Genomic DNA, 72,089 nt, shown 5'->3' with positions numbered 1-72,089 from the left:
ATATCAACAACAAAAATCTAAAAAGCTTAAACAAGATTTAAGATCTATCACCCAGCTGGTTACTTTACAGATTCAGATTTTACATAGAAAACATTTTTTATACTTCATATTATATACAGTTAATGCTCATAATTTATATAATATTCTTTTTTAGGTTCTTTTTATATACTGTGCATCGGTTTGTGCTACTTTATACTGCTGTAATATTTCAATTTCTCTGTGTTCTTACAGTTTGTGAAGTTAGTTGAATGTGGAACTTCAACATAAAAAAAAAATTTGAACAATGTTGTACTGCTCCTTTAAAGATCTGACTACTTCAATCACTACTCTTTCCTATGCTTCCAATTCTTACTGTTAAATCATCTGATTTTTTTTAATGTACAGCACATTGTGTATGTGTATGAAATGTACTATATAAATAAAGCTGCCTTGCCTTACTGATAATGCATTTGTTTAGAAGTGATATGAATGATCAAAGTTGGTTCAAATGATACAGACTAAATGTCTTTGTCTCAAATTAAAACCTCATATTTACCTTATGAGGTGTCACTGGAAAAAAATAACTGCTGTGAAATTCCACTGAATGTGTAGCTGATAATAAATCACAAAGCACATTTGTCCCTGCGTCCTGACAGGAGGAAAGACCTGTCACAAATTGAAAGGCTGATCCATGTAAGCAGGATGAGACACTGCAGAAAGATAAAGCACAGCCGCAGCAGTGGAGTAAATGAAGCATTGGCTGTTATTTTAAACTTCAAGAACAGAAATGCTTTAAAAAGGTTCCTCCTCATCCTCTCAGATGCAAAATGATCATGTGCTAAAGCCACAACCCTGTCCAGCCACCTAAAGACTAGTCCTGTAAATGAATGTGGACAGACGGATGAGTATATGTCTGACACTGGCATTTATTTTAGGATTTAGCTTAAAGCGTACAAAAAATATGAGAAGTTGAGTCGGGTCTTCTTTCCATATTGATTTGATGTGCTTTTAGTCGGCTAAATTGGAACATGGACGTAGCATTTACCAATAAACAGGATATGATGTAACCCTCCCACATGCTGCTGAACCAGACAAAAATTGATATAGAATAATGGTGTGTGTGTTAATGTGTCTGCTGCTGCTGCTGCTACCACATATTGATCTCTAGCTCACTGTGTCCTCAGTGAGTGAATTCCTCAACACACAAAATGTAGCTCTCGGAGTAGATGCGTGACCGTTGTGATAAAATAAGCGACAGGATTTAACATGGAGTTCATCTACGCTTTGTCTGCTACAGGTGATCACTGCACCCAGGATGAGAGCGGCTCAGCGGCCATCTTTACAGTCCAAATGGACGACTTCCTCGGCGGGAAACCTATCCAGTATCGCGAGGTCCAGGGACACGAGTCCAAAACCTTTATGGGCTACTTCAAGTCTGGCATCAAATACATGGTAAGATTTCAACTGATTGCGTGTGTGCAGCTGCAAAAACTGCACATCTGTCTGCATATTTTTCCACTTCATTGTTTTTGAAGTGATATTTCTGCCTGTTTATTATAAATTTCTATGGTTATATTTCAATTTATCTCAAAACATAAACACTATTTTCTCTTTCAGTGTCATTAAAGGAATATTGAATCCTTTTTAGCACAATTATATTTTGAATGAAGTATCTAAAATTTCCAAATATCTATAAAAATATGTTTTTTATATTTACTTCTACAGAAACAATGCAATCATTAATAATAATAAAGCATAACCTGAATTTTGTCATTCAGTATCTATAAAACAGAAGATCTGTTCTGTTATGACCTCATCATTTCATCAATCAAGTGTCTAAATTTCTCAATTGTCATTCAATTATTTCCCATGTTTAGTCGTTTTAAAATGAATCCCTTACCTTTCAGAAAGGAGGTGTGGCATCTGGGTTCAAGCACGTCGTCACCAACGAGGTGGTGATGCAGCGGCTGTTGCAGGTCAAAGGTCGTCGTGTCGTCCGGGCAACAGAGGTGGCGGTCAGCTGGGACAGCTTCAACATGGGAGACTGCTTTATCCTGGATATGGGTGATGTGAGTGAGACTGAGGCGATCAAGCAGATTAATGGAATAAGAATAACTGGAAAACTATTTTTGTTTTTTATTAATTTACTTTTGGATTTGCTCTTCTTGTTCCTGCTGTACAGGAGATCTTCCAGTGGTGTGGCTCCCAGAGCAACCGCTTTGAGAAGCTGAAGGCCACGCAGGTCGCCAAGGGTATCCGTGACAACGAGCGCAGCGGAAGGGCCCGAGTTTACGTCTGTGACGAGGGGATGGAGAGAGAGAAGATGATAGAAGTGAGATCAGTGAATTATGAGAGTAATTTAAATCTCACGTTATGCTGCAATGAACATCCATGTTAGAATCTGCTGACCTGCTGATCCTCTTTCTGTCTGCAGGTTTTAGGCCCTAAACCAGATCTGCCTGTCGGAGCTTCTGATGACATCAAGGCTGATGCTACCAACAGGAAGAGGGCCAAGCTCTACAAGGTGAGATTAACAGGAACACTTATGCTGTCTTAACATATTATTAGTGATAGTTTTCTTGTAATGTAGACTCACTATAATTAGTTTTTATTCAGTTTATTTTGACTATTTTGATCTACTTCTTCACTCAGTAATTCTTACTAAAGTGACACCTCTCGTCTCTAATCGACAGCTTTCTCTTCCTTTGTCCCTTCCTTCAGGTCTCCAATGCCAGCGGAGGAATGACCATCGCACTGGTGGCAGCAGAGAACCCATTCGCCCAGAGCGCCCTGGAGTCCGGTGACTGCTTCATTCTGGACCACGGCTCTGACGGCAGGATCTTCGTCTGGAAAGGTCAGTACAGTGGATTCCTCATGTGTTCGTTTAGCAGTGGTTCACATTCACAAATGAGACATTTGTACCACTGCAGAATAGATGCTGTGTGGTCAAACAGCTGATCAGTCATCTGTTTTAAGCTATTAATACAGTGTAATGCTATTTTGTTATTTTGTGAGTTTATAAGACCAATACTAATTCTAGAATTCTCTTTAGACTCTTTAACCCTCTTTTAATATAGTGAGATATGTCTGAAGGTGAATTAAAGGAATGTTTTGGCATTTTGGGAAATAAGCTTATTCGCTTTTTTGCTCAGAGTCACATGAGAAGAACGATGCTATTCTCATATCTGTATATTAAATAAGCTATAGTCAGGATATTTTTAGCTGAACTTAGCATAAAGACTGCTTTGTGGCTTGGCTCTAACCAATAAAAGGTAGATAATAATCTGCCTACCAGCACGTCTGACTCTAACTAACACATATCTCACTTGTACATCTCTGTAGAAAAGTGTTAAAATTACACTGTGGTTTTACTGGGACTTTTGTGTGATCTATTTCTTGCTGCAGTGTAATGTACCTTTCAGTCAAGCTAGCTACTTCCTGTTGCTCCCAGTGTTTATGCAAAGCTGAGCTCATAGCTTCATATTGAATGTACAAACATGAGAGTGGAATCAACATTTCCGTTGCATTCTTCAAGATAATGAATAAATGTACTTCCAAAAATGTTGAACTATTCCTTTAAATGCATAATAACAAATTTGCTAATCCAAATCATGCTAACTCAATTTCAATTAGAATTAATCAGAAATTTAATTTCTATTAATTAAGTTTTCAGTATTATGTTATTTGTAATCTTTCCTTTTGACAAAATGTTACAACAATTGGAATTCATAACTTTTATGTTAGAGAAATCTAAAAGTCACTGCATTATAGGAAGGATCTTTCAGTCAGATTTGCCTATTCCCTTTAACTAAATTATAAATTAAAATACTCAAAAGACTATTTAGTATATTTCTTTTAAGAGTAATATTTTGTAATATATTCTCACTTGATTTCATAATCCTCACCCCGGATCTCTTTCCTCTGGCTTGCAGGCAAAGACGCCAACATGGACGAGAGAAAGGAGGCGATGAAGGCTGCGGATGAGTTCATCAAGAAGATGGGTTACCCCAAACACACGCAGGTCCAGATCCTACCAGAGATGGGCGAGACGCCGCTCTTCAAGCAGTTCTTCAAAAACTGGCGGGACAAAGATCAGACAGAGGGCCTGGGCATCGCCTACATCGCCAACAGCATCGCCAAGATCGAGAAGGTGCCTTTCGACGCCGCCACCCTGCACGAGTCTGCTGCCATGGCCGCCCAGCACGGCATGGTGGATGAGGGCAACGGAGAGAAACAGGTGAGAGGACCGAGGCTGGACAACTGTTCATGTTAGTCTAAGCATGAATCAACTTATAGAGACATAACACTGATTTGGGATTTTTACATTTCTGCAGCTCCTAGTAGTAGTATCATAAAAGACACTGGTTGAAAACTCTCACAGACTGTACCTATTTTCATTAGGACTGTCATTTATCCAAAAAAACCTTTTGTTTGTGTCATCAGAATCATTTAAAAGACAGTATCATAACTTAAAAATGCTACACATAGGCTGTTAAGTAATGTCCCATGTAGTAGAACATCTTACCTGCTGTAGAGTTGTAGAGACACACAACCTCCCTGACACATTTGCAATTAAAGTGACACAGTGCAGCTGAATTTTTGAGGATTTTCAAGCGTGCAAAATTCAATGGAAGCCAATGGCTGCCTGAGAGAACGTGATTTTAAGTAAATGGGATAAAACATTAAACACAACAAAGGTCCCTACATTTTCACATAGATCTTTCTTTGTGCTCTTGTCTTCTTTCTCATCAGATCTGGCGCATTGAGGCTTCTGACAAGATGCCAGTGGATCCGTCCACATACGGACAGTTCTACGGAGGAGACAGCTACATCATCCTGTACAACTACTCTCATGGAGGACGCCAGGGACACATTATCTACATGTGGTGAGAACATAAGAGACAGTTAAAGCTGAATTAGGCAAGCTTTTAGTGTTCCCGTCTTAACCAACAAACTCCCTGATATCTACAAAGGTTAAACTCACCTGTGTGGGATCTTTATCATACACATGTTAAGCTGTCTGGAAGAAGAGTCACATGTTTCTGAGTGTCAGAGTTAATATTTTCTAACATTACCTCACTGCCTTCACTGCTTAGTGCAGCTTTAAGACAATGACAGTACATGCCTCTGATCAGGTGAATGCAGGTGAATGCTGTCCATCAATGATTTCATCTGCTAATTCCACTTAAAGATGAGATGAATTTCTGAAACTATATAATCATAATTCTTTCAAATGCTTTCCAGGCAGGGAATGGACTCCAGTCAGGATGAAATCGGGGCGTCCGCCATCCTCGGCGCCCAGCTGGATGACGAGCTCGGCGGTGGTCCTGTGCAGGTAAAACACGTGACTCCTTTTTTTTTAAATTTGTGTTCATCTGTTCTTTGTTTTCATGGCTGATATTCATGTTGTTATTTTAAAAAAATTGATTTTTCCACTCTTTTCTGGCTTACTTAGCATCTTCCTTCTGTCTGACCTTTACATCCTTTTCATTTCTCCTTTCCCTCCCGGTTTCCCTGTTACTGCGTCTTTTCCATCATTATTTCTCTTCAGGTTGTTGGTGCTCCTATAACCACTCAGGTATTCCCCCCCTCCCCCTACCCGTCCCCCTCATCCCTCCTCCTCATCCTCTCAAAATGACTCGCACGATTTTGTCCAGAGCCTGCCAAAACAAGAAGCAAAACAAATTTTTTCTTTTTTCTTTTTCTCAATCAGTTTGTATCTGGTGCCTTTTGTCACTTGCCAGATGAATATGAATATCTGATTTTCTGAATAGCAGCTAACTTCATTTTTCTTGCTATTTTAAGACCCAGTTAATGTGATAAGGAGTTCAGTCTAATTAATCATGTAACCATCTTGGTCAAATACAAACAGGACATTCTGCTGTGGATGTTTATCTCCTCTGCCGCCGACCCTGTCTGCTCCATAAACATAAACGCTCTGTGTCCTGAACTGATGTTATGACAAAGCCATAATGACATACATGTAAAATGATGCAAATAGATGTTAAATATGTATGAATATGAAGTTTGGGAATAACTGTGAAGCCTAAAATCAACAAGCTCAGTCTGTAGTTCAGTTTTTTAGCGTGAGTCCTCGCTCTGTTTTCATGCAAGTCATTCAATTCCTCTCTGTGTTCTGCACTTCACTTCCTCCGTGTGTCATTTGCATGTACAGCAGTCGTGTTTGTGTTGTGTCTGTGCCGTCACATCACACATTTTCTGCGTGTGAGTCTGTTAAGTTAAAATATTTGAATCCATCCTGTTTGGAAACATCTGCAGATCGTCACGTTTATTCTTCCAGATGTACTCCTGCACTCACTTTCAAAATGTAGAGCAGCTGTCTGGCTAATGTCACTTTTGTATTCACAGTTTTCCAAATTAGTTTGGAGCTTCGATTAGTCCGTTGGATGATCGATGAAATAGTTGCTTTCTTTTCAGAAAAAATGCCAAACATTCTCTGGATACGGCTTTTTAATGTAGAAGGATTTGCTGCCTTTCTTTGCATTATTGGTAGTAAACTGAATATTTTTGGTGTTTTGCATTGTTAACTGAAAAAAATGAGATATTTAATGACATCATCTTGGGCTTAAGGAAACTTTGGCTGACATTTTCACCATTTTACGATATTTTAGACAACAGATACAACGATAAAACTTTCAGGAATGTCAAAGTGTTTTACTACAAAACCTGCTTTTCATTTTTCACTCCTCAAATGTTTAATGTGTTATCTTCACACAAAGACCTGCACAGGAACTTTCCCTTTTATGAAATTGGCAAACTTATCCTCAAAAGCAGTAAATCTCTCAGAATAAATACTTTGAATCTGAGCAAGCTTTCACTATCAACCTTTGAAATATGGCTTGGTTTTTAATCCATTGTGCTTCAGGCACAATGCATTAAAAATGTAAGCATCAAGATGTTTTTGAGGTTTGAAACCCAGAGACAAATCCCAACTACACAATAATGCACAGAAGCAACAAACGTCTAACTTTTGAGAAACTGCACAATAGAGGCATATCATTTCTTTCACTTCCTAGTTTTAAGTTACATGCTGAAGTGAGGATTTGTGGGGGCCTGTGATTGGCTGCTGAGTTGAAAATATGCAAACATTTTCACAACCAAAACAAGAAGTCTGACACTGACTGATGTAAGATCTGATGTAAGATGACAAGACTTAAATACAACTTCCCTGCAGTTTAGGAAGAAAGCAAAGTACCTTCAGTCACTGTGTAACAGACAGATACTTCTATATCAGAGGAAGAGTAATGAGTGGTGGGAAATGTTTGTAGCTCTGTTTGTAGTTTGGAAGTTTACTACTGTGAACTAAAATGTGTAAACTTATAAATGACTATTTACCAGTTCTCCATTCTCAACCCAGGATTAGTAGAATTGACTCTACTACTGAAGCACCAGACACACCAGCTCAAGGCTATAAATGTTTATGAGAAAAGCTGCAGACTAAAGAGACTCAGAATAATATTTCAGACATAACCTGCGTCACCAGTTAGTGTCCTAATTTCACAGACCGTGACACCCACCACCTTGCTGGACAGACTGTGAACATGTGGCTCAGCTCAATGCTGCCATCTTGTGTCGGTAGTCGATATAGTTCATATAAAGTTGATTCATATTTCATAAGACAGAACTAGGAAGGATCTGCCTGCTGTGATTTGGGTTTTTTGGATCTGTTGCATCACCTTGGGATATCTCACAACATCAAAACGCATGAGGTATTTTGCTGTGTGAATTACTGTAACAACCTTCTGCTCAGATGTAGAGTTTTAATTTGGGTGTTTGTGTACCAGGTGAGGGTGATGCAGGGTAAGGAGCCGGCCCATCTCATGAGTCTGTTTGGAGGAAAGCCCATGGTGGTGTACAAGGGAGGAACGTCCAGAGAGGGAGGTCAGTCCGCTCCTGCTGAGACTCGACTCTTCCAGGTGCGCTCCAACTCTGCTGGACACACCAGAGCTGTAGAGGTAAGAGAACATTTTAAAGGATTGTCTTATTGTCTAGAAATTCAAATAACAAAGCAAAAAACAACAATGAGTCGATCTATTTGCAAGTAGTTTCTGTGGATCAAAAGTCGGCACTGTTATCCAAAAACCATAAAGCACCACAGTTGTATTAATCCGCAGCTGAAAATAGTCCCCAACAAATGCACTATTTACTCCTGTTTGAGTCGCATTTAGTAAAAATTACAGTGCCCAGCTATTTAAGGAAATTAGCATGTTGTAAGAAATAATGATGAAGAAAGTATAAAGTGCATGAGTGTCCCATTTTTAAGTTTTAAGTAGGAATGAACAGACATACCAGAAAAGTCAGGAAGGTATTGAGAGACAGACTTTGATCTTTCCATATAATGATTTTGGTGTCATCTATTTTTTCACTTTTGTCTTCTTATGGGCTCCATACTTTGGCTATCATAAAAATATAGAATAAAGCCAGTCTCATCAATAGACTAAATGGCTGGGTATCGATTTTTTTGTTTTAGTGTGGCCAAAGCACATTTTACAGAGTCACATGGTTTCACTGTCGCCAATTTGCAGTCAAATAAATCTTTCTCCATGAATGAAGGAAGAAAGCCATTTTCATTTTTTATAGTGTGGCCCAAAACAAAGTCTGGTCGATGCCTGAAATACACTAGCATCGCCAAATAACCACAAAAGGGAAATAAAATCACCAGACAGAGAATTCATTTTTGTCTGTTATACAAGTTAAATGTTAAAAATGTTAAAAATGCCAAACCCTGACAGCTCAGACTGTGAAAAACACACTGTCGGGTTAGAGGCCGGAGTAGAAGAGCTTCACATTAACCAATAGTATCTCTGTGTCCATCCAGCTGGACGCAGCGGCATCCAACCTGAACTCCAATGACGCGTTTATCCTGGTGACCCCCGGAGACTCCTTCATGTGGGTGGGAGTGGGTGCCAGTGACACAGAGAAGCAGGGAGCTCAGCAGCTGTGTGAAATCCTGGGAGTGTCGACCTCTGAGCTCTCTGAGGGAGGAGAGACAGGTGAGGAAACATGATGAACACAGTAACTTTTGTGCATGTGAATTGAAACAAACACCAATAGTAATGAGTTGTTTCTGTGTGAGCTACAAACTGAGGTCAAGCTGTTGAAATAGGCTTTAAATTGAAATGAAATTTGTCGTCTTTCAACTATACTCCAGTCTGTGCATGTGCTCATTTATATTAAAATAAAGAAAACTTGCATCATCCCTTTAGATGTTATCAGCCATCTTGTGATTTGCTCTCTAACCGCAAGACTAAACTGAATTTTCTGGTTCCAGTTTCAAATATAAAACCTCAGACTGATACATAACAGATTCCTGCAGCCTGTTAGCGTAGCTTTGCTGAGGGTGACAAAATCCACTCAAACATGTTATATACTATTTGTTTAAATGTTAATCAAATATTTTGGACAGAGGCAGACTAGCTGTTTCCCTGTTTACAGTCTTTTTGCTAAACTAACTGTCTCCTGGCTGCAGATTAATTGTGTGTAGTACCAATCTACTCATAACTCTCTGTGTTTCCCCAAAAACTATTATTTTAAGCCCATCTGGTGTCTTATTTTCCCTAAAATATGTAAAACTATTGTAACTTGAAGTGTGTCCATGGTCTTCACAGATCAGTTCTGGGAGGCTCTGGGAGGTAAGACAGAATACCGCACTTCTACCAGACTCAAGGACAAGATGGACAGTCATCCACCCAGACTCTTCGCCTGCTCCAATAAGACTGGAAACTTCATCGTAAGTCTTTGGTTTAAGCTCTGCAGCTGTCTGTACACTACACACAATACCTCCTCCACAGCACCACTGAATCCTTTTCCTCTCCTCAGATCGAAGAGGTACCTGGGGAGCTGACCCAAGATGACCTCGCCACTGATGATGTCATGATCCTCGACACCTGGGAGCAGGTAGAGAAATCAAAGCTAGAACTGTGTTTTCATATCATTTGTATGCAGAGCAGATTCACTTGCCATGAAAACAACAGAAATGCATGAACCTTTCCCATTTTCAGGTGTTTGTCTGGATCGGTAACGAGGCCCAGGAGGAGGAGAAGACTGAAGCGATGGCGTCTGGTAAGGACATCTAGGAGAAAAGCTCATATAATTAAAGATAGCTGAAGAACAAGTCATTTAGACCTGTGATTAACAAGGAACATTTTGAACCGCTTTCTCCAAGATCAAAAAGTTTGTTGAATTGGTTAAAAGCATCATCCTCACTGTAAAAAAAATGCTTGATGCAATAAGTAAGCAGAATATTATTATTGTTATATTATTTAGATTTTTATTCAATTGGCTGCAATTTGCAACCTTACCACTAGATGCCACTAAATCCTACAGAATGGTCCTTTAACAACATAATTCATCATTTGGAAAATCTGTACAAAAAACACAGTGTACAGATTGTGGGGTTATATGGTTATATGCAGGATTATTTCTTGGCCAAGAAATTGTTCATAGTCGCCTGTTGTGACTAAGCCCTACTGGCTGCTCATGGATGTAATTAATTAGACATGTACTCAAAAATGATAAGCTATTTAGTCTTTTCCAGTAATTCACATATACTGTGTTTATTTTCTTACCAATGTCCATGTTACGTGTTGACTTTACCATGTGCCCCCCTAGTGTATGGGAGGAATATTACATTCAGCCCAAATTAAATTTCATGGCTCCTACAGTCCCCTGTAACACCATGATTGTGCTATCTTCTGGGAGAGTAAGGTTCACTGTGTTCCTCTGTTTCCAGTCTTTATGCTATGCTAAGCTAATCAATAATAAGTGTACAAACTAGAGATGGGTCTGGTCTAACTGTTAGCAAGAAAGTGAATAGAAACAAAAAACATGTCCAAAAGAAACCTTCGAAAATGAGCTCTCATGGTAGACTAGCATGAGACATGATTTTTTACAGCATCACTGGCAGAAATGTATTGTATCATTTCACTGACAGATGCTTGTCTAGTTTCAATTCCCTTCCTGGTTTTTAAACTCAAAGCACACAGACACATCATTCTGTTGTACATTTGTGATTCAAGTTTACTCCATGACTAGCACCAATTTAAACTTTTCCTCCTCTTCCTCAGCCGTCCGTTACATCGAGACAGATCCTGCTAATAGGGACCGCAGAACCCCCATTGTGAAGATCAAGCAGGGCTTCGAGCCACCCACCTTCACCGGCTGGTTCCTGGGCTGGGACCACGACTACTGGACCAGCGACCCCCTGGAGCGTGCTATGGCTGAACTGGACCTGTGAGCTCTTACCTGACCCTCCCCTCCTCTCTCTGTCAGCCCCCGCTGCTCCGCTACAAGCACTGAGCTCCAATCATAAGACTTTTTTCAGCTGCCAGTACACCCTGAACCAAGAGGAGTTTCTTTTTTTCTTTTTTTTTTTAAACTTTCTGTAATGTTTTTAAGGGATACAGGTTGATGAAGCAGTGTTTTTAGTCACTTTGTCACTCATTCTAGTAATGCCTTTTTACCTGTTAGTAGAACTTTAACAGATACACTGACTTCCTGTAGGGTTTTGCACTAAATACAGTCTGCTACCATGTTTATAGAAGACAGTTTTCTCATTTATTCTATATTTTGAAAAACCTGTCCTCTAGTGAAAAACATATGGCAAAAAATCCTCCATGTGTTATAACCTCTGAACTCACTGCCAAGAAAACACCACCTAGAAAAAGCAATACAAGTGATGCCTTAATATCCTTTCCTTTAGTTTACATTAAACCTGCTTTTTGCTTTCTTTTTTAAAAAGGTACTATACCAGTTATTAAAGATGCCATTATAGATAGGTTGCTTGCACCTTCAGGTCAGATGACTGTTATATTTATTTGACAATAAAATGACGTAGATTAATGCCAAAGTGATGCTGCAACTTTTCATGGGAAACTTGACGCTTTGCTGCTTTAAAAAACAGTTACACCTCCTGTGACACTTTCTGATGTTTCCCTAAGCCTTGCTATCACTTTAATAAAACCAAACTAAACCTGTCAAGTGTTATGTGTCTGCTTTTACAAACATATGTCTCACAAACAAATCCAGACAAAAAAAGCTTTCTGATTGCATCTTTATTTAAAGTATGCATATGATACAATGTCAAGATAGAACCATATCAAACATTAGTAAACGGTACAAAAAACATTAAAAAAAAAAAGAAGTAAAATAAGTAAAACTTGGAACTCATCAAGTAATACTTTTCAGTGTAACATTTTCTTCCATCTTGCACATAAATTTCACCTTTGGGATCAATAAAGTCTTATCTTACATGTAAGTTTCTGATGTTTCGTAATTTTAATGACTTCAGGTTTTCTTTCATAAAGGATGAGACTGGTGTTATTCGACATTGTTCTTACTGTCAGCAAATCTCATGAAAAGACCAAAAACAACGATTTGTTTGTCTTTTTCTCAACACTTTTTGCAGAAGCAGCCCACTGAGTCTCAATGAAATTCTAAATCTTTAACAACTGCTCACAGTTCAGTCTTTACATATGTTTCAGTACTTTAAATGTTACTCAAGCAGGAGTCACCTCCATACAACAGGCTTTGGATACACAGACAATACATGTTAAATCAATTTATTGTTGGTTTTGGTCTTTTCATAGAATTTGTTGACCATAAAAATGATCTTAAAAAATACTTACTATATGAGTGAATGCCGAGTGATCACATACGAGATCTCAAGAGTTCTATAATCACACATGCTGCCTGAGAAAGTGAACGAAACACAACCACCAGAAATAACAGGTGAAGCACTAGAGATTATAGCTGCTCAGTGATGGTGATGTGAGCATAGGTATATATTAGCTGTAACAGACTTTCTGTTAAATAGTTCTAACTCAACTTGGCAGGATAGAAAATAAAAGTTCTAACAGTGAGAGCTACAGCAAAATAAAACTCAGCCTCTGTTGTAGCAACAATTAAAATAGAAAGAAAAAAAGATAAAAAAATAAAATAAAATCTGTGGAGCCAGATTAAGCCTGGGTCCAATTCTGATATCTCCCTCACTATATATATTTTTTATTAATATGATGAATATATATATGAATCTAAAGAAACACTACTAAATCAGACACCCAATAGATGCTGATGCTCACATTACATTTACTAACACTCCTGGCCTGCAACTGGCAAAAGGAGAAAACAGACAAATAACTACAGTTCAGTTTAGATAGATGCATAAACTATTTGGCTTGTTTACACCCAAAATCAGGCATGTGAATGCTAAAGGTCAATAAGGCTGCTATCTGAGGTTTCATTTGGAAATGCATAGCAATGTATTAGAGTATATAATGAAGCTATGGCAGTATGTTAAGGCTTTTGGCAGAAAGGTTTTAAAAAAAGTTTCTTTCTTACAGTCTCCACTGTGGACAAAATAATAAGAACACTGAGTCCTACAATACACACTCTTGTCAACTCTATATAGATACTTTAAAAAGTGTTCCTAATAATTTCCCCACCCCTCTAAATATTACATATACTGCATGTGAATAGAAAGCATACTGTACATGTACTGCGACAGTATGCCTCAACCACTTGTAATCTGAGACAGTAGTTATGGCAACTGGAGAGAAAGTGTGTGTGTGTGTGTGTGTGTGTGTGTGTATTCATGTTATTTACACATCACTCCGGCCACTCATTACTCTAAACAGGCTATTTTAAAGCAGCTGCATACACTCATGCTGGTTAGTACGGGCTGCAGTATCACAAGCTCACTCCTCCATTATTACATCACTGCAACTTCAGCGTGGTTCCATCTCATGCCTCTCAAATCATTTCTACTGTATTTACAACTCTACGATGTAAATGAATGTTTCTTTCTTTCTTTCACATTCACAATTCTTCAGATTAAAATGAAAGAATGAGAGCAAAGCAAGTACAGTGTACTGTACTACCTGGTACGCAAAGTGTGTTTCAACCTTGAAGATGCCCTGTAGGTTTAGTGCTGAGGTTAGAATGAAGAGAAACTGTTTATTACCAACAATTTAGTGAAAACATGACATGGCAGAGCTTAGATATAAATGAATAATGTAGTCATGTTTTGAGGACTGGGACTAACTAAAGCCTTCACAGTCTTCTTATGAATACTATTAAATTAAGTGTAAAATGATCACAGCACTATGATATTGGCAGTGGTTTCAAGAGTGCAACAATATCAGGGGATATTACATCCAGAAGTACAAGGATATACGTGTGTGCGTGTGTGTGTGTGTGTGCGCAGGTGTAAGGCCACATATCCAGCAGGCACTTTCCTTTAAAATGTTTGCTAAACTGCTGATGAGAACTTCTAGGCTTCTATTTTATGTCAAGGATATTTGCCCGATTTTTACACTTGTAGCATAAATAGAAGACAAAACTAAAATTGCAAGATAACAGCTAAACCACCTGCTGGACTTTGGCCATTCCCAACTTTAAAACTGCCCTCCACACCAAGAATGATATAACAATAATGATGTGAGCATCTACATCTATGAATGATGACGTTCTTTAGACAGTGCTGCAAAGTACACGCTATTGTATAATCTATCTTTTCTATCATCAAAATAAACTATATATTTATAGTTCTTGTTATAGTTATCACTCTTAGTGTTGGACGGGCCTTAAGTCACGAAACCAAAACTACCTACAGCAAGCACCTGATTTGGTCAGTGGACACACAAAGCCGACTGCTACAGATTTCGTAGTCAGATGCTTTTCCTTTTTTAACTTCTCTTCATCAGCTGAAGCTCTCTGATTAATTGAAGATTATTTTTGCAATAAAAAGGTAATTTAGAAAAGCCATTTTTCCTTTTTAGATGATAAATGTATGAGGAAAGCATACATGCATGTCAGTTGGGTGATTGGTCTTAGCTGTGTGTTTCAGTGCAATGTCAAACCGAGGTATGAGACTATGGAAACTGCTTAATGGACACGGGTCTATGCATGTGTGTGTGTTTGTGTTAGGTGATATATGTGAATGATGGGTCTCCTCTTCAGTGTTTGATGAACCCCTGCATCATCTCCAGCGGCAGCGGGAAGATGATGGTGGAGTTTTTCTCAGCGGCGATGGTGTTGAGGGTCTGAAGGTAGCGCAGCTGCAGGGCTGACGGAGACTCAGCAATGACCAGGGAGGCCTCCTTCAGGGCCCGCGATGCATTCATCTCACCCTCTGCAGCTATGACCTACAGAAGAAAAAGAGTGAGGGATGTCAGTCAATCAACCTGTGTGTGAGTAACTTTGCACTCAAACTAACTCATCTCTCTTGCAGTCACTTATGTTACTCTGCAGACAGCTGAGAAGTTTTACTTTCACTGTGTGTTATGTGGACACGTAAACTAAACCACAGTTTCAGTTCACACGTAAAGAAACCAGCGTCTTCTTGCTCTGAGATTCTCCTTAAACAGAAATAAGAGAGGCAGCAGAAACTCCTTACCTTGGCTCTGGCCTCGCGGGTGGCTTCAGCCTCAGCCGCCATGGCTCTCTGGAGCTGAAGGGGCAGCTTGACGTCTTTGATCTCCACTCGCTCCACCTTGATGCCCCAGTCATCTGTAGCATCATCCAGAGTGGACTGAAAGGAGAGACAGACACATGTAGTCAACAATATGTTTTTGACAGAAACTGACCAGTTTCAACTAATGCGGTGACAATTTGCTGTGGTTGAAATTATTTTTTCTTGCGAAGAATGGAATGCAAAAAAGTGACTTTCATGATTAATCGATTAGTTGTTTGGTTTATAAAATGTCAGAAAAAATGGTGAAAAAAGTCAATCATTATTTCCCAAAGCCCAAGCTGACATCCTCAATGTCTTCTATTGTCTTGACCAACAGTCCACAACCCAAAGATATCCAGTATACAATCGCAGAAGACGAAAGAAACAAGAAAACACTGACATTTGAATAGCAGCAATGAAAAATTTGATAATTTTTTTCTCGTTTTGACTTTATAGCTCCTCATCTCTGAAATCAGGATGAACCCCCCCTTTTACTCCTCTTTAAAAGCCAACTTTCTTGCATTTTTCAAATCTGTCCAGCAGATGGAGCTCTACATGGCTTCATGTTTCTCTCACAAGCAAAGATTAATGTTAAGAGCACAGATGCTGTAAAGCTGCAAAAGAAATAAAGGTGATGGCATGTACAGCATCATAGTGCTGCATTATTATAAGGCATATGATGCTGGTAGTTGTGGAAAACAAGCACTAAATAATGATTACATTACTTATATTACCTTTACATGATGAGTATTATGAAGGATGTTTTGTGATGAGCTTCTACATATTAAAGCTCTATCAGCATAGAACAGATTAGTCTTGTTTTATTTAATCAAATCAGACAAACCCTACTACTGTGAAAACAGAAATGAAAGGTATGAGGCCATGCTTTGTGTTGTACGCGTCTGTAATTGCCACCGGTTTTATGTTGATGCTGTGAAATCAAGGCTGTCAATGCAGCAGCAGAACAATCAATTGTTAACAGGTGCTGGAATTTAAGTGACTTAATCTCTGTTGTATTTGTGTAGTAGCAGCAGAGCTATATCACCTGTGTTATTACTTATATATTTAAACATACAGCATGTTGATGAGCTCTGCTTATCAGTTCTCTCTGTGCCAGTTGATGATGGAAATGCATTTTTCACACTGGTTAACCACACAGGAGGAAGAAGAGGTTGAACCACTTTTCCACTGTACAGCACATTTCACCATTAATTCACACCTACTTAGATGACTAACAATTCTCCGAAACTAAATGAGGGCAAAACAGAAAAAACTTTGGTCCGATCCCACACAGATGCTTCATGCTTTTATTTCTAATAGATTGGACTACCAAAGCAGTCACTTGAAAAACTACAACTCGTTCAAAATTGTACTGCTATACTTTTAACCAAAACAAAGAAGAGTGAGCATATTACTCTGGTTTTAGCTCCACTTCATTGGCTCCAAGTATCTTTTAGAATAGATTTTCAAAGCTCTAAATGGTGTTCGGAGCGGCCTACATGGCAGATTGTTGTTTTACAATCCTTCACAAGCTCTCAGATCATCTACCGCTGGGTTTTTAAATACACACAATTACACATACAAGAAAAACAGGAAGTGCAGCTTTCTTTAATTATGCTCCACAATGATGGAATACTCTACCTAAAGCTATAACAGATGTGGGATATATGACAATTGAAAACATATATATATATCTTTTAATTAGTGTCATTTAAATTCATTTTTACTAAATGTCATTTTTTTTAAAAATTCTATTATTTTATGCTTAATGTTTATTATTTAATTTGTTTACTTGCTGTTGTTTTATTGTACTGTATTTTTAATTTCTCTGTAAAGCACTTTAAGCTATATCCTTTGTATGAACGGTGCTCTATAAATAAAGTTAATCATTATTATTATTATTACTAATCACTGATGAAACCATCCGAATATATGTGTCTAAAATAAATGTTAAAGCAGCGTAGACAGGAAGTAAAAATTAAACAGATGAATAAATAATTGGAATGAAAGGCAGACTAACAGCTGTTCTACGTGGAGCTTTTCTTTATTTACAGCTGATGCACTTTTAACTGCAGTTAGTTAGTTTAGTGCTGACACGCAGCTCAGGTGACAGTTGCATTATGCAGCTGGCGAACCTGGCTGTAAGAGAGGGGGCACATCAGTCCTCCATTCTGTTTTCTGTATGAGTCACTCTGTGATGTCCAAGTATCAGATTATTGCCTACAGTCATTTTTACTGACACTTTATTATGTATTATTAAAAGGGTCCAGCACCCAAAAACAGCACATTTACAAGATCTACTTCTAACTGTCACAGGAACGTAGGACTTAGAACTATAGAAGGATCTGCATCAGTATTCAGCTTTTATTTTCATTTTAGAGATTCAATTTTAGAAAGACAGTCTAATAAAATCAAAGAAAGGGAGATTATTAATATTACCCATATAGAATAAGACTGGTGACATCTATTTAAAAAAAGAGAAAAAGATTGTCCATCAATTTGTGCATATGTAAAAAGTATTGAATGTTTGTTACAATTTTCGGCTGGACTGCAACAACGTTTACTTTGTGAGAGATCAAGAAATCATGAGATCACGCAAGAATCCATCAGGCTTCAAACCGCCAGCGACTCCGACCAATCAGCTTTCTATGAAGATTCTCACGTGATCTCGCAAATCCAGTTGCCCCACAAGGCAAGACGATGACACATAGTTCCCCTTTTTTCAGTATCAGGTTAGAAAAGCAGGATCAGCCTCTCTGAGTTCATGGATTGTGGATTTTAAATTTTTTTTAAAAAGTGTCGATGTCATGTCATTTTAAGCATTTCTATTTTTTGGGTGGGAAATCCAAATCAGTCATGAGATATTAAAACATGCCTGGAGGGGACAGATTTTAAAGAAATGTCTGGGGAAAAAACAGCAACAACTGAGAGTGAATGTGAGCAAGAGGGTTGTATGATGACTTTTTGTAACATGAAGCCTCAAATGACTCTAACCCACATGTTTACAAAAAGCTATTCACAGACCGCTCAATCCGGGGAGTGTGTGATTACTTTCATATGTTAGATTAGAATACAATACCAGCTAACTCTCATGTAGTAATGTACTCTACCTGCATGCTGTGTGCAATTTCTTCGCGGTCAGACAGGATCTCTGCCAGGTTTTTGGTACCCAGGACATTCCTCAGGGTGGTCTGGGCCAACAAGCGGGTGGCGGCATCTGCGTTAGTGATGTTAGCCACAGCCAGAGTAGCATTCTGGACCCGGTAGTACACCACGCCGTCCACGCTCACTGTCACAGAGTCTTTGGTCAAAACCTGAGAGTGTGCCAGGGAAAGAAAAGGTCAAAAGTTGATGAAAGTGTGAAAGTGATTGTTGATTTGAATTTCTGTGGATGAGCTGTGCGCGTCGTACCTCTTGCGGCGGGATGTCGAAGGTGATGGTGCGCATGTCCACGTTAATAAAGCTGTCGGTGCACGGCAAGATGAAGAACAGCCCTGCGGTGGAATCACAAGAGTGCAATCGGACTTAACAAACACTAAAGTCAGTGTAAACACAATAATGAGGAAGCTTCTCCGCAAATGTTTGAAAACACAGCAGGATGAATGAAGCTCTGGCGGCGGGCCGAGTCGAGCTTTCTTTATAAGACCGCAGCTGTGCCGACGGCAAGGGGGGGTATGGGGGGCTGCGGATATTTGCGGCTTTCGTGAGCTTGTTTCAAGTCACAACGATTGAATTGGAGCATTAGACAATACTTGGCGTGAGTGGATCAGACATGTGCTAGGTGTGCGAGCATTTAGTTGACGTGCACGCCACACCAGTTAGAGAATGGAGTAGAACTGGGCTGCGTTTCCTGTCAGAAAAATTGTTTGTTGAAGTGATGAGACCAACACCCGCGGTTCAGAAAAACCACAGCGGACACCTTGTGATACACCCAAAATTCTCAATAATCATGTCAGTAGTCCTCAGTTGCTCTCACGCAAGACTCTGTAAACCATCCTGTGACGTAAAGGAAAATTCCACTGATGGAAAAAGCTTTGTTGATATTAAAACATCTCTATTTGTGGTAGAAGAGTGAATACAGATGCTAAATATGACCAACACACAAGTCTGTTTCAAACTGGACAGATATATATATGTGGAGAATGGAGCCGTCTGAAGCTGTGGGTTAAGAGGCATCACTGGAAACCGAATGCTGAACTAAACTTTGGCTTTGGCATCTCGGGCTCTTCAGGAATGCAATGTTTGTTGGCAGCAAGCTATTATTACCACGCACTGTCATAAATGGACTCCCCAGGCACTCCGAGGAGTCACATTTTACCATTTTTAGAGGACACCGCCTTGTTTTTAGATCCAGTTAAATCAAAGATGAAGAGACAGTGAGAGAAGGAAATGTATGCAAATTATTACTTGTGGGAGTCTGTTTGTTTTTTTTTTAACAAATACAACTGCCTTTGAAAACATATGTCACATCACTGATTATAGGATGATTAGGAATCCAGACATCGAACAGACACATGTGCAGTAGCGTTGGTTCTATCTATGTAGCATGCAGATTGGTTGAACTGGTTAAATGCTACTTCTACTCTTCAGGCAAGAACACAATGCAAACTCACTCCCCAAATCCCTCCGTAATTATACTGCCCTAATCAAATTCAGATCTCTCCTTGAGACTCACCTTTCAAATCTGCTTTTAATGTTTGATGTGTTCTTTTTGTCCCTTTTTTTCCTGCATTACTTTTATTGATTGATTGTTATTTTTTATGAATTTATTCTGTATGGTTTTATTGTTTAAATTGTCTTTATAAATACAATGTTTTTTTTCTGGGGTTTTTTAACATAAACATGTGAAACAACTGGTCCTTTCTAAAATATCTTAATTTAAAAAAAGTTCGTTCACAATGAAGCAGATGTTAAAGAGTTAAAAACCAGAAGCCCAAATTGTGGTTTGGTTTGTTGTTCATAGCAACTGGTATACAAAGTCAAGACAACAATGTGTTTCCACACTGACCCAGAAATTGGGGGACAATCAGCAGCGTTGTTGTGCCAGGAGCTGGTAGGAGTTATTCAGTGTATCACAGAACACGTTTAAAGCTTGTGGTCTAGCAGAGGACATCACTCCTGAATTTATTTATTATTTATATTGGTCACACTTGCAGCTGAATCTAATCACATCAAATGACTCTGGCTGTATTTCACTGTTATGAATGCAAAGTATTTGTGTAATTTAAGACACACTTAAAAACAGATGTTCAAAGTACATTTAAATAAAAGACCTGAGTAAAATGAAGCCAAAATATCTCAATTGACACTCGTAGCTGGCTGCAGTGTAGGTCATACAGTATGCCCCGCCCCGTCCATGTTAACAGATGGGACATGAGCCAAACTATAAAAATCACTTCTTCTTTTTTTTTTTAAATCACCCTTTTTTCTGTTACGTTTGTTTTTAATTAGTTAGTTATTTGATATAAAGAGGGCGTGTGACGTTATGATTGACAATTGTGACAGCCGCTCTCAAACCTCTGTCAGTCGGTGGAATGGCTAAGGGGGCGTGTCCTGTGGGCTTGACCCCACCCAAGCAAGATGGCAGTTTATATATCCTCCATGATGCGGATGGAGTAGAAAAATATGCTGGTGTATGAAATATTACAGACGGTTTCTGACCTGGTCCTTTGGCTCCTCCTCGTAAAAGGCGCCCCAGGCGGAAGATAATGGCTCGCTCGTACTCCTTCACAATCTGTGTGCACAGACAAACCACATTAATCAATTGTCTTTCTCTTATTTGACATATGTCTATATATATATATATATATATGCTGTAATTGGATATAAGGATCTGATTATGGATGCTAATTTTGAAAAGGCACTGAGCAATTAACCTGCTCAATGCAATGCATACAAAGCTTCTAAAGGCTTTTAAATAAATATATGTGATATATTGGATTAGTCTGCAGCACTAAGTGTCAAATTTCACTGAATAAAGACAGTAGGTCATTCTCAGTAATCCACTCTACAATACCAGGGAGCTTTGCTTGTAAAGTGGTGAATAAACAGTGGAATAGACCAGCAGCTCACCTTGATGCACATCCATATGGAGATGGGCAGGGTAACCAGCATGAGAAGGATGGAGAACGCCACCAACAGCCAGCCACACAAGCCAATGCTCGTGTCCGCATTCTCCAAGGCTGGGGAGAGAAAGACAAATACATTGAAATAGATTCAACTGGTTCGAATCAGTGGGAAAACTTTCATGTATACTGAATTCCGGTCATATTTCTTCTAATCATGGCATGCATCAGAGCAGCTTGAGCTCTGAATGCCCGCCACCTTTTTGTAAATATGTGGTTAGTTGGGTTTTAGATCTGCACCCACATGCACATCCTCTGCCCTACTCTTTTAGTCATTTTGTTAGCTGGGCCTGCCACAAACCAGTCCTATAACAGCGTTTGTGCAATCATGCATGGGTGAGTGATAAAGTTAGTTTTCCCTGTTGGCCGCTGCACTTTCAAAATAAAATCGGCAAGAGACAATGGAAGCGGAGGACATGTAAAATTAAACAGCCATGTACCAGCATCTCTACAGTTTTCTCCACCTTCCAGTGTGACTAACTGTCCAGTTGACAACTGGCAGGAAACACATTCTGGAGTGCGTTTGGATTTTTATAACTTAACTAACACCAGGATGCAAGGTTTTTATTCCTCTGACACTTTGAAATCACAAATGTTGAACAGCAGTATTAAAACATGAGTCTTACAGGTAACACATGTTAGCACGCAGGCTGTTATATTAGCTTAGTGTGGGACGGCTGCTCTGGTGCGCTTGGGTTAAGGTTAGCTGTAACTCTAGTAAATAGGTGGAGATAAGACTCCTGGATAACCAACCAAAATGCTGTCAAAACATTCATTTCCACAACAACTTGCATGATTCTCTACCTAGAAAGATGCAGAAATAGGAAGCATGGACACACAAGGGAGAGCACACAGTTAAAGAACCCCAAATAAAAACATACTCAATGCAGAGGGAAAAAAGAGAGAGATCTACATAGTGAAACAGTGACATGAACGAGCAGGGGGATTTAACAGATAAGTCATTTGAATAGTTAAAATTAGAATTACAATATCTTCCATTTCAAATCAAACATCCTAAGATATGAATGGAAAGTTGTTTTGTTTTTGTTTTTTTTTAATTTAAACCATTTTTTTTTGTTTTTTTAAATTTAAACCATTTAAATTAACCATTTTAAATTTAAACCATGCTTAACCATGACATGATGTGATATGCTACTTCAGTACAGGGAGCACTACAGAAAGCTGCAGATTAACACTAGCACTGACTATACCTGCAAGAACATAACCACCATTTCACACCCTGACCATAAAGTAGGTTTGACCTAGTTTTCTTAAGGCATAAAATATGTTTGCAAAGCTTTTGTATTAGATTTGACCATTTCAAACCTTTTTCTTTCAGTTTGGAAACATGGCATGATATACATCCCATAAAACACTGGTGGTCACATGATCAGCCATGACTGCAGTGTTTATTTCAGTCAAAACTTGATGACGTATTATTCATTTTATATTATAAGTGAAGCACTTCGTAACACTGTTTCAGAAAGTGCTATATAAATAAAGGTTGTTATTATATTATTATTGTTGACATGCAACTATTCAGCGGTTGAGATCCATACCTTCATCATCAAGAAAATCATGCGTGCTTGGACCTACAGACAAGGTTAGAGGTCAAAACACCATTGCATGACTTCCTGTAATGTTATAATTATTAAATAACAATAGTGCAAGGTCAACATTTAGTAACTGATGCTGCCATGTCTGTCGGCTTGGTTAATGCCAGTTCCACATAAAATTAAGAGCAAAATCCATACATCACTGAAATAATCAATACTGATTTTACTAAAAGATTGGGAACTGGGCCAGGTATCATGAAGTGAGATTAGTAGGATAGCAAACTATCTTTGGGCTTAACTCAGGTTTTCCTGTATCATGAAGCTGATAATGAGGCTGGCTCACTTTTGACCAGGATAAATCACCACGGTAACTTATACTGAACAGGTAACTTGCAACGGAGCAGGTAAACTGCAGGGAATCAGATCACAACCTGTCGACACCTCAACCACTGACCTATCAGATTACTGGAAAAAAATGAGTCATCATTCGTACGGGATCCTGAAATGGACAAAAGTCCTGAGATTAGAGTAAAGTGAAAAGTAAAAAAGTGCAATATATTTCTATAACTTTCTATAGGTTATTGTTCCTGGCTTTCTCTTTGCACTCAGAACAGAGATTCTAACAAATGAGAGATTGTTTTCGGCACTACATGTAATGACGATTTTAGCTGCATTTTAACTGTGCAAAGTTTATTTTATCCCCCAAGTGATAGCTGACAGTGTGGATGATTTTACACTCTGATTCCATCACTGCAGACAGAGGGGTTTTTACTCTGCATACTTCCCAGTCCCCAAGAAGATGACAGATGTCAGTCCCATTTTGGATCTCCGCATTCTGAACCAATGTGAAAGACGTAACACATGCTAACCATCAAGAGATTGATGGAATTTGTTCAACCAGGTAACTGGTTCACCACCACTGACCTGAAAGATGCTTATTTTCACATTGAGGTGGTGACGATACACAGGAAGTGTCTGCGTTTTGTCTTGCAGGGGATAAGCTACAAGTACAATAGGCTACCGTTTGGCTACTCTCTGGCTCCTCATACATTCAGTCAGTATGTGGATGTGGTGCCACTGGGAGTTAGGCCTGACTTGGCCAGTGTGCAAGGTGTTCTGTCTGAACCCAAATGGACTACCTTTTAGCAGGCAGACTGTGACTGTTGATTATATATGCACAGCCACGTGTTGGTCTTTCTACGCCCTGCTTGTTTTATCTCTTGACAGGCTCGTTTTCCTAGTCTGTGTTTGTCGGTGCAACTCAGGACTTGTGAAAAGGGTGGCGTGAATGTCAGCTGTGGTACACGCAATTATACGTTCTCCTGTGATCCAAAATGTCAATGAGATGTACTGGGTTTATGTTGAATGGCCTGTGACCCCTGTGAGGTTAGGCCACAGTTTCACCCGGCTCATGTTCATGTTAACTAACCCGGACCCTTTACTGTTCCACTTAAGCATCTTGTAGTAGTAGGAAGGCCGTGGTGACAAACCTACAGCCGGTCGGGCTCAGTCAGGTAGTCTGATACCATGTTGGGGCAAGGTGAACATTCATTGGTTTCAATTGAGTCCAGTAGAGGGCTCCATCTGTGTTTACAAAATAAGGGTGTGGTCTAAATCCTGCCCACAACCTTACTAAGGCCAAGAGGTCTGCTAAATCTGTGGATTCTTATTAAAAGGCAGCTAAAGACACATCTATTTAGATTTGCATTTGAGTAATTTGCATGCACCTTAAGTCTGCACCTTAAGTATTCATTGTGTATTTTTATTGAGTATTATTTTAAATGTTTTTTTATTTTGTACTTAACGTGGGTCATTTAATCCTTTATGCTTTATATATTGTATGTACATATGTACAATGCTCTTCTAAAGCACTCAGTGACCGTGGAAAGCGCTACACAAATTCATGTTACTTAACGTTATTTATAAATCGACGTAAACCGACGTAACGTGACTGAGTACGAGTCAAAATCAGCTTGAGGATGAAACAAAAACATTAGCTCGTTTATCGACCCTAGCGTCACGTTTACTGGGACTTTTACACACAATTAACATACAAATATAAGCTAACACTAGTTTATGTGTTATCGTAATTGTAGAGGTCAATTACTTTAACATTACTCTCTTTGTTAATGTCACAATGAGTAAGTTGTGACGCCATGTGTGCCATTAATTAATATGTTAGCTTAGCATTGTTATAAAATATTGAGCTAGCATATTCATGAAGACAGCAGTCGTTACCTTGTTGACGCTCTCGTCTTTTTGACTCTTTCATTGCGGAGTCTTCGTCCATAGTAAACGCTGTAATGTGAAGGTAGTAGAGATAGTCGCTGTGTTGAAGGTGCTGAAACCACAGAGGCCGTGTGTCCGTTACTCTGCTGGGTCGTGGGTTTGTTTTACCTTGTGACTGGACTTGTAGGCGCGGTGACGCAGTGAGTAGACGCAGCCTTTCAAAATAAACGACTCATTTTACAGCGCTAGAAATATATAGTTTTATTTTTAAATGCAGTCTCAGTATTTTATATTGTGCATTTCCTAAACATCACAATTCACGAACTAATGAGTACCTAAGGATTCAGATGTACTATGCTCTTATAATAACAATGCATTTGGAGTGTTGTTGTTGTGTCTTAATAAAGAAGCACTTACAGCAAATGAAGGAGCCACAATAACTGAAAACAAAAATGCCCCCCCTCTTCTCTCCACAAACGAAAAGGCAATCACCAAAAACACTGAGCTCAGTGGTTGGAGCTTTAGTATGTGTTTAAAAAAAGTTGAGATAACGTGCAGCAGACTACACTAGACACTAGACTAGGCACTAACATGGTGGTCTAGGGTGGGGTTAGTTAGGGCCTCAGAGGTCCAATTTTCAAGGCTTCCCCAGATGCCATTTGTGAAGTGGCAATAAAGCAGTCTTCTCAGTGTGGCAGCTGCTATCTAAATTAGCCAGCACTTTAAAGCAGCTTATTTCAGCTGGCTATTTATAGGCAACAGTGCTGGATTAGTTCACAGCTGAAAGCAGCCTCCATTCTTCCCCTCCATATTAACTTTCTGTTGTAATTCTGTCCATAAGTGCAAACCAGACATGTTCAGCATTCAGCTGCATGACAGCTGAACATGAGATTGTCTACTGTGCCAATGCTCAGACAATTTCTTACCACATTGTGCCTGCAACCTGTCACATGCATTTTCCTGATCAACAAATCTGGTTAAAAAAATTAAAATCTGAAGTCAGACTAATACACAAAAGTGTATTAGTGTATACTACTATTACAACTAATTTAACCAATAGTCACTATACTGGATTTTCATTCAAATACACTGTCTGGGGGGGTGGTCCAAATTAACCTGCCTACAAGTCACATTACAGGGCAGATTTTGCACATGAAACACTAGTCACGCCTTTATCTGCTTATAATTATCATACTTTCTAGATTATGTACAGCATCTCTTTATTTAGTTAATCCTCATATCATAATCATGTGGTTCGCTTTGCATTGTTTTCTTTCATTCACTTTCTTTTTTGCAATGCAACTTAAACCTTATCATAAGTGACATGTAGAATCATTTTGTTGAGAGTATAAAGAAATGTTAAGGCATCCAAACTCTATTTTTTCTTTTGTCTGTTGCTTTAATTGAAAACAGACTGTGCAAATTTGACAAATTAGGTATTTTCAAGCACACAAACAGGCCAAATAATGTAATTTAAATCACTAGATATTCCCACATCACATGCAAAAATGATGGAGATAATGAGAATTATGTAATACAGTAGAAATTGAACAGGTTTTCAGTGTATGGATCAATTGGATTATTGCTACAGTGCCTTTTTTGAACCTCTCTATATTTGTGACAGACCCGGTGGTTGAGTTCAGGTGGTGGACTGCACAGAAAATCCAAGCAATTCCAGTAAGTGATTATCCTGGCAAAGGGACGGTGGCTATGCATGTTGGAGAGGTCTAGAGCTCCATCCCATCTAATCCTCTTTTAATTAGGGTGAGGGAAAATGCGGGACCTCTCCTGGATTATTCACAGCACATTGACAAAGCACCAAGCTGGGACCAGTGTACAGAACTGGTGACCAGTGTGGCCAGTTAAGCACAGTAAGGACCCTCTCAAACGTGAAAAAATGCTCTTCCATCTCCCTGCTGCTACCTGGATTTTGGCCTCCCTGCCTTTAAAACCAAAGTGTCTCTGGTCTCTGGTGAACTGGGAGGATCAGTTACAGCATATGATTCGCTCATTTCCAATCCTTCCCCCATTTTTCACTCTCACTTGATAGGGTACTGTATCCGTGGTCACACTTGCTCCCTATTATCCACCCTTTTTGCTAATCCTACAGGGTACTTTGCCCTCCTCGTTATCTCTCTCCATCTCTAACTTCACGCTCTGTCTGTCTATTTCTCCATCCCTCCTTCTTTCTTTGGACAATAATAGAGGCTCAGCCTCATGCTAAAAGGGATTGAGGTGAACAAAAGAATCAATTAAGAGCCAAATAGTCTATGTTGGCCACTCTGATCTTTGAAAAATGTACAAATACGGGTTAGCACAAGCCAGTTTATTGTATCACAGTACAAAGACATACAATCAGTACTAGATTACATGTTATTACTGTACAGTGTTTCACATCTATGTGCAGAGGAATCTAATTGAAAGTGGCACTTGTAAAAATATATTAATTCCAAGTTAAATCCAAAATGTATGTTTTCCTGTAATATTTCTTTTAAAAAAAGACAATTTTGGGCTCACAGATTTGCTCAAAGAACATCAACTGAGCATATATAATCGAATCACTGGTGCTAATCTGAGAATAAATAACATTTAAGTCTGCAAATGTGAAGTCTGCCTATTTTCTGTTAAAATCTTGATTGGAGCAGTTGATGTCTGGTGACCACTAGAGGTCATTGAGGTGGTTTCAGTGAGCTCTGTGCCTGTGGTGTAACTATCTGCAGACAACAGCACTGAGCAGTGAGTAAACACAACTGATCCGGTGTAATTAAACAAGTCTAATGACTCATTGGCCATTTACTCACTGACAGAAGCAGTTGCATCCTATTTATTTTACAGTCTGAGGAATCCGGCTCCTGTTATTTGGAAATCTGACAGCAACAGACTGACAGCAGGGATGTGATGTTTGTTTGATATGTTATGTGAGAGCTGTTCATACTACCTCATGTGTTTATCACTCTATTTATTTGTAGTTGTGCATCAAACAATACTACACATGGTATAAGATGTATCACTTCTTGATGCAGTGAAAATGTTTGTGGATTGATAACATGACTAAACAGTCAACATGTGAATTCATCATTTCGTCATGAATAATAAATTTAGTGTCTAAGCCAGTAAGTAACAAATACAGCACACTGTGTGACCTTGTACGAACCAGCTGTTTATTTCCCTGCCAGGCCATCAGTTGTCATTTTGAGTATTTCAATGCAGCAGTGATATGTCGCATTTGTCAATATTTCACCATCTCACCGTGGTATTATGAATGGCACAGAAATGAGTGAACAATGAGTGGTGTTGCTTCAATAGCATGAGATCTGGAGGTTCTGATTCATCATTCAACTAAGTTTCAGCAAAACTGAGCATGGTTCATCAACCTGAAATTGAAAATTTGATAATTGATGAATATTGAAAGAATGTCGACTAACAGATGGACGCTTGCCTCAGAGCCATGCAGGCCTCACCGGAGACATTCAGCATCTGTGACACATCCACACTGAAACATCAAGGTTTGATTGTTGTAACACACATTTTACTGGCTGATCACTCGGTGAGCAAATTATGTTTGTTGTGACTGACTGAGGTTTGACTGAAATCATCCATCAGGGCATACTGCATGTTGTACTCACACAAACCCATATCAGCAATGGGATTTATACTCAATTGGCACAACATTAGCATACCTTTTAAAATTGTATGTATATATTTGATATGTTTTAGAATACTTTAATAACTATGATGATGTTCATATTTTATTAAATAAACTTTTACACAATAATGAGATAATCAGTTCAATGTATAATAGCTTCTCATATATAAACACCTCAAATTACTTCTAATATACAGTAGTTGATACTTAGAGAATTTTTTGTCATAAATAGAACTTATTATCTCATATAATAAGATGTTTTATACTCATATGAGATAATAATGAAATTGGCTATTCTGTTATACTTGCCTTACTTTTTTATATAATTATGATACACATAGGCTTTTGAAGTGATCCTAATTTTAATCATGCATAATTATATCTTTTATAATATCAGTTTGCACATCACATCAAATGGTACAGTGAATAGCAGTTATATAAAACAAACATTTTCACCCTGTTCTCCCTCACATTATCAAATCCCTATGAACTGAATACAGACATAAATAATATGAATAATAATCAATTAATAATAATAAAATAAAGGGTGTTTCTCAGATGAATGTACATGTAATGATCACATTGCTACCCTACTCCCTTTAGAGTTCCTTACTGTTGAAGCAGATATTATAATATCATGTCATGTACATTAAATGTCTCCAGATATCAACAAGAACATTTTGTTTATGTCTAACAGTATGTGTTATCTTTTCCATCGACATGTCTGCAATTCATTCAATTTCACTTTCACACATTATCATAAATACTGGTACAGTGCCCCTCTTGCCTCTTTACACTAGATACAAGTATCAGGAATGTTTCCATTAAACTTATACAAATTAACAGGAGTTATGTATGTACACACCGGCCATTTATACTGTATAGAGTTCAGGTTACTTCAAGCTTGCTTGGACACCTAATTATCTATTTATTCAATGTTTATTTTTATAAGTGCATAGTGTGGACCACTGCCACATATCACAGCAGTTATAGCCTAAGAAAGTTTGCTGTCTCTAGATAGGCCTTCATATAAATAATAGACAACACAACAGGTGAACAGAACAATACAAAAATGTCTAATGTTACAATGAAAATACCATAAACATTTTAGAAGTTCCTCGTCATCTGTAACCAGACAACTGATCTCTCTTTAGAAACAGCTTTGACTTTATTTTAAAAGGATCGTAGTCATGATCTGTTTTGAGCTCTGTTGAGGAGATTGACACATATTTACAGTGCTGAGTCTCTCCATAGTTATGAGATTTCAAATCATGCAGTTATACATTTTAAATACGGTGACAGCTGGGTGGAAACGTTTTCTACCAGATATATAACTGCATCATCTGCATACATCTGAAAACTTCAATCCATGATTAAGGCATATTATTTATATATTAACTGAAGACAAAGGGGTAAAAGATGTCTGCCTGTGTGTGTAAGTGTTTTTTTTAGGAATAAAACTGAGAAATGGTCTTGTTTAATGCTAATTTTCCTCAAAACCTCACGTCTGTTGCGTTGCGCCATTATCAGACTGATGTTGTTTGGTCTCATATCAGCATTAAAAAACATTCTATGAGCTGATGTTACATGAAGTCCTGAAATCTCCCTGGACTAGAGAAATGCCTCTTTATACTTTAGAAATAACTCACAGCAGTGAAAATAGGAGATGTGAGTGAAATTATTAAACATTTGGTGCTCCCTACTGATAATGGTAAAAAGTCAATATGGTAGAGAGAGTATCTGTGCATCATAAGCCCAAATTGTTCCTCTGATTCTGGCATACCTGATATGCAAAATCTAAGCCTGGAGTTTATATGCTTGTTGTGATCAAAAAGAAGGAAAACAAAGCTGTTAAATTCTCTGAGCAGAGCGATGTTGCATTCAGGAGCGGTACATTTCTATCACTATGAATATGAAGCTCTTAGTAGTGGATAATTCTCAGTATCACTCAGTCAGCTTCTCAGTACATTAACATCAGACAGGATCATTAAAGCAGAGGAGGGCTGTAGTGAAGCGGCTGGTATCAGAGTGGACAAACCTCAATGAACTTCAGCTCTTCCTGCCTCACAGCCTGTAACACTGGGTGGCAGTGTGTCCCTCTAAACAAAAGGATTTCACCTTGAGTCTCCAGCAGAGGATCTCAGTCTGAGAGAGAGGAGTCTCTTGGGTTATTTTAGAGGACACTGTGTCTAGCTCTGACCAGTCTGAAGCTGAATATAGCTAAGATATCCTAAAAATAATAACTTACCCACGGCCTTAATCGTGTTTCTCACTTCTATTTCTCCAAGATAACAATCAAATGTGTTAAAATGAACTTGCTGTTTTTGTCTATCCTCATGATGTACTGTGGATTCTAAATGAAGTGAGCGACTGTTTAAATTCAGTGACTGTCAAGTTTTGATTGCTGGAATCTATCAGCAAACATTATGTCATGAAAAAAGCCAGTTGTTAAGGAATAAATGACAAATTCTTGCTAACAGATGTTTGTACTACTAAAACACTTTTTGTAAAGCTCACACTAAATCTTTTTATATTGACTATGGGGGGAAAAAATCTCATTGTCATTGTTATATTTTCATTTGTTTTCTTTTTCTAAATCATTCTTCTTGAAAGAGTTCATATAAAACACTTTTTTAAACCTTATAACCGTAATAATGTTTGACATTTAAAACTAATTCAACCAAACTACATCAATAATAACTCCAAGCACCTTTACATTTTAATATTTAACCCTAAAACTGAAGTAAAGATCATGTTAGTGGTTACTTTTAATATCTTTTTTTAAAATTTGGAATTACATTTTATTATAAAAAACAAAACCATAAAGTAATTTCAAAGGTAGGCTAATCTCTCAAATAGATGTCGTTCTGCTTACAGTTTCCATCCAATGAGATCTTCCATATAAGCAGTGTATTATATTGAGATTGACAGTCCCAGTCTGAGGGATTTATCAACTTCGCATCAAGGAGCAAGTAGGGTCAATTATAAAATCACACTATATATTTTTTTTCTTTTCGGTTTTGTTCTGGGCCCGGCTCCACAGAATGAAATGCAACATGTAAGAAAAAAAAAATCTATTTGCATTATTATATATAATACCAGATTATCCTGGAAACGTCTGTAGGAACTGTGAATAAGCCTCCAACGTATGATTTTACTCCAAAAGTTCACAGTGAAGATGGAGGTCATAGAGGTCACGGCGAAGATAAGCTGAGAACTTGTAAATCCTGTCAATCTGTTTTCAAATTACTGCAGTAACAGCATGCGAGGTGTTGTTTCCGTGTATTATGGTAATGTAATAGCTGAGGCAGGCCTTGGTCTGCAGCTCCTGTTTGTTCGCAGGTACCTCGCTCGCTGCGTTTGGCATTCTGCTCCACTTCTCCCACTGAAATGAGTTCTCTCTCTCCCTCTAAACTTACAGAGGATGCGGCGCCCACACAGCTGTTCTCCCCTGAGCTGGCGTACATAAAACATAAAAGGCGAGCCTATATGAAAAATGCACAGAGCGCTGGAATATAATGTGCTTGATACCCTGCTGCTGTCGGGCAGGAGAGAGATAAAGAGAGAGGCCTGCCCTGGATAGATTCCTTTTCTCCAGAATTCGTTTGACTGCTGGCTTGGATGGCTGCCTGTGCAAACATTTACTCACTGCGCTCAATCCGTGGATCACATTACAAAGATTGATTGTTCACTTGCCTCTCACCCTCCACTGTTTCATTGGCCAATATGAAATCAAATGGGATTCTTGAAAGAGGAGAATCTTAGGGGTAGAGTTGTTATGCACGGAATAAGTGACTGTGCTTCTCAAGGCAGACGTGAACAAGCCCAATGTGTGTGTGTGTGTGTGTGTGTGTGTGTGTGTGTGTTTCGAGCAAATTCCTCCCATTGTTCTTGTGTATTCGAGATGAATTGAAATGCCGAGTGCCTGGCAGTGAAAACAAATCAAAATGATTGTTACAGTTGAAAGAGTGGCACATTTCGCCGTGTTCCTCCCCCCTCGTATCGCCATGTAAAGTAGCCGAGCTTCCGTGTGAACTTGCAAGGCAATTAATTCAAGACACACAGGTGCCTCGCTACCTACCGCCGTGTAATTGCAAAGTTCACAAAAGCGAAATTAAACAAGGGAAACGGGCGGGATTGCGTTCGCTCTCTTTGGAGAATTTGTAGTCCAATTAAAGCTCAGTAGGTTTGAGCTGCGGTGGCGCAGACACTGCATCCCGTGGTCGTGCCAAACCTCGGCTCATAATCATCATTTCAGCTCAAGCAATTGCCAAATATTTACTCAGTTGTTTTTAGGGCCCTCTGGGTACTGTATCAAGAAGCCTAACTAAGAAAACAATTGTTCAGGAGGCAGAGCGAGGAGTGAAAACTCCTAACGAAACAATGTGAAAAAAAAAAGCCTCCAGTCCCTCGGTGAGCCACCAGATCGAAACAGACATTACTCTCAGTTCAAGGTGACCCACAGCTTTTACCCCAGTCTTTTCCGACCAACTAAACCAGCCAAAGTGAATCAAATCTATAACATGGAATTCTGTGCAGCAGGCGGAGGCGCTCTCCTCGTGTTTTAATCAATAAAAAAAGTGAATGTGAGTGGAAAAAAATGAGCGACGCTGCCCGCCGCTGTGTCAGAACAGCTCAAGTGGAAGTAAAGTGCCAAGATCAGGTGCTTTGACCCTGGGGACAAAGGGTCAGCACATGGGACGCTGGGCTTTCTCCTCAGCTAACCTGCTTTCAAAATAACCAAACTGCTCCCGGAGACCCCGAGCAACAGCAGATTAGCCCCCCTCTGCTGCATCTCGTCCTCTCCTGCCAACACACTCACGCTCTCTTTTCCATTTCCCCTCGGTGTCTTCCTCCCCATCATCATTTTTTCCTTCCCCTCCCCTCCTCTCCTCTCCCACTCTCTCTTTCTCCCTCTCTCTATCTCGCCCCCTCACATCGTTAGCATTTAGATAGTTGAGAGCAGAGGAGCTTGGGTAATAGGCTTTTCCCTTCCCTCCATCCCTTCTCTTTCCCCTCTTGCTCAAATCAGCTGAAGTAAGAGGGATTAAATCAAAAGAACAACAATGATGATGAGAGCGACTGCGAGGGAGAGAAAGGGAGAATCGAGGGGGGGGGGGCGATGGGGGTGGTGGTGCATAACGCTTGATCGGCTGTGAGCTCATTAACCCGGGCCTTGACAGAATTGATGTTAGAGGTGATTGGAGATTATCACATTTAGGAGATACTTCATCCCCTTATCTCTCTCAGCTCCCCCCCTCCTTCCTCCTCCTCCTCCTCCCTCTCACTCTTCTTTTTTCTCTCCTCCTCCTCCTCCTCCACGGTTCCTTTTCTCTCGATTTCATCCAGGTCAGCTGTCCCCGGTTCGATTCCCCAGGTGCAAGGAGGGGGCCTGGCAGATACCATCAACACCAGCTCCTGTGTCTGCTTGATCTCCTAATTCTGCTTCATTTAAACTTCATCAACTGTTCCACTGGACCGGAAGCGGAGAAGAATGAAAACAGCTTGTGTGGAAACAGCTTTTTCTCCCTCGCTCCTCTTTTGTTGTGTGATCTGATATGATATCCCCAAAGCTGCCGCAGCAACCCCGACCAACGCCCACACACACACACACACGCACGCACACACACACACACATACACCACCACCCCTCATGAAATGCACACTCTTGCACATGCAAAGACACCTGCGCTGTAAAAAATGTCCACCCCTGATCAAATCTAAAGTCCAGAAAGTTGTGTTTTCTTAAAGTGAGTCCATGAATTCTGTCAGTGAAGGTCAGCATGTTCCAAGAAACAAGGCAGAACAAGGAAGAGTGATACACCAAAGTAGAGAAAAGGTACTATTGATTTTAATTAGCCAGTCATTTACCATGGTTTTGATAAGCGTCATTAAATCATTTATTATTATTTGGCTCAAACTCAAATGTGAAAATGTATTGCTTTCTCCTATTTTACCATTTTGGACTGTTGGTCAGAAAAAACAAGTAATGTAATGTATTATTTTATAGATGAAAATGATGACTCATCAAAAAATGAGACCAATTACTAATGACAATAATTGTTAATGGTAGCTAAAAAAATCAAATAAAGTTGAATTATACTGAAAACACATTAAAAATGAGTTAATTGACTGCATTGGTAACTTATATTTTGAAGCTTTTTAAAAAAGGTAATTCTGATTTATTACAACTTGGGCCTTGCTTTTATTGGCTCGTCCACCATCGGTTTTAAGACTGTACTCGCCGAAATAGCTGAAATCCGGAAACACTGTGACATTGCTACAGCAAAGTCCAACAGAGGTTATTAAAAAAAAAAAAAGCCAACATTTCAGCCAGTTTTTGAAACCACTTTGAGAGCACCTGCAATGTCATTTACAATGAAGAGTTTGGGTAATAATTTTAAAGTTGGCCTATTTTATCTTCCATACAAGTTTGTCTAACCTGGCTGTTTGATCATTTCCTAATGTTTCCTAATCCATCTGACTTGTTTTTAGTCATGTCTCTGCACTCCAAGATGAACTATTATCTCAGTAAGTTAAGTAAATTATGACCATAACTACAAAAACATGACCCAAGTTGTAATAAACTAGGTTGGAACAGTACATAAAAATGACCTGGTAAGATGGAGTGCTTTTTACAGTGTGTCACTACCACGACCCCACAAACTCAGACACACACACACACACACACACACACACAGATTGGGAAAAGTCACTAATCCTGCATGCCATGGACGCCGTGCACACCCCTCCCTCCTCCCTTCACACTGGGAAATTTAGCGTGCCCCCTCGGCTGAGGCAGAAAATGAGATTACTGTATTTAAATGACTATGGTAATGGCGAGCATGCTGCCGGGCCCCTGTAGGATAAAGGATTTCTCCCGTGCTCATTGTTAGCAGTTTTGCAAAGTACCATCGTCCTGCTCCGGCTCACAATGGGGATGTCATTTAAAAGACATTTCTCTTTTCATTTTCGCCCCCGCCTCCCCTCAGTTCCACCGTCAGCCCAGTGTACCAGTCCCCAGGAGGGCCCGTGTCTGAGTATGTGTGTGTGCGTCAACCTTTCCCAACCCACCGGTCCAGACATAAGGTGAATATTCTTCATTCAAAGGCGCACTAGAGTGATTGGACACGGTCAGTCTGTTTTGGAAGACATAATCCAATCTATGTTTGTAATGAAGTGTACTCTCTGAGGACTTCCACCATGTGTCCGTTGTGACACGCAGAGGCCAGGTGGCAGTAGGTCAACCTGCACGACCATCAGCGTTTTTCCAAGGCCAAGCGTTATTCTGTTGTATTGAAAGCTTTGGTGTAAAGATGCACATTATACTCACTGTACAACATTCATTATTCCTTGTGCTTTCAAGTAACATAAGCACTACTCAATTAGTCAGTTGATTGATTAATGGTTCAAACCATGTCTGTTGTCTTGAGTGTTTCTTTCACCAATTGATCTCTTTTTTGTCCTTTTTTTTGAATAACATACCCAGAATATATATATATAGCTATTTTTTTTATTTATAAAATTTTGCCCCCTTTGTGTATGTAAATGGGGTGGACAAAATATTAGGGACACCTGCAGCATAGCACACTACCACCTTCTACGATTTCAACAATAAACATGAAACAGAATTACCTCTCTGACAGTATCAACAAAATCTGAAAAAATAATAAGATTGTAGTGGTGAGTGAATGTGTATATATTTGGGTTTTGGTCTCTTGATTGCAGAAAATTAAACTATCCAGCTACCTTTTCTTGGACTATCTGAACTTAATTGACAGTTTTCACTGTTTTCTGAACAGGCCAATTTAAACATTTTCATACAAACTGGAGAAGGATAAGGACACTCTTTAAGACAAGGATTTCAACAGTTTCAGGCAACAGTTGAGGCCTTAATATCAATGGATGGCAATTCATTGCACTTTCTGGATTTTCGTGCATGCAAACAGAAATTATTGCCATTTGGAAATCAGATTTAGTTGATTTTTTATCTATAACCATCAAATTTTCACTTCCACAATCCACATAATTGTAATGTATTGTTAATTGGTTTACTGACCATCTATTTGTTAACAGAATGCTATAAAATACAACTTTCAATGATCAACTATAAACATGAAAGAATACGATTCTGTCACCACATGATATAAAATGTCATGCCTGGCTACAACAAGTGGATAAAAGGATTAGGAGAGGATGAACACATGAGCAGATTCGATAGGCATCTTTTTATGGTGAGCTTGTGTCAGGGTCAGTGGTTTCACACATCGACCAGTGCGGTTCTACGTCTAACAGCTGAAAACCACAAATTAGTCCAAATCACTGCACTCATCAGCGCCGTAGCTGCTGTTGAGGACACTGAGGTCATGTATGTGGTATATTTTTGGGTGTGGATTTGACGGGTTTTGGTAAGCTGGTGGGACTTTACAGCTTGCAATAAAAAGCTTACAAATGGGAGAGTATGTTGCAGGCTGTTATCAGCATGTTTAATCTTTATATACTTGAAACTGACTACTTGAGGACAAAATAAAATGAACTGATAAAGGGCAAGTGATGCGTATGAACATTAGTGAATACACAATGCCTTACTTTAGAGAATAAACAATGTTTTTACCCTTTATTTAATTTAACAGAATATATCAAACCAAAGAAAATATAGTCTTAAGTTAGAAATAAATATCCTGATTTAAATCAGTAAGTAAGTAAGTGAATAAACGAGCCAACTTTTGATACCTTAATGTGTTGTAGTGTTATTTCTGGCAGTGAGTAGGCTGATCTGTAACAACAAGAAGAATATTTTACAAAGTAAGTAAATAAAATATTAAAGTTCCACATAATAAAAAAATGTAGGGGGTTGGGGGGGTAACTGGTGTGGATTGGGGTGTTTGTAAATCCTGGCTACGGCCCTGTTCCATTTCACTCACCACTGAGCACAGGCTACTGATCCAAGCTAATTGTGTAAATTATCTCTGTGTTAATTTTGAAATTCAGTCCTTGTGGAGCAACAGCTTTAATAAGGGGGGGGGGGGGGGGTAATTCATGAAGAAAAAAAGACGAGAATACCAGAAACACAGAGGAGGACACTGGAGAGAGGGCTGGAGTAAAGGATAAAAAAAAAGAAAAAGAGGAATGTGCTCAGAGGGACGGCAGGGCGCCGACTGCGAGCTGTGATGTTGCTGTTGCTTTTCCTCTGCGTCACAGAGCACTTCATCATAGGTGGGTTTTTCTCCAGGTCCCCTCCCCTCACAGCCGGGCCCCCTGCCACCACCATCCCCATCCCCAATACCTCTTGTGCCTCCCGGGCCCCCCGCCGCAAGCCTGATCTATTGGTTTTCAGCAGCGCGTGGAGCGATAAATCATGGGAATGGGGGACGACGATGATTAGGTTGCGGGGTGCAGAGAGAGAGAGAGAAAAGAGAGAGAAGAGAGAGGGGAGAGAGAGGGGAGAGCGAGGGAGAAAAGAAAGGAGATGGACTGGAAGAGGAGGAGGAGGAGGAGGAGATGGGGTGAAGGTGGGCACAGCAGCCTCGTGTACAACAGACAGGTTACTGATGGTGTTTGTTTCTCTCAGGCCTGTACCTGTGTGCAGGGGGGCAGATTCTCCTGGGTGTTACATAAAGGAGCTATGGGTCTGCCGGGGCCCCGACGCAGCCTCGAGGACACATAAACTGAGCTGGAATTACCCAGGCGCTGAGATATATATGGGCAAGGTAACATTGCTTATTCTGGCCCAAGCCTATTATATCAGCTCTGCTCCTGAAACGAAGAAGAGGAGGAGGAGGAGGAAAAGGGGGGAGAAGCATAGAGGAGAGGGAGCAAGATGAGCCCATGGGAGGGGAGAAAAAAAAGGAGATTAATACTGTTGCATATTTTACCACAATTAAAACTTCATTGGTCTAAATGTGTGGACTTTAGCCTCATTTAAGTGTTGGTGGCTCTGCAGTTATTTAAGAAGAGAAAACCAGGAATAGACTTCAGATGCTGGTTTTGTTGCAGCATATTTCAGCCTGAACACCTCAAAATTGAGCTCCTTGTTAAATATCAAGACTCCAAATCTGATCGTATACTGTAAATACTAGGATTTGTCTGCAGCTTGACTTCATTTCCTCAATGACAGAGATTTGCCAGTCAAGCACCCTTTAGGCTGTCACCTTTTCCTCAGGTAACAAACACCCCTCCACCCCCCCACCCCCCCTAGAATGCACCTAGCCGCCATGTCTGAGACCGAGGAGTCGACAAAAAAAAACACACACAAACACAAGCGAGGATGATAATGAATAAGCTCCGTGTGTGTGTGTGTGACTGAGAGCAGGATGTGCCACAACAAGCCCCCCTCACATTGTACAACTCCGGGTTTTTTCTTTTTTTTTTTACCGCTCACCCATTTAATGGCTGTTCTCTGTTACTGTATGTTTCATCAGCAGCGCAGGGTGGCAGGTGGGAGGGATCCTGCCTTTGGAGGAGCGGAGAAGGGCTTTGTTTGCTTTAGTTTACACGCTCGCTCGTTGTTTGTTGCATGTTGGCGCGCCAGCTCTCTGCCGTCAGCCTCGCTATCATTGAGTCTGACAGCTCCGCGGCCATGTTTTGAAGGGAGAGGAAGAATTAAAAAGATACAGATGGGTGGGAAGAAAAAAGGAAGAAAGGAAACCAGGTGCCGTGCTTTAACCTCACCTGCCAGGATCTTACAAACTGATTTTTCCTTTTAGGGGAGGCTCTGGTTTTGAGGTTTGAGGTTTTTGAGGTTCGGGGTGAAGCTACAGAAGGCACCTTTAGAGCTAATGTGGGTGATTCTCTTCTTTTTTTCTTGGGTGCAGGAGGAGAGGAGAGGAGAAGAGAGGAGAGGGTGTGGGGGGGGGTGGGATTACAGAGATGATCCTGCCATTCATCCTAGCTCTAAACAGAGCCCCGTCTTCCCTCCCCAAACCCTGCTAATTCCCTTTTGATGAGGCGTGCTAAATAAATCCTATTTCCACGCCTTTATTCCCCACCGACTCCTGGAGCTTGGATCAGGGACGCAGATTTTAGGGGCTTCTGCTGCCGTTTGGGACCCACAATGGAGCCCGTCTGCATGGCGGCCCGCTCCGTCCAGTCGGCCTCATTATGCTTTCACCCCAACACATGCCCAATGGCCCACAAACACACACACACACACACACACATATACACACAGGCAGACTGACACATTTACACATGTAGCTCCTAACAAATACAGCCATGATGGCTTTGTGCAATTGCTAGGACAAATGCCGGACATCATGTCATGTACTTCAAATTTGTGGTTGGAGAGTAAGAGGATACTTCAGGTGTGAGTGTGTGTGTGTGTGTGTGTGTGTGTGTGTGTGTGTGTGTGTGTGCGCGTGTACTGTACATCTCCCTCCTGTCCTGTCGGCCCTTTCCGCTCTCACATGCTGAGCCCCTGCGCTCGGCTATGACGCTAACAAGCTCCTCCGTCTCTCCTGCTCTGTCTACACCGGGGCCCTGTTATTAATGGGGACCAGCTGGGAGTGGTGAAGGTACATGCACAGCCAGACAAAGCCCCATATATAATCATAAAGTCATAACAAACGACCTAATGTAAATGAGGATGTATAAGGGGGGGTTGAGAGAGGCTCGGTTTCGGAGAGAATAGGGCCACGGATGCTGGGGGTGCAAGTAAGTGGAGAATGGAGGTATCATCTGACATCAAAATGGCCAATGCCCTCTTGGCTGGCTGGCAAAGACCTGCCTACCTGACCTTTGACCTCCCCCTGGACACGGCAGATCGGGGGTCAAGCCTTGAGAGGCAGCGCTGAGTGTTTCTCCGATGGCTCATTTCTCTACTGATGGGGCGGTTAGCCTGAGAAGAATGCTGCCTCTGTACATGTCCAGGCAAACAAAAGACAGCTTTTCACACTCTCTGCGCTGATAGCTTGGCCTCTTTTTGACATATGGCACCACTACAGCTTGCACTATCACGAAACTGGCTGGCTTGGAGAGTCAAAAAAAAAAGAAGAGATTTGGAGAATTCGTTTTTTTTTCCTTTTTTGCGATGAAATGATGATTATGATGTTACATTAGAGGCGGTGAGAATCCTGGCCTGCTCATCTGCAGTGTGTCTGTATTGGCGAGGCTTACCCAGACACATGCTTCCAATTAGCTGGGCTTCTTCATGTAAATGCTTCATAAATTATCCCCCCTGCCCCGGGATTAGGTGCTCATAAAGAGAGTTAGCATCTCAATAAACAGCAATGGTTGTGTAGCAGAGAGCAAATTAGAGGGACAGTGGGAGTGTAAAGACAAGAAGTGGAAGGATGGAGGGAGATGCAGTGTGAGCTGGTATTAAATGATGCTGGAGTCAAGGTGGTGAACTCTGAACAGTCCAGACCGGCTTCATAAGCACTGCCAGAGATTGTGCTCCATTAGGGCAATTTGGAAAGGTGTCATGTTATAAAAAAAGTATCTGCTTATGGCCAAACTCTTCATATTGTTTCAAATTTCTGTCAGTTTTGGGGGCAGCAGTGTGCTCATTAATGATACTGACTCTAACATTCCAATAATATTACACCTTTTGATAATATCAATAATTTAATAATATTCTATATTCCTTAATATGTTGAGAATAATTACAAAATTGAATATGTACAGTTAAATGCTAACTGAACATACATAATATGCTGATGAAGGTCATGTGACAAAGATCCAATAAGAGCTACTAAATGAACCTTGTGGTGAGGTCATTTGGTCAATATTACAATAATGTAATAATAATTATTAATATTCCATATCTAGTAAAACTAGTTAATTACAATCTAAAATGAATTAAATGATAGAGTATATTATTATTATTGCAAATACAATAGCAATATACAAGAGATGCATATGAACCTTTATTACAGCGTATTTTATATAACTGAATGAGTAATATACTGTATACCAAATATAATAGAATATATCTTTTTAAAAACTGTGTATGAATTATTTCAATTTATATACATTTGCTGAAGAAGACATTAAAATGTGATTAAAAACTCTGTAAATTTAGTAAGTTGCCCTTTAATTATTTTGAATATACCCTGTTCACGTAGGTAAAGAATACATTTCCATATTATTAAATTATAGAAAGTGCATAACATGCATGTATGTATATTTCATGTGTTATCTAAGTTGTTTATATTCATGAATAAATTGCATACTCATAAATAAGTTAATTATTTATTTGATTATTTAACTATATTAAATAGACTATAAAAAAAGAGTTCAAATGTTCAAAGTAATACAAATAAGCATTTGAGTCACATGCTCCATGACTTATATTCTAAGCCTTTTGAGCCTTTAGTCAGATTGCATTTACTCTGGATGAGGATTTGAAGAGACAACTTGCTACAGAAGCTGCAACTAACAGTATCTCTACATTTAACGGAATAATAGTTAAGTCATAAAAATCAGGCGTTACAATTTCCAGACACCTTCAAATTGCTTATTTGTTTGACAATGCTCCAAAACCCAAGAGTATTTAATTTACACTCATATAAAATTGAGAAAAACCTCCTTACATTTCAGTGTCTGGGCTGGTAAAGGTTTGTCATTTTTGTTTGATGAATGACTTTTTATCAAACAATGAATGTGTTCCAGCATAGGTCAGTTGAGGTCTAACTGCCCACTTTACAGGTAAATACTGATGCAGAACTATTTGTAATTTCTTCTCTCTCTCCCTTCAAGCACAAGTCAATCCATGACTGCTATTGCAAAACCAAAACTTCTCACTAACGACACTGCGCTGTCTGTGAAATACACGATGAGATAATTTGATAAAACAGCCAGCCTCTGTTCAATCTAACAGATAATAGCCGGGGCATTACGAGAATTAGGCCGTTCGGATTGTGCAAAGGTGTGGGGTGAAGCAAGGGCTTTTTGAATCCTGCCGGGGAACGTAAAGCGTCTGTAAACACAAAGCACAAAGAACCCTTAACGCACTAAACCTCAAGCCACACTGGCCTTACAATGGACTGTCATATTGAATTGGCCCAGATCTGTGAGAGAGAGAGGCTGTTTAAGAAGACGCAGGGTGGGAGTTAAGCTGAGAGAGAGCCCAGCATGACAGACACTTGTCCATGTAACTGCTCTGCAGAAACTCACACTGGGCTCTCAACAACACTCCGCTTTACTGTCGATCACCAAGACATTCTGCAACACCGGCTGTCACCTATACATGTAATATAAATGCAATCTCACTTTTTCTCTGTGATATATATCTAACATCTCAGAGGGGCAGACAGAGACTGACACACATGCACGCACACACACTCACACACTCACTTTTGAATACAGCACCATACAGACAGTCAATAACAGAATGGGGTGTGAGATTAAGCCTAAGCCCACCTTCTTTTCATGTGGCAGAGCAGACGCTGCCCCGAGATCTGGCACCAGATGGCGCTGTGCTGGTCGGTGCCAGGAGATAATCGGGACAGATCGGGCCGCATTACTACCCATTATCTTCTAATTATTCTTGTGTGGAGCGCTGATCCTGCCGTTTGTGTAAGTGGATGGCACAGAGAGCCTGTCGCCCCTGGCAGCACGAAAATCCTCCCCACTTCTCTCACTCCCTCTGGGGACGCAGGGAGAGATCAACCGGGAGGAGGGAAGGAAGGAAGGAGGGAGGGGACAGAAGGAGGAGCTGGTGGGTAAAGAAGCCAACCTGATAGAGAGGGGAGATACGCCTTCGTGAGGTGTAACACAGCATCTGATTTTCATGAAGTCACACCAGTGATGGGAGAGTGAGGAAATCTGTGGTGACCTTTGACCTCTGCGTTGGTGTCACACAAAGCAACATGTTGTTCCTCGACATAACCAGAGTGAGAGCAGCATCTTTCTCCTCTGACGACTCTATAAAAGTGTGATAAGGATACAGTTCAAGTCTCCCAGGCTCCATTTGCACAGTGCCTGTGGAAACAGGCCCCATCATCCCCCTCCCCACCCCCACCTACCCCAAAGGATAGCGCTGACTGCGCAGAGGCATATGGCTTACCATGTGCTGAGTCCCACATGCACGCTCTTAAGCGCGATTCTACCCAGAACATCTTCGCTTAATTATCAGCATTTTGTTCAGCATCCTCCTATTTTGCATATTAATATCTGTCAGCTCAGTATGTAATATGAGGAGATGAAGGCTTAGGCGACGCTTAAACACAGCCATAAACGCAGGCTTCGCCGAGCAAGAATGTACATGTTCAGTCACATGGAATCCCGCGGGGTGCACAGTCCAAGATGATATGTGTGTTTTCAATACCTTTTAACTGAGTCTCAAGTGTGCTGGTATGCATATGTGATGGTAAAGTGTCAGAATCTGGAGATGACGTATGAGCTCCGTGTGTGTTTTTTTGTTTGTGAGCGTGTCACAACCGACACATGTTTACCCTCCGGTATACACGCCTGACGTTTGCTTGCACGCATGTGTGCCCATGGCGTGTGGTAACCAGCCCTTCCACTGACATGTAATAAAACACGGCGTGGCATTGTTGATCAATCTCGCCAGCCCACGGGCCGCACAGCGAGGGCATGTACATGCAAATGAGAATAGCTAAATGCCACTGAGGGGGCGAGAGAGGGAGGCAATCACTTCAGCTGACAAACTGCTCGAGAAGGGGGGATGCAATTGGAGAGAGGGAGGGAGGAGGGGGGAGAGAGGAGGGGAGGGGGGGGGGGGGGTGGACTCGATATCCGGGGGGAAATTTTTAATGCAAGGTGATCCAAGAGAAATAAAGACAGCGGGCCTAATTACAGGATGCGCCGCAAGAGACGAGTTTATCTTCACCGCAGTTGAAAAGTACAGGTTAAAGAGACTCATCATAAAATCTACTGTGCTGATCATTTTAACCAAGTGAAGAAAAAAAAAAAGTTCAGTGTGTGTTTCTGTGTGTGGCAGCGACTGAAAGCCAGGAGAGCTGTGATTAAAATGTAAGAGAGGCTGCGGCTAAGACCCGAACCATTCTCCGCCAAGCTGGGGTCAGGTCAACTGATCTGGGGGCCACTTGGGCAAATCCCAAACACAAACATGGCAGAAGAAAGGCACAGAGAGCGCACAGAGGCTGGTAGTAAAAAGATTGATAGAACTCATCCATGGGAAGATGAACAGCCAGGGAGATCATGAAGGGAGAGAGCTGATTAACTGGCTTTTAGATCTCTGGGAAATATCCGTAGGATTGCGCCTCTAGCTCCACAAATCCTGACCCTCAACGTTGAATCTATCAACCCTGGGAGCCCCTGCCCAACAATGAGAAGTCTATAAGCTGGTCCAAGCTGCTCTATTGACGGTTCATTAAGCAACAATGAGGACAGATAACCACTGCATTGCTGTATTGGTGGCTTTCACTTTACGCTAAGAAAGAGCTTTTAGCTTACGTCACCCCTGCTTTGAAACAGAGGGCATTCCCCTTACGCTAAGCCAGGGCAGCACATTCAAGAAGCGAGAGGCAAAGATTGAAGCAGGTGTTTTCTCTTCTCACACATGTGGATGCCGTGTTGCATGTTATAACTGTCAGAGATGCCATCGTTGCGTTTTTATCTCCTATGACGATGAAATGGCTGAACGACATCAAGAGGAAAGACACAGGAGGGGGGAAGTTGGATATTAATGCTCAAGCCTGAGGCTTCACCCAGCTTCACAGGGCCTTCCCCCTGATCAAAGATGGAGTGGCAGGTCAAAGATCAGAGAGAAGCAGGGGAGAATGCTGGTTAGAGAGTGATTGTCCTGTGAATGAAGGCTGCAGGTTGCATGCTTGTAGTAGCAGGCATGCCAGTATCTATCTGTAAGTGCATCACTGTGACACTACTAAGAAAATGGGTTTACTTTACAGATTCAAGCAGAAACACAAGTCTAGGCATATTAGTGACAACTGATGATTTGACTCGTGGTGTGAAGTTTGTTTCAAGATGCAAATTCTGCACATGGGGGAAAGAGCAGTCAGGAAGGTTTTTCAGTTTACTAAATATGTGATTTTACCATAGTAGTGAGGTTTCTTCTTATTTTCTGCCTCTCCTTTTTACTCCATAACCTTTACTTAAGACACTTAAGACCACAGACTGACAACAGCAGAGTAAAACTAAGCAAAACTGTTCAGTGCCAGGTGCAATTCTTTTGTTGATCTGCTGAATCAGGCTGATACTGGCTTGAAAATGATTGGGGAGTTTGTTTTGTTCATGTCTTTATGACGTTCCTTGGGGTACAAACACAGTCATTTCCTTACATGTAGGAGCAGATGGCCACCAACGGCTTCAATTGTAACTTTAAGCAGAGGACATGAAGTGACCTGAAGCATTGCATCATTTTGTCTTTGATGGCACTAACTTAAAGGTTGACTTGGTGTGTTAGGGTTAGGGGTTAGGGTTAGGGTTAGGGCCTTGCGTGCCTCTGAGCAAGGCGTTACATGCTCCTCCCCATCATCCACTTGTTTTTTTAGGTAATATATAAAATGTATAGCATCTGTCAAGTACTGAAAGCATTGAATGCTCTGTCAAATCTGTATTCTTGTTAAGTTATTCTTTAATTAACAAAATTTGGCCAGTTGCAGAGAGGCAAAAGGTCTTGTGTTGGCAGAAGAACTTTGTCTCTTTTTGTTCAATGAATAAAAAGGTTTAGTAGAAAAACCTATTATTTGTACTGAAACTCAAATATAGTTTTAGAACATTATATGGAACCTTTTTAAATGATACTGTGATCGATTCTATTAACCCTAACCCTAGTCTTTCAGAGCACCCTTAAATGCAAACAGTACATATTTGTACCCTTGTCATAGGTTACATTCTCCAGTCTTTGATTGGAAGGCCTCAACCTGAACTCAACATCACACAAAGCCACACCAGACACCTGCACGTTCACCGTTCAGCAGAGGAAGTTGACCCTTTCCTTAGAAGTTTTATGTTCATTCTAGGATCTGGGTTCAACTTGGTGCAGCAGGGTCCAACTCCCGACAAGAAGCCTCTGCTTTTTTTTCCCCCACCTGAGAGTGTCAATCAGTGGCGAGTCACGACCCGTGTGACAGTAATCAAAGTGAATAGAAGAGTGAGCCAGGTGGTAATTGTGTATTATTCAACTTACGGGGAGCATGCCACGCTGCTTTAGCCTGTTGATCGCTTATGTATAATTTAAGGCAATATGTGCATGTATTATAAATGAACAGGGTTTCCGAAGTGGCAAATAGAGTGCAATTAATGTCTCGGAGCTCAGATGCTTGCAGATTGACTGTCTTTAGCCTATTTTTTCATTGCTCATCTTTTTATCTCCCCCATTTCTCTTTTCGCTTCCCTCTTTCTCTCCCCTGTTCCCCAACCTCTGCTGTCTCCCCTCTTTCTCTGGGAGTCAACTTTATAAAGGAGTATGAGTGAGAGTGAGTGAGTGAGCACTCTGGAGGCAGTCAATACCTTATCAACTCCTGCCGAACGCTGACACCTTGACGTCCTTGACAGCAAATTATTACTTTTTCATGACGCAACCAGGTGCAATTACAGCAACATCTTTGCGCTCTATCCTGCTGCTCCTGCAACTGTCAAAAGGCGTTGCTGGTGGGATCCTGGAGGAGCTGAGACATCAGTCTCTCAGTCCCCTCCCAGATCTCTGCAAAGACAGACTGACAGACAGGGAGCGAGGTGAGGCGGAGAAGGGGGGTTGGGGGGACGAAGTGCAAAGAAGAGAAAATAGAGGGGAGCCATTCAAACATGCCCAAAGATTCAGTAAATAGTAGCATTCTACTCAAATTCCTTTTCTGGTAACACTCAGAGGTTTGTTTAGAGAGGCTGTTGACTGACAGCGAGAAAGTGGCAGAGTTTTGTTGTTATTGTTCGGAGGAGCTAGCTGCTGCTGCTTCTGCTGCTAGCAGGCCGGTAAACAATCCTGTTTGTAATGTCATCACACGCTCCTCGCTTTCCGCGCTTCACACTGTAAACCCTGTAGGCTTGATTATAAAGTTTAACCACACTTTTAACGCACAACAACACTGAGGAGAAAGAAAGAAAGAAAAAAAAATACACACACCAGGTAAACCTCAATTAAGACTTCAGAGTGTCACTTTCTCCCCGTAGCGCAGCAGCAGAAGAGAAAGAGAACACAAAGAGCCCACAAAGCCTGTGATGCCACCCCTGTGAATATGGAGGATGCTTGGGTGGTGGGGGAGAAAACTTTGCCATCCTGGAGGTGGATGTTGCCTCATGTCTCTTTGTGTGTTTGGTGTGTCCCCTGGTTGGGAGCAGAGAGAGAGAGCGGGGGGGACATGAGGGTGGCGGTGGCAATAGTGTGTGTGTGTGTGTGTGTGTGTGTGTCATGGAGAAGAAGGACAGGTAAGAGGAACAGAACAAACTGTGAACGAGCTACAGAGGCACCTGAGAGTCTCCTCTTTCATCTCACACTCATCATCCACTGATCCTCACCCCTCTTTCCCTTCCCTCCCTCCTTCCTTCCCTCCATCCTCCCCCACTCAGCCAATTTCCTCAGTTTTCCTTTAATACTCCGCGTGCCTCGCAGATATTTAAACACACACACATACACACACACACACACACACACACACATCTGACTTATGTAGGTAATGACACCTCAGTGAGCTATAGGTTTTTCTCGGCCCTCTGTGTGTTTTTTCTCTTCTCCTGTCGCCTTCACCGCTCCTCACCCCACACCCCTTCCCCCTCGCTCCCTCCCTCCCTCCATCTCTCTCTCTCTCTTCAAGCGCTGCCTTCTTTCTGCTTACTCCCTTAGGTGCCACCCCCCCTCCTCCCTTCCTCCTCCTCCCCTCTCCTTTTTCCTGTGGTGTCAGACACAGATTTATTCTGTCTATGATGCGTGTAGAGCAGAGGAGTGTGAGTGAGTGGGGAGGAGGTGAGGGAGGGGGGGGGGTGCAGGGTCAGCCAGGGAGGTGGGGGGCGGTGGTGGGGTAGGTGTGTGTGTGTACAATAAGAGATAAGATCATGGCTCCCCAGGGGCTTGTTTGGCCCTGTACCCGATCCATCAAACGCCCGATCCGAGTGCCAAGGTCAACTCTAATGAGCATTTTCTGGGGTCTTATTCTCCACACTGAACACCCCCACCCCACCCCACCCCCCCCTCCACCCTCCCTCCACCTCAACACCAATACACACACACACATTCTAAAACACACCTTGGACATACAGTACCTGCTTAGCTGTAGGATGGATGGTTGTGACAGGAAATATAACATGTTTGCATGCATCCCAACAGGTATTTCAGTCAGAGAGCAGACATCACTGCAGGAGAGCAGGTGCTCAAGAAAGCCAGCCAAGGTGAGTGATCCGTGTCAGGTGTGCACTGTGCTGAATGTGTGTGTATGTATGTGTGTGTGTGTGTGTGTGTGTGTGTGTGTGTGTGTGTGGGAATGAGCTTTGAACCTTAATATTGTTTGATTGCTGACCGAAATATGTCTAACATCAGAAGTCAAGGCTAGGTTATTGGTTGTTTTCTCATTTTTTGATCCGATATTTCCAGAACTTTGTTAATTTTGTTTCATTTAAGCAACATTTTTTTAATGAGTGTGTGTTTCAAGACTATATTGACCCTTTAATATCAAATTTTATCATTTTATTTCACATTATAAGTTTGTTGTAAGGTTGGAAAAATCATCTTAAAAAAAAAAATCTCCACAATAAAGCTTTATGACGTTTACACTGAATGAAATAAATATTCAAATCAAACACATTTTTGATCCATTTGAGGCCTTTGGAAACTTTAGCATCTTCAATACAGCTTAAAAACAGGTAAGTAGTAAAAGCATGTTCCTCAAATTGAGATATTGTATTGTAAACTTCAAATGATACCCAACCAGAGGCAGGCTGTCTTATCTGCTGTGTGTTTCTCAGGTGTGACAACCCGGAAAAACCTTCACACCAGCCAGCCCAGCTGTTTCCCCAACTTCCCCTATCACCCGGTTGGTATGTGCGCTCGGACAAAAAAAAAAAAAAAGGGCCACGGCGCCAGGTAGGTGGGCTTTTAGTAGAAAGAGTCCCTCATCATCACCTCATCACACGCTGATCTGCCAAAAGTTGTTAAGGTTTGAAGGCTCGCGGAGTGTGGGTGTGCACCGCCGCATGTGGAGCATACTAATGAAGCAATAAAAGTCACGACGGGAGGGGCGAAGGTGGGGGGTGGAGGCATGTTGGAGGGGAAGGTAGCAGGTGAGCAGAGGATTGGGAGCCACTGACAGGAGGTGTGATAATTGAGATGTTGTGACCCCACATATTACCTGCATATTGGCCAAATTAGGAAGCAGAGAGTTTAAGGCTGGAACGTAGTGCTGGAGCCCCCCTGCCAAGACCCATGTAGTGCGTTTGAGTGTGTGTGTGTGTGTGTGTGTGTGTGTGTGTGTGTGTGTGTGTGTGTGTGTGTGTGTGTGTGTGCGTTTTTGAGTGTGTGTGTGTCACTAAACTAGAACAAGGCTAGACATTGTTTTCAGTAACAACTCAGCTGTAGAGATGGAAATATAATTTACAATAAATATTTGACCTACAATCTCTTCTTTGTTATAGTTTAGTTGATCAATTTGAATTTAAACACATTGAAAGCAGTCTGGACAATGTCTATACCCTGATATTAAACATTAAAACACTATTCCATTATTGATATGTTACAATAATCCAACTGTTACACATGTCATGCAATAAAATTCTCCATGTGTAAAAATAAATATTTAACAACACATTTTATTAAGTTTGTTTTGCTTAGAATTGTTAATGTGGATAACTGAAGGTAATCAAATGATATCTCAATATCTCAACACTACTGCACTCAAATACTGACTGAACTGAAAAAAATGGTCAATTAATCAATTAGTGGATCAATCACAGATATCAAATATTCTTGAGAATTTGCTGTTTTTCTCAGTTTTCTATCGTTGTAAATCAAATATGTGGGGTTTTGGGTTGAATGGTTGAACAAAATAAGCAGTTTGAAGATGTAACTTTAGACTCTGGGATCAGATTTTTGATATATATTAAACAAATGTTGCATATTGTGCTGTGTGTGTGTGTGTGTGTGTGTGTGTGTGTGTGTGTGTGTGTGTGTGTGTGTGTGTGTGTGTGTGTGTGTGTGTGTGTGTGTGTGTGTGTGTTAGCATGCATGTGGGTGACAGCACTGATGTGATTCATGGTTGTAGGCTCGGCCTCTTCAACACACCCCACCTCCCCACATAGGGGCCCGGCCTGCCTCAGCCTCTCCTGGCAGAGTAGAGGGTAGGGGGCAAACCTGGACACTTTACACCCCCCCCCAATACACACAACTGGAGGAACATGGGGGGAAACCTCCACACTGCCCACCAGCGTGTGTGTGTCTCCCTGTGGCAGCTGCAGGGGACCCGCCGCCCAATGTGAGCCCACCAATGCACCATCACTCAGGGGGGGTGGAGGGGGGTACATGACAGGTTAACATTGAACTATGACATCTTGCTTGGTGAAAAGCACTCTGACTGTTATTTAGCACTGAAATAAGTGCTCAGTAATAATCAGTTGACCTCAGAGAAAGAAAATGGTCAAGTTAGTGAAAGTCATTTGATTCATTGATTAGTCAAGTTAGTAAATAAGTTGATCATTGACTAATAGAAATCATTTATCAAGAAAAAATGTCAAATATTCACTGGTGCTAGCTTCTCAAATGTGAGACTTTACTACTACTCTTTTGACAAAACAAACAATCTGAAGACCACCATTTTTATCTAAAATAACATTTAACAGACAAACTGATTAAGAATATATTTGTTAGCTGCAGTCCTGTTCTCAAGTTACAAAAGTTTACATCTCATGCTTGGCTGGATTCTTAATTTTATGTACTTTTTGATTAGTTATATCCTCATTCAAATCATAATTTTGCAATTTAGTCTGCATTGTTTTGTTTTTTTTAGTTCTTGTATGTGTTAAGAATACAGTCAAAGTTGGAACAATTAAGAAGACTGTTAATGAAAATTTGGTTTAGAAGAAAAATGTGTTAAAAATGTATTATATCCAAACTAAATGATATATAATAAAGTATATATTTGTAGGACAACAAAATTTGCCAGGACCTCTCAAAAGTGTTGTGTTGTCTGATCTTCCTCTAAGCTTAGACCAGGTTACTTTGTTGGAGTCGGATAAAGATCATAGTTTGTGTTCATATCATTTTTCTTAGTTAAGGTCAGGAAACCTTCATCTAAACTAAAAAATAAATAATCACTTACAGCCTGAGCTCCTTCATCTCATTCCTGATGGATCTAATAGACTTTACAGCTTAGGCCCAAGGGGTCAAAGGTCAGGGAAAGCAGGGTTGTCCCTAGTTTGAAGGAGCTGGCATTCCTCGTGAGAGACGCTTAATGATGGATGCTTTCGGGTCCGAGTCCTCCGCCTCCCCACACCCCTCACCATTGGCTCCTCACTCACCTCTCTGCCTCTTGGCACCATCTCTCCATCCCCTCTTATCCTCTGACCAGATGTGTTCGCTGAACTCTGTCAAGAATAATAAAACGCCAGTTGCAAAGGTGCGTGCGAGCTAGGCCGACAGTGCAGGATGAGGTGGGCGCATATTCAGATCCGTGTGTAGACCTGCAATTATGAAAAATACACACGTTAGTCTGTGGAGCCAATTCAAGCATCCTAATTAATTATTACAGCAATTAATTAGTTATGGTTTTGGGATGGTGTGGGGAAGGTTTACAGCTTTTTTTCTCCATTTTGATCTCATGAAATGAAAGTACAATTACCATAATCACCCTAGTTAAACCACAGAGTAACTGCTTTGTACTTGAAATAACTTCACTTGCTCTCCAAACCAATACATTCTGACTAAACACTAATACACAAGACCTGACCTCATCAGCAAAGTAGTTTTATTATATTAAGTTGATCAAAAGAGAAATAATCTGCAGCTGCTTTGCTCAATTATCACTTCAGTCACTTTTTCAAGCACAATTTCCAAACATGCTCCAGTCAAAGCTTCTCAAATGTGAGGATTTGCTGCTTTTCTCTGTTTTATAAAATGACAATGTGAGTATCTTTGGGTTCTGGACTGTTGGTCAGAAAAAACAGACGTCACTTTAGACAGCTGGGATGGATATTTTTCACTATTTTAAGACAATCAATTAACCTGGATACTAATTAGTAGAATAATCAATAATGATAGTAATCAGTAGTTGCAGCCCTCTTCAGAATCACATGACATTTTTGTTAACACCTCAATTCATTATAGCACCATGAATGCAAATATTTACCAAGGTGTGACAGTCCCCATGGGTATCCAAATCATATGAGGACAGTCAATGAGCTACACACATAAACAAGGACCTGGGTCAGGTTTCTATAGTCTGTTCTACTTTAGATACACTTCTAAGTTAGTAACATAAAATACTTTCTTTCTTTTCACTGACAAAGAGCTATGTATAAAACATCCAGGGAGTTATTTAGCAACTGTACATAATGATCATAAGTATCTGGACACCTGAACGTTACATTGATGATTGTTGAGTATGTCATTCAAAAACCATGAACATGACTCCACTGCTATAACAGCCTCCACTCCTCTGGGAAGCTTTTCCACTCTGAATTGGGAAAATCACTTTTTATGGAGCTGGCTTATTGTTTACTGTCGGGAAGAATCTTTAGCAAATTATTGCCACAGAGCTAAAAAGATAAACTTCGACTTAGGTAGACTTAGAGTTTTTAACAGAACACCTATGTTACAAACTGGGAGTGTAATGATTAGAGAATTTAGAAGGAAAGATGAAAGAGTTGCCTAATGGGAAATAGTGTTTTTAGAGTAACATATGGTGCTAAAACTCAGGATATCTCGGCCTCTGTTGCCTAAATTTGAACCAAGTGCACTCGTGTGTAAATACAGTAACAAGTTTCCCTCCTAGTTGAAATCAATTAATCATAAATAATTCGAAGGCGTTCAAATTTGATGAATCACTTTGATGCTAGATTCAGATTCAACTGGCTGCTCTTGAACCCAAATCTACTTTTTTTTGTCTTTTTATTTCACTTTTGCAGTTTAGCATCCATTATTTAAATATAATCTTCCAGATACAGTCGCCTCCACTCTGACATTTCTTCTCCAGGAGAGAAAAGTTTACGATGCACTGTTTTCTCCGGTCGCATGAATCTGTAGGACACAGAGGGGGCGCAAGAAATGTCAAAGATTGCTCATCCTGTTTTTTTTGAAAGGTGGGCATCTGTGCCAAGAAGTCTGTTGACGGAGGAAGATGATGATGGAAAAGATGAAGAAAAAGAGAGAGTGTTGTCGCTGTGATGTTGAGCCCCTCCTGGGACAGAATCAAAACCTGCCTCCTCCTGACACCCTCTCACAGCAGGAGGGTCCGTGACCACTAGCCCCCCCCCCTCCCCTCCTCCCTTTTTCTTCTTCTTCCCCGAAGTGCCAGCGGATGAAAGCGAGGATGAGGAGCGACGGCCGAAGATGGGAGGCAGGGCGAGCACATCTGATGGTTAGAGTGATGATTTCCTTCACACGTGCAGACACAAATATCCCCCCCCCCCCCAACCCCACACTCATCCTCACACCTCCTCCCAGTGGCCCTGGGCCTGCAGGCACACACATTTCTACCTCACACACACACACACACACACACACACCATGGTTAGGCCTCCAATTAAATCAAAAGTGGTTTGTTTTTATTGGTCTTTTGCGCTGACAAGTGGGCTATCATTCTGACGGCTCTACCTGTCAGTGAGCAGCTGAAAATCCTCCGTTGACAATGCCCAATGCTTCCAATTAGGGGAGAATCAGACTCCTGGCGCGCTAGCCATCTTTCCACCTCCCCTCCACCCCCTCCAAAGCCCACCTTCCCTCCCTCTTTTCTTCTGCTCTCACTCCACGATCCTCTACCGTTCTCTCTCTCTCTCTCTCTCTCTCTCTCTCTCTATCTCTCTCTACTCCGTAATATCTCCCTCCTCCTTCTTCCTCTCCTCCTCCTTCTCCTCCTGCTTCTTTCCTCTTCCTCTCCAGGAGAAGGGGGTCTGTCTCCGCTGCAAATTACCGACACAAAACGAAGGTTGTGGCGGTGCTGGCGCTGGGAGCTGGCGGTCCAGGGCCCTGTCAGCATTAATGAGACGATGAAGGTTTATTTCGCCCCGCATGCATGTGCTAAATTCTTTCTTGTGTGACAGCTGACTGGGAAATGTGAGTGTTAACCTTATAAAAGATTCAGCGGGTTCTCATTATTTTCTGTCAACTTCAGTACCTGATGGCGTTAAGGTGCATCATTTGCATCCCTGACTGGTCCGGGGTGCAGCACCAGCTCCAGAGCAAGCGCCTTTTTCCCTTTTCTTTTTTTTTCTCCCCTTTTTTTTCCTCCCATGCCTTTTTTTTTTTTTTTTTTTTAACGCTGTTTGTTTGTTGAGAGGAGTCATCTTTTTACATACATCCCCCCCTTTCGAAAGACAAGCTTTACTCCGTGTTCCAAAACGATAGAGATGCCAAAGTTTATTCAAAGGCGACACACATTTTTACAAAACATATCTAGATGTGTATTTAACACGCATGCTCAATTGAGCAGAGTAAATAAAGTGCAGCACAATGTTGTTTCTTTTTTTTTTTTGAACACCCCCCCCCTCACACACACACACACACACATACACCACCACCACCAACAACAAAAGCACAGGAAGCTGAAGAAGGCCCAGCAGGCATTATTAGTAGTAAAGCCTATGGACAGGTTTCCAATAATGCAGAGAGAGAAAAAACAAAACAAAATAACACACATGTCCACAGATAGATTATTAACACTGACAGTTCAGTATGGCCTATAATGATGAAACTGCATATATGGCCACTTCTTCTTATTTCAGGTTTTATATTAATGATATTTTTTTTACAAATATTCAAAGACCAGAGGCCCTGTTCTTCAAATGTGGCTCAACTAATTCAGGCTAACATGTAATCAGATTTAAATAATCTCATCAAGCTAATTTGGTTCTTTGAATGCAGTAACTTAAATTAAGAGGGAGGTAATGAGTGAAGGGTGGAAACTGTAATCAGAATTCATATTATTGGTTGAGTGCTGATCATGTGATTGTGGTTAAATGACATAGGTGTGTTGGGAAGCTTCCCAGCATGCACCAGGGTAATAGATTAATGGACTTAATGCTCATTTTATATGTGTTCCTGCATTTTTACTGCTGTTATTTTGCTCTACATTGTGCTCTGTAATGTTTCTACTGTTTTCATCACTGTTAAACAATCATATAAACAGTTACAGAAATTAAACCTTTCTAAAAACTAAACTAAAAATGAGGTTTTAATTGCATAAACATGTTTTTAGCAAGGTGAGTTCTGCAGTTAATCACAATTTCTCAGGGTAGCCTATACCTAACTACATTTGTATTCATTCCTTTAATAGATATACTTTAGAAGTATATTTTATCATGTATAAGTAAAGGTAACTCTTTATTATAAAAATGAAATTGATATCATTACACCAATAGATTCTAATGAATTATCAATAGCCTGCATATTCCCATCTAAAATCATAATTATATCAACTTTCTCTTCATTATAAAAAAGACATTTGTATTTGAAAATGAATTCATATTTGAGCTTCACTCTAAAATAAAATCTTGATCAAGATCCAGCTAACTGTCAGGCTTGCACTGTAGCAGGTTTAGGTTTAAGGACTTGTTGCTATGACAACAGTACCAGATTAATTTTAAAGGTGCAGCATGTAGAATTTAGTGTCATGTAGCTGAACGGACTTGGCAGAAATGGAATATAATATTTATAAATATGTTTTAATTAGTGTGAAACCAACTAAAAATATAAATGGTGTTTGAATTAGTTTAGAATGAGCTTTTAAATCTTTTATATCTATCTATCTATCCTTAGTGGATCCACCATGTTGGATAGCCATGTTTCTACAGTAGACCAGAATGGACAAACCAAAGTGACTCTAGAGAAGGCCTTTGGCATTTTTTGCTAAAGGCCTTTGTAGGCTGTCCAACACACAATCTGCAACCTCAACATTAAATCTCAATTGAACAACCAAAAAAAATCTATATTTATGTCAAGTTGTCAACACTTTAATTTAATAAGCAGGTCATTGATGTATGAGTAAATACTTAAATAATTCAATTACAACTGTACAGCTGTGAGTTCAGCCAGGAGAAAATCAGTCTCTGCTCCAGTCAAATGGCTCAAGGGTTCAAACTTTGTTATTGTTAAAATCTGAGTGGAAGGTATGGGGCTGTGGATCAATAATAAAGTCTTACTTAGCTATCAGAGAGAGAGAGGGAAGGGTGTAGAGACAGGCAGCAATTCACCATGCACTGACCATTTCCTGAAATCACTCCTGCTTCCTCTCTTTAACATGGATCAATAACATCCTCCCATAACATCAGTGTGTGTGTGTGTGTGTGTGTATGTGTGTTTCGTCATTGGGGTAACAGTTGCATTGGCCCTCAAATTCAGAGTACTTCCTGGACACGAGAAAAAAAAATTAATCAAGCTTCACTTGACCAGAAGGACACTTGTCCAAAATCAGCAGGAGCATGAACCAAATCATTACACACACACACACACACTCACACACACACACACACACACACTCTGCCTATAGCTGCAGTCAAAGGTAGTAGTAAAGCTGTATTGGCACTGAAACAATTAATCAAAATTCCAATAATCAACTAATCAATGAGAATAATTTCACAAGAAATAATGTCAAATATTCTGCTTCTCCTGTGTGAGGATTCATCTGATTTATACTACATTAAATGAAGTATTTTTAGGGTTTTTTTGGCTATTAGTGGAAAAAAGAAATGTAAAAATGTTACTTTGAGCTCAGAGCATATTATATGTACATATACATATAATATAGACTAAATGAACCCACAAAAAATCCTAATGTTTAACTGGTAGTGAAAATAATCAGTTGCAGCCCTTTCTATGTAATTGAATTAATTACTGCAGACATGCTACAGAATGCTGTTCATTATTTTTCTTTTAATCCTACAAAATAAATCATGATTTTCTATCTGCTGGTAAATTTGACTGCAAAAAAACCAGATATAAACCCATTTAATCTTAATTTTCCCACGTTTATAATAGAGTCATTTCACCCACATTTAGCCCACACACTGAAATGCTATGTGTGACATGAACTCAGTAGTTTGGGTAATAAACAGTTGAAATTAAAAAATCATATAAATAAATAATTTGGGGGTCTTTTAACAAACAAATCTGACTATTAAAAGTTTTTCAGGCCTGATGATGATCACATAGAGGAAGTGATAGTTTAATCATCATATGGTTTATTTAGTGAAGGATGTGAACGCGCAGCACGGTAATAATACAAAGAAGACAACACACACAAAAAAAGACAAGAAAAGTGAGAGAAAGCATCAAACCACTGCTGCTGTTCATGCAACCAGCAGCTAGAGGAGAAAAGAAACAGCTAAGTCAGGGTGGGTGTGTGTGTCGCCTTATATCTGTGTTGTCCCCGCCTCATATGTGACAGCTTGCAGCCGTGATGGGACCCCATGGGAGCGGGGAGCGGATTCACTAACCTGCCGGTGTCTGAGACCGACGCGCGCCTCCAATCTGGTGGTCACATGGGGTGGAGGAGGAGGAGGAAGAGAATTGGGGGGGTTGAGGAGGAGGAGGTGTCGGTGATGATGGGAGAGGGGGTTAGTTAGATTATTAGGGGCTGTCGAGGCCGTCGTGCGGGGCAAACTGTTGTGCAGCGTGGGTTAAAAAAAAGTGCACACACAATGGTATTTCACGCGTGTTGAGGTGAAAAGTGCGCACAATGGCATTTCACGCTTCTTGAAGTTTTGCGTCACGCTTCTCGGACTATTGTGTAGAACAGACTATTAAATAGTCATTATGCAGTAAATAATGACTGCTGAATGGACAGACTTTGTTCCTATTCAATTTCAAAACCTTTCATAATAGTTTGCTTATTATTTGAACGACCTAAAAAATATGTTGGCATCATTTATCTGTAAATGTTGTTTGGAGGATTTTTAAAGGTGACATTTTTTACTAAAACTTTTTTTTAAAATACAAAGGCAACAATGTTTAGAGTAAAATGGTTGTAATCATGATAGAAAATACTGTTAACATGCCTGTAACAAATAAAAAGAAATATATATCTAACAATATAATCACCACCTCCCAGCAGGAAAGATAATAAATAAATAAAAAGACATTTTTTTCTAATACTTCCTGCAATGTCAGAACATTTACACCTGCACACACTGTTCAATCTGATCAATTAATCATACGAAATAAAGAATAAAATTAGTGATGATACTTAAATCAAAATGTTGTGGAAAAATCTGGAGGGAGAGGAGGTGTGGAGGTGGGAGACAAACCCGGTGAAAGAAAGGGAGTCGAGAGGAAAAACACCGAGCTGCCTGCTCCACATAATAACCCCATTATAAGCCTCATCAATGATGTAATGAAAGCAAACAGTGTGAAAATTGCCTGTAAACAGTTGGATCTGAGTCTCCTGATGAATTCAGTGTCTCTTTTATCAAAGTGAGGATGAGCCAGGGAGGTGAGGAGAGAGGGAGGGAGGGAGGGGTGGGAGGCAGAGTGAGTGGGCGTGTAGGGAGGTCCACTTCCAGCTCCCCTCAGCCAATGAAGGCTTGTCACAGGGGACTCACGTGGACGAGTCGCTCTTAAAACCTAGCTCCTGACTTTTCCTCAAGTTCAATTTTTTGGGATTCCCTCCCACCCCCATCACATCTCGTCCTTTTACTTGCCAGTTGTGACTATTTAACCCAGTTTACCTCTTCTTTTTTTTCTCGCTTGTGCCCTTCCTTCTTCCTCTTCTGTCGCTGCAGCAGCTCGCGGACTCTCCACGCGCTCTCTCTTCCCCTTCGTGTCTTTTTTTGGTGAGGTTTTTGTTGTTCTGCTTGAAAGAATGCGCACAGTTTTCTAGTGCAGTGTGTGTGGTCACAAGACGAGCTGCTCTGCTATTTTCTCCCCGGTGATCTCTCAGGTCTGAGGCGGCTGTACCTGTCCATGGTGCTGAAACGCACGCACCGGTGCGCTGCTGAGGCTTCCCAAAAAAAGAATCCAGAAATAGTATCTATTTCTGCGTCTTTACGTGTCCTGCAGGTGAGATCATTTGAGCAATAAGTGGTGCTTCTTCTCGACGAGGTTTCTAAACTAAAAAAAAACAGAAGGAGTTGATCCGGACGGAAGCGAAAAGAATCTCCCGAAGACACTCCAGCGGCTGCATCGATTTGAGGAGGACTCATCTCTTTAGACTTGACAAAAAAAATCGAAAATCGGATGCTTGGACGATTGCTGTAACTCAACTTAGCCTGGAGATATTTTCTCTGTAAAGAACCAGTTGGGGAACTGGAAATAGCGGATGAATAATCTTCATTTGTAGCGTATCCAAAAACATTTTTTGTTGGTGCTGGGAGGGGGGTTCTTTCTCCTCGACTGGATCAACGGACACTTAAACAACCCCCTCTTTCCCCCTCCCTAAAATAAAACTTGTCCTGAATACCAAATGGTAGTTTGAGGAGGCCTCGATCAAGACAATGGAGGCGTCCGCCAACGGGTCCAGTTTTGGCATTGACTCGCTGCTGTCCCACAGGCCTGGAAGTCCGGTGTCCAAAGGGAACAGCCTGGTGGGGGAGTGCCGCTCGCCTCTGGAGTTCAGCCCGAGATCAGACGTGGAGAGCGGCTGCTCGTCGCCCCCATCGCCGAGGAGGGAGTGCGTGGACGAGGTGGCCCAAAGGCAGGGTCACGGCATCGGTCTGCCGCCGCACCTCCAGCACGCTCAGATATCGGCGGGGTCTCAGCAGAGGACCGTGACCTCGTCCTTCCTCATCCGAGATATTCTCGCGGACTGTAAGCCTCTGGCCGCATGTGCACCATACTCCAGTAATGGACAGCCGACTCAGGAGGCGGGGAGGCTGGCCTCGAAGATAGCGGACGACTTTATGGAGAAAATCCACAGCAACTCATCGTCAGACAGTGAATATAAAGGTAAGAATAGAAAGCTGCACACAGTGAAGGAGATGTTCTGCTTTGGAGGTGAAACTGATTTTAGTCTTTTGGTTTCATACTAGACTTTTAGCTCCAGTACAAACAGTGAGAAAACTGATTTTAGCTTTCTGATCCTTTAAGGTGACTTTAAATATATATGTGTGACCTCTCTGCCTTTATTCGTGTATGCTGCTCAGCTGCAGCTTGTCTGGAGTTGGTGTTTATTTTGCTGTCTTTAAAAAGTATTTAATATTTAATTTGGACAAACCTTATTAAATAATAATTTAATAGTAGCCTAATAATTAAATAAAATAAAAAAGGGCACATGGAGGTCTGTTAGAAGATGTTGTGGTGCAATGTGGAAAAGCAGGACATGAAGTTGGAAGAATAAATTAAATTTAAATGAAACACAAACTTCTATTCTAAATATAACCTTCTTTAAGCATTTTTGCTGTGCTGGGTGATAAAATTCAAAATTTAAAACTATAAGAAATTACACTGTTTTTAAAAACGCATTACGCTCAGGTTAAAGTATTTTAGCCCTTTAAAAAGAGGAAATATACTTATTCTTTTGTTAATAATTAAAATAATAACACGCCTAATAATATTAATAATAATATTTAGTAACTCGGGTTTTGAATAATGTGTGAAATAAGTGACCAAGAGTGATATTTATTAATAACCTGACAGTACACTTCATTATAGTAACAGGCCACCAGAAGCCATCAATGAGGAAAAATCGACCCGCTGCTCTGTCGCTGCATCTCGGTGGTGGAAACATGCCATGTGTCCCTGCACGGTGACAGGTTAATGAGTGCACTTGCGTTCCGTTATTCCATTTAAAAAAAAAAAAAAAAAAAAAAAAAAGGAGAGAGAAGGCTGCCTGTACGCGCGCTTCAAGAATATCCAGAAAAGCATCTGTTGATGTCAGGCAGGCGAGATTGGGAGAGATGACAGGGTCGCCTCCAGATAAATGCCATCAAGGGCCTCTCTGTTTCCAATCATGTCAGCCATAACAGACATGTCACCTCCATTGACAGTTTAATGAAGCAACGCCTGGAAAGAAGAAGTCCACCGCTGTAGACTACAAGAGAAAACACACAACTAAAAATCACATTGAGACATATTTGAGATTCATTATTATTATTATTATTGTTATTATTATTGTGCTATTATCAATTTGTCATTTTTTAAAATTTGTTTTATAAATCAACAATTTTCTTCCTTTTTCACTTTTCTTGCTCACTATCGAAACCGCGTCACGTCATCAATTTGCTCAACAAATTCACCGTATGTGTGTGTGTGTGAGCGTGCGTGCGCGTTCACGTGTGTGTGTCACAGATGGAGATGCTCATCGACACGCTGATTGATTGAAGAAGCCGCGGGGCCCACAGCGCGCCTGTACGGTAGCTTTGATTCCACGAATCCGCCTCCCCTATAATATTTCAGGGATTTGATGCAATTTGTCCCCGGTGCTAATCAGATTTGTAACCGTGCACGGCCGCCCGGCTCTTGATTTCCACTCATTTCCACGGTCCTGTGAAGTTCCTCCGGTCGCGGTTGAAAGGCTCGTCCTTCCCTTGTGGCTCAATTAGGCGGATTATTGTGCTTCTTGAGACGACTCAACTATTCAACTACCAAGATCTCTCGCCTCGCTCGCTTCTCCCCCCCCCCCATTTTTTCCTTCTTCTTGTCTTTCTTTCATTCTTTCTTTTTTTTATTATTATTAAGAGAATTGACTATCAATGCTCGCCCTGACATGACACCACGCAGAAACAGAACAAAGGCTGCGGGCTCCACTGACAGAGAAATATCAGATTGGAAGTGTGAATATTGGAAGAGCTTTTCATAACAATTTAAAAGCAAATCAAATAAGTGCATATCGCCCATAGGCACACAACGGAGCGCAGTGATTTCACACTCACGGTAATGTGTCAGGTAGATAAACAGTAGCCAGTATTTAGGGAGGGAAACATATTTATCAATATATATTAAAACGTGTTTTTGTCCATTTCTATTAAATTCCAATAAAGCGAATAGTCAGCAGTGATTTGAGATAATTCATAATAAAACTCACGGCTTGGTTTGCTGGGGTTTCCCGCACTTTTATCATGCTAATAAAGTTTCATTTAAAGAAAAAATAAGCGCAGTATATACATCTAAAGTTGGGTTTAATCACGTCTTTTAAATTATTTTATTAAAATAATTTAAATCTATGCAACCAATCAACAAAGCAGCAAATTCATAAAATTATTTATAGCAGCTTTCATACAAGCATCCAATTAAAAACACATTTAATGTTATCTGGATTATGTTTTGCTTTCATCCACATATAAAGATCATTTTATATTTCTATTTCAGGCCAGACAATTGACCATTTTTGATCATTTTTTTATTTTAGTTTATACAGATAGTTGTGTGCCTTATAGAAAATACTGCTGCTATACATTTCTTTATGTCTTCATGTGTCCACACACACACACACACACACACAGACACACAGTATGTGAGGCCTTGGCTCCGTATTCACTCCCTCTCTTTTTCTGTCTTCTTTCTCTTCTCCACTCTTGTTCCTTCCTCCAGTGAAAGAGGAGGGGGACAGGGAGATCTCCAGCAGTAGAGACAGTCCTCAGGTCCGGCTGAAGAAGCCCAGGAAAGCCCGGACGGCCTTCACGGACCACCAGCTGGCTCAGCTGGAGCGCAGCTTCGAGAGGCAGAAGTACCTGAGCGTCCAGGACCGCATGGAGCTGGCGGCCTCCCTCAACCTCACCGACACACAGGTCAAGACCTGGTACCAGAACCGGAGGTAAAGACCCTGCTGCTGACTCTTCAAGAGGGCTGAGAGGGGAGGGGGGTGAACGGGAGGAGGGAGAGGAGGGGGGGTGAGAACTGATTTCTCACGGTTGGCTCATATAAAGAGGCTAGACACAAGAAGGACGCCATGTTTTCCTTTCACCATCACCCTAAACTTCAGCCACTTAGGACATCAGATTATTTTATGTATCGATTTATCAACTGATTATTTACTCCATTAATCAATGAATTCATCGTTGAGTCCATAAAACGTCAGATAAAACTGGCAAAGCCTGCATCACAGTTCAGGCCTGAAGGACGTCTTTAAGTTTCTTGTTTTGTTCTTCCGGAAGTCCAAAACTAACACCAAATGTTCCCATTTTAAACAGAATAAAATGAGTTAGGAATAATCTGGAATATTAAATAGTGGATGAGTTAAACTCTAGCTACTTTTATTTTTAAATGACACACACAGCGAATTCACCAGGAGAAAATATTGATTGACAGACAATAAATCGATATTTTTATTTGCAATCAGTCAGTAATTTGTGAATATTTTAGTATAATAAGACTATTATTATTATTCTTTTTTTTTGGCACATTGAGTTCCAGTTTAGCTTTCTATTATAAGAACATAAAATGATGGAGACACATTTGTCTGCTTCCACGCTTTTCACTCCGGAGCTGACATATTTTCAGCATCTTAATAATACAACCATTATAATCAGATATGATCATCAAAAAAAGTCAATTCACATTCAATCAAACTGCAAAGACTTTAAAAACTAGGTGTGAACTCTTTTTTTGCCAGCAGGCTGCTTTAAAGGTAATGAAACACCCAGCACCACTAAAAGAAACAGTCTGAAAACACGCTCGCAAAAAAACGTAACATAACCACGTTTTCTCTGCACTTTACGCTTGAATTAACTTTAGCATTTATTTGTCTACAGCCTCGCCTCTCAGGCAGCTAAATGACATAAATAAATATAAAAACACAACACTTTGGGGTATGAATAATGCATCGTTGCATGTGTGCATATCAATAATTCAAACAAACCGCTATATCTACTCAATTATCTTTATTATGAATTATTCACCTGGAGTGCATACTGGCAATCTAACAGACATCCTTGGGTGTGAATACAAGTGGCAGGTTGGAGATTTTGGTTATTAAAAAAACAGATGTAGACTGCTCCTGCCTTCTAATTGGACCTCAGGTAAACAGATGGGAGTTATTTTGGTGCGTGTCAAATTCAAACAAACTCACTAATACTACATGAATTTATAGATATGCACATGCTAAAGGCTAAAACTCTCTTTTTTTCCTCTTTATTTTTTCAGGACAAAGTGGAAGAGGCAGACCGCGGTGGGACTGGAGCTACTGGCTGAAGCTGGAAACTACTCCGCCCTGCAGAGGATGTTCCCATCCCCGTACTTCTACCCACAGAGCCTGGTGTCCAACCTGGACCCCGGAGCGGCCCTCTATCTGTACAGAGGCCCCTCGGCGCCCCCGCCGGCCCTGCAGAGACCTCTGGTCCCTCGGATCCTCCTGCACGGTCTGCAGGGGGGTAGCGAGCCGCCACCTCCCCCGCCTCTACCCCCCATGTCCGGCGTGCTTCCCCGGCCAGCTCAGCAGCGGTGAGCCGGCCCCCGCACATTTTTCCTTTTTTTAATTTTCTTTTTTTTTTACACGCCGACCTTGGCAGCTTGGGACTCATTAAAAGAGATTAAAAAAGACAGACAGAAAATAAAAAATATGACGAACAAGAGAAAAAGAAAAAGACGGTTCAAGGCCTTTATATGGTGCAAAGAACCGATATGATGGACGGAGCTTTGTGACTGACACTCAAAGGCGAACTGTGTGAACTGACTGGAAGGATCGTTCTCTTTTTTTCCTCCTGTTTTGTTTTTTGGGACATGAGCTTTATTTATTTATTATTTATTTATTTTTCAATATGAATCAAAGCATCTAAGTTATGTATTTATTTGATTCCAGTTTCAGTATTTTCCCTGTTTCCCAACATACAAATGTACAATGATATGACCTATACAGTTAAATGCCAAGCAGGGCCCCCTATTATTATTATTATTATTATCATTATGATTATTATTATTATGATATTCATGGATATGAGCAAAGGCGGACACGGACATCCTTCCATGTAATTTGAATATAATGTAGTTAGAGGATCCAAAGGAACTATGACTAAATATTTTCTTTTTTTTTCCTCCTTGTAAATTATTGATTTTTCTTTACACGTGAAGATGATGATGATGATGATGAGCATTCATAAACCTGTAAATAAGAATATTTTCCCTTTTATTCGAAAGAGACTGATTTTAAAAAGAAACTTTTGTTTTTGGTTTATTTGTTTGTTTGTTTGATCTATTGGTGTGTCTTTTTCAGACCACCGTGATCCAGTTCAACATAATAGGCTAGATTAGCCATCAGAAACTATACAGGCGTACGAGTCAGAAGAAAAACATGGGGTAAAAAAAGTAGAAAAAAAACCAACAGCATATTGTCTGAGAAATGATGCCTGGACCCACATGAAGGCACAAACACCAGAGATACGGAAAGAAATAAATCTATATAAAAAAAAGTCTTTTTCTTGTTCTTAGTTGAAGTTTTAGCGAAGTAAAAAGAAGTCAAGTAATTTATTAAAAGAAGCAGTTTTATCCCCGAGAAGGAGGACACGGGGGAAGCAATCACCTCAGCAATGTTTCAATTTTTTTTATTTTTTTTATTTTTTTGGGATAAACAAACTGATTGGACTCGGGTCCACGTGCAGGTGTAACCGCCTGTTGATTTGCTATAGATGTATTTGAACAGACGTTGTGCATTACTTATGTTATTTCATATGAAGCCGTGATAACCCTTAATTGTTATACTCTCCTTTGGTGAAAAATGTATATTGCAGATATCAAACTTGTGGAGTGGTTCTCGTAATATTTCCTGGATCGTTTTTTTATTTATTTATTTTGATTTTTTTTTTGTTTTTTTTATTTTGAAATTTTCGTTCCTCTAGCTTCCTCGACTCCCCATTTTCGTGAAGTCCATTTTTTTTTGGGAGGGGGTGAAATTCACAGCAGAAGTTGGACAGAAAAAGAGGGGGGGATTTGATGTAAAAGAGAATTACTTTTATAAATGTGGAAATAAAAAAAGTCTTTCATTTAATCACGTGACTGATTGAGCCTGTGTGTGTGTGTGTGTGTGTGTGTGTGTGTGAGTGTGTGTGTGTGGAAGATGGATGGCCTGTGAGCAGGAATCAACACGTGGGACTTCTTTCTTTAAAATGTATTTCCTCCATTTCAAATCTACAAGAAGTGACTAAATAGCACCTGTTTAATGCAGCACGTGCGATCATCTGAACATAATACATCATCTTTAAGAAAGTCATTGCAAAAATCTTCTTATAATGACAGAAAAGGCCTGAAGATAATGACAAATATTCATTTTGGATACATTTTGACAATATAAATAAACACATTTAGTGGAAAAACGTGGAAAATGTTACCTTCTGACACATGCAGATGATTCACGTGGAGGTCTGCTTGATTGCCCACTGTCACAGTTTGGACTCATTTTTTTTTATTATTATTATAAAGCGATATGAACACATGTCAGAGTCAATAAGCAAAAGGTTGGGGGTTAGCTTTAATTAAAAACAACTTCCACTTTTCTGGAAGCAGCTGCAAAAATCAACACCACTTTAGGGGGCTCGTACCGGTTTCTATTAGAGGGGAAAGCAGCGTGTTGGAGTGAATTTAAACATGTCTGTCAAACGACTTCTCCCTCCTCTGTTTGGTTTGGTGTCATTCATTTAATTTGTTGAATGTTGAAAGGAGGGAGTTCAAAAAAAAAAAAAAAAAAAAAAGTTTACATGTGTGTCACCATGTGGAGCAGAGTGCTTTCTTAACCTTTCCACGAGATTTGCAGAAAGATTTTTTTTAAAGCTCAATTCAGATTGGACTAAATGTTTATATTATATGTCAACTGCAAGAAAAAATGGCCTTAATTAAATTTGAAATATAAGAGCTTTTTATTATTGTCTTGTTGAAGGAATAAATGTGTGAACAGTTTTGATTGAAAGGTGCTGAAGGGGAAAAGTTTGATTGGGAAATTGATAGCAAACAGTGAGCGCGCATGCGTAGCACACGCACGACAACACAACACTCTCAAATCTCTCTCTCTCTCTCTCTCTCTCTCTCACACACACACAGTCGCACACACACATTCAAAAGTGCAATCAAAGATCAATTCCAGCTAATATCTTTTGAGACGAGCCAACAAAGCAGAGGCCGAAAATGGAGCCCCAGTCCTGTGCTGTCCATCCCCTCCTCCTCCTCCTCCCCTCCACCTCCCTATTTCCAGTATTCCCAATTTCCTAAATTAACAGCAGCGACTCCAGTTCGTTTTCCATAAACAATGCAGGAGATAAAATATTAATGTTATGTGCGCAATTGTTTAAGTGCCCTAAATGATCCCATTTGGAAATTGATTGTTTCCATCCTTCTTTTCCTTGAGGGTGCTGGATGTGCGCTCCTCTGCCAAACGGCTCCAACAGCTGGTGACCGGGCTGGAGCTGACTGCAGACCGGGGATCAGCGCGGGGACAGCTGGTCAGCGGCTCCACAACCACCAGCCCCTCCTTCCTCCATCCAAAATTTCACCCAACCACCCAAGCGCCAACCTCGCTCTCCCCCTACTAAAAGTCTGCGTGGAAACCCACAGTCACCCGGCCGTGGCGCGTTGGGGGTTAAAGGAGTTCAGGCTGACGGACAAGACTTGGCGTGTAGGATGTTAACGATTAGACAAAAGACTTTAATAGGTTTTAATTGAAAGTCGATAATGGGTTTGATAGCCAGCTCCCCCTGCTGTCATCCACGCATGGCACCTGTTATGTGGGGCCTCCACTTAGTGGCTGACCGCGCCGTGAAACATCAGACTGACGGCCTGATAACTGGCTCGTTTATGATGCGTAAAATTGCATTAAAAATACAGTGAGGCGAGCTGCCGGATTCTGACGACTGGGAAAGTGAACACAGAGAGAGGGGAGTGAAAATCAGACACCTCCCAACTTGCCAAAAGATCATTATAGTCCCATCATGAGGATCCGTGACCGATTCAGATAACGACGACCCCTTTTTTTTGTTATCAAAAGGGGGTTATTCTTACAAAGTGCACAGCTGATTATATAAGGAAAAGCCCCGTGTGTGTCTTGTTGGATGACTCGGAGATTTTTTTTTCTCCCCTCCTCTCTTTTCTTTGCATGTGAAAGGCTGGTGGTAAATCCCCCGGCTCTTACCGTGGATTGTCCCCAGCTCAGGGTTAATGAAGTGCGGATGGAGTCTCGTTGAGCTCCCGACAGACAAAAAGAAGAAAAAAAAGGCTTAGACCCTGAGGATCAGTGACTCTGCTTAATCCCATGGACTCCTAATAATAATAATAATAATAATTCAAAAGGAGAAAAACTAAACAAAAAACACAACCTTTTGATGAAATTAAGAGAGAATCAAAAGCGTAATTTGCATTGTGCTGGTGGTGTGAAAGCTGTTCAATTTACTTTCATTTCTTCTTCCAGCCAAGCCAATGAGGCAAATCTGCAGCTTGCATTAAAGATTGTTTCAACACACTGCCGGCGTTTTGTTTCAAAAAATCCACGGGGGAAGATGAAAAATAGATCAATTAAAATGTTCAAGAGACGCATGGCCTATTTTTTTTTCCTTTTTGCCGTTTTAGCCCAACAATAGCCATAAACGAAGAAGAAGAGCTATTCTGCAGCTTTTTTCGCGAGCAAAAAGAAGCGAAATGCGCCTTTATTTGGGCAGTCAGAGAGGAAATCACATCACTTGATTCCCTCATGCCTATAGCCTCTATATCACACATGGATGTAGGGCATTTTGGAAGCCATCACAGCACACAGAAAGCGTTTTCGAAATGGAGCAAAAACACTTTATTACACACACAGATCCTCATGTGTAACACTCCAAACAAAGTGTTTGACTTTGGTTCTGAAAACAGAGAAAGTTAAAGATGTATTTCTTCCACATCCATACACACAGGCCTGTTTTTTTTCTCCTTCTCATGATAGAATGAAAGTTAATGATTAAAACGTCATTTTTAAAAATAAGGAAAAACAAGAAATGAGGAATGAGAAACGGAAACATATAAATGTATGTTTCTTTTTCTTTTTTAATACTTTAAATTGACAATAAATGATGCTGTTGAGGCTGTACTGAGAGTATAAGCAGCAGGAAGGGAAAAGTAGGACAAACTGTGCTGACCCTAGTTAAGTCATAGCTGCTATATCCCAAAAAATCAGCTTCATAGTAAAAGCTAAAATGAAAGAGTCACTCAGCTTGGTTCACCTAACTGATTTCTGTGGCTTAATCGCTTAAAATAAGGCAGAGGATTTAAAAAAAAAGAGTAGAGCGAGAAGCTGGTGTTACAATGAATCTGACTCAGCAATGAGCAGACATTTAGAGAGATGAAGTGCATGATGAAGTATGAGCAAGTGGGATAAAGAGGCAGAGTGTGAAGCAGTGAAAGCAGAGCAGCAGCCTCCCCGCTCCTTGCCTAGAGGGGCTGGAGTGGAAGAGGGGGCTGGCAGTGGAGGGGAGACAACCCCACTAATCATTTCCCCCCAGTATGACGGGGTGGGGGAAACTACAAACTTGGGTCAGGGGCACGGGGATTGACATCCCAATCTCAGCAAATAATGAAAGCTTTCCTCTCGGATCAGAGGAGGGTTAGGAGAGGAGAGGAGAGGACGGGAGGGATGGATAGATGAGGGGAAGGAGAAGAGGTGGGGCTGATGCTTCACAGCCACAGAAACCTCTCATTCTCCCTCTCAGTTTTTACTGGGCTGCAGAGGAGAGTGGACAATCCCAAATGACTGAACTTAGAATATGCAACAGCTTCAAGACGCCTCGGAGAAACACTCTCTAAACCGCCAAAAACTTCCTTAAATTAGCTGAGCGAGTTCCAAAAATAAGCAAACTGTGTTAAATAATACTGCAACATTAGAATATACTATGTTTTAGGAGTCTAATGCAAGTCCTGTCTGGAAAACACTGAAATGATCTGTTTTATTCATCCAACTACTCTCACATGACTAATGCTGCGTTCATGCAACAGTAGCAGAATGGGAAGTGGGTAAAACCTCCCATTATAACCACATAGTAACTCCAGCTGTTAGCCTTGTAGCATAGCTGAACATCTATAGAAGCTGAATTAGCTTTTTAAATTATATCAGCCTTTAGTCAACATTTAGTGGTAAGTTAACAAGTGAAACCACATACAAACAAAAAAGTATGGCTCCCATTAAATTAGCTGAATCTACTGTTAGTGTCTATAAGATTGTATATAGATGTGCCTGTGATGGTGTGATGGTGGTTTTGCAGTTGTTGTTGTTGTTGTTGTTGTTGTTGTTGACACTGAAGGTTTTTTTTTTTTTTTAACCATCTGGGAAATATCATGGCTGTCACAAATTCACAATATTTTAGATGAGCTTATTCTTCACCTGAGGCCTTGTAACTACAGTTTGAGCTGTGTGAAGTAAACACAGCAGAAGTTAATTGGCTAGGGATTTAATTGTCAACTTCCTTGTGTTTTTTAAACATGGATTACAGACCATAATTCAGCTATCATTGACTACATGAATGTCTGATCTGATACCAAAACAATATATTTTTAAATATTTATTTGCTATCAAATATGAGGTATCAAATTTCATGAATAGTTTTTACATTTTTACAAAGAAAGTCATATCTGAAATGCTTATGTTTAATTTAGAAAACACACTGTTACCTTGCAGAGTAACAGTCTCAGATGTTATCCAGATTTTTGGGGATTGGGCTTCTAAAACCTCAAAATCTCCAGCAACACAACTATAAGACAAATGCACAGTTAATTAAATGTTTCTTCATTAAAACAATGATTCTAGGCTCATTTAAATAGAAGACATATGGAGAAAAGCCCATAGTGTAATTCATTAAGATCATACATTGCTTGGTTTTAGTTTTCTAAATGATCAATAAGATTTTAGACCAGTCAAACTGTTGAATTGATTAAGTGATTGGTGTTAATGGCAGATGGTTAATAGAGGTGCATCAGCTGGTTAATGGGAGTATTATGAGCTTTATTCTACAGTATGTTAATTGCTCTCAAACACACACACACACACACACACACACACACACACACACACACACACACACACACACACACTCTCTCACAGAAAAAATAAAAGACTCCTTAAATAATAAACACACTCTTAATTTCAGCTTGGTATGAAATGCCTGCACTGTTCCCAGGGAGGGATGAA

At 40.4% G+C, this 72,089-nt stretch overlaps 3 protein-coding genes across 5 annotated transcripts in view; 2 read left to right on the top strand and 1 right to left on the bottom strand.

Annotated features, from left to right (window-relative positions):
- The window catches only part of gsna (gelsolin a), a 22,019-nt gene extending 9,877 nt beyond the window's left edge, over positions 1 to 12,142 (top strand). For both annotated transcript variants that reach the window (XM_053340482.1, XM_053340481.1), the window contains exons 3-16: positions 1,277 to 1,431; positions 1,887 to 2,048; positions 2,162 to 2,311; positions 2,414 to 2,503; positions 2,701 to 2,833; positions 3,912 to 4,216; positions 4,732 to 4,865; positions 5,224 to 5,314; positions 7,785 to 7,955; positions 8,819 to 8,993; positions 9,609 to 9,730; positions 9,820 to 9,897; positions 10,002 to 10,062; positions 11,067 to 12,142. In XM_053340482.1, the coding sequence (XP_053196457.1) occupies positions 1,277 to 1,431; positions 1,887 to 2,048; positions 2,162 to 2,311; positions 2,414 to 2,503; positions 2,701 to 2,833; positions 3,912 to 4,216; positions 4,732 to 4,865; positions 5,224 to 5,314; positions 7,785 to 7,955; positions 8,819 to 8,993; positions 9,609 to 9,730; positions 9,820 to 9,897; positions 10,002 to 10,062; positions 11,067 to 11,236 (1,997 nt within the window). In that variant the 3' untranslated portion in view covers positions 11,237 to 12,142. The remainder of the gene's footprint in view (positions 1 to 1,276; positions 1,432 to 1,886; positions 2,049 to 2,161; positions 2,312 to 2,413; positions 2,504 to 2,700; positions 2,834 to 3,911; positions 4,217 to 4,731; positions 4,866 to 5,223; positions 5,315 to 7,784; positions 7,956 to 8,818; positions 8,994 to 9,608; positions 9,731 to 9,819; positions 9,898 to 10,001; positions 10,063 to 11,066) is intronic.
- Positions 12,143 to 14,897: 2,755 nt separating this feature from the next.
- Positions 14,898 to 25,504, bottom strand: stom (stomatin). 2 transcript variants are annotated; one of them, XM_053340487.1, is made up of 8 exons: positions 25,371 to 25,504; positions 23,136 to 23,168; positions 21,524 to 21,633; positions 21,113 to 21,185; positions 18,863 to 18,945; positions 18,562 to 18,765; positions 15,395 to 15,529; positions 14,898 to 15,143 (listed from the first exon to the last, which is right to left on the bottom strand). In XM_053340487.1, the coding sequence occupies exons 1-8, from the start codon at positions 25,420 to 25,422 to the stop codon at positions 14,955 to 14,957; spliced, it is 879 nt and encodes a 292-aa protein (XP_053196462.1). In that variant the 5' UTR covers positions 25,423 to 25,504; the 3' UTR covers positions 14,898 to 14,954. The 2 variants fall into 2 exon arrangements, with proteins under 2 accessions (XP_053196462.1, XP_053196463.1); XM_053340488.1 differs by lacking the exon at positions 23,136 to 23,168.
- A 35,012-nt stretch (positions 25,505 to 60,516) lies between these two features.
- Positions 60,517 to 65,402, top strand: barhl1b (BarH-like homeobox 1b). The gene is made up of 3 exons (XM_053340282.1): positions 60,517 to 60,967; positions 63,551 to 63,773; positions 65,102 to 65,402. The coding sequence occupies exons 1-3, from the start codon at positions 60,517 to 60,519 to the stop codon at positions 65,400 to 65,402; spliced, it is 975 nt and encodes a 324-aa protein (XP_053196257.1).
- The last annotated feature ends 6,687 nt before the right edge of the window (positions 65,403 to 72,089 follow it).

This window comes from Scomber japonicus, chromosome 19 (genome assembly GCF_027409825.1).
Source record: "Scomber japonicus isolate fScoJap1 chromosome 19, fScoJap1.pri, whole genome shotgun sequence".
NCBI lineage: Eukaryota > Metazoa > Chordata > Actinopteri > Scombriformes > Scombridae > Scomber > Scomber japonicus.
This window is presented reverse-complemented; position numbering and strand designations above follow the sequence as displayed.

Coding starts and splice junctions, on each gene's coding strand:
- stom (XM_053340487.1), bottom strand. CDS start 25,422: ATGGACGAAGACTCCGCAATGAAAGAGTCAAAAAGACGAGAGCGTCAA. Junction 23,169..25,370: donor AAGACGAGAGCGTCAACAAG/GTAACGACTGCT, acceptor CCTTGTCTGTAG/GTCCAAGCACGCATGATTTT. Junction 18,766..18,862: donor TCGACATCCCGCCGCAAGAG/GTACGACGCGCA, acceptor GCACACTCTCAG/GTTTTGACCAAAGACTCTGT.
- barhl1b (XM_053340282.1), top strand. CDS start 60,517: ATGGAGGCGTCCGCCAACGGGTCCAGTTTTGGCATTGACTCGCTGCTG. Junction 60,968..63,550: donor GTCAGACAGTGAATATAAAG/GTAAGAATAGAA, acceptor TCCTTCCTCCAG/TGAAAGAGGAGGGGGACAGG. Junction 63,774..65,101: donor ACCTGGTACCAGAACCGGAG/GTAAAGACCCTG, acceptor TTATTTTTTCAG/GACAAAGTGGAAGAGGCAGA.